The sequence below is a fragment of the Elaeis guineensis genome, chromosome 3 (assembly GCF_000442705.2).
Source record: "Elaeis guineensis isolate ETL-2024a chromosome 3, EG11, whole genome shotgun sequence".
Classification (NCBI taxonomy): Eukaryota; Viridiplantae; Streptophyta; class Magnoliopsida; order Arecales; family Arecaceae; genus Elaeis; species Elaeis guineensis.
Genome location: NC_025995.2, coordinates 125,259,321 through 125,331,245, shown reverse-complemented (window position 1 = coordinate 125,331,245; position 71,925 = coordinate 125,259,321). Strand labels below are relative to the sequence as shown.

The 71,925-nt window shown below is 41.6% G+C and overlaps 4 protein-coding genes and 1 long non-coding RNA gene across 7 annotated transcripts in view; 2 read left to right on the top strand and 3 right to left on the bottom strand.

Moving 5' to 3' along the window:
- Nucleotides 1-24,774: 24,774 nt before the first annotated feature.
- LOC105040289 (V-type proton ATPase subunit F) lies at nt 24,775-32,039 on the top strand. 2 transcript variants are annotated; one of them, XM_010916754.4, is made up of 5 exons: nt 24,775-24,928; nt 25,233-25,315; nt 29,324-29,405; nt 29,978-30,060; nt 31,691-32,039. In XM_010916754.4, exons 2-5 carry the CDS (start codon nt 25,253-25,255, stop codon nt 31,853-31,855), a joined length of 393 nt encoding a protein of 130 aa, XP_010915056.1. In that variant the 5' UTR covers nt 24,775-24,928; nt 25,233-25,252; the 3' UTR covers nt 31,856-32,039. The 2 variants fall into 2 exon arrangements, with proteins under 2 accessions (XP_010915056.1, XP_019704536.1); XM_019848977.3 differs by lacking the exon at nt 24,775-24,928 and adding an exon at nt 24,972-25,107.
- Nucleotides 32,040-33,573: 1,534 nt separating this feature from the next.
- Nucleotides 33,574-38,724, bottom strand: LOC105040290 (FRIGIDA-like protein 4b). The gene is given in 5 exon segments (XM_073254873.1): nt 33,574-33,837; nt 33,840-34,055; nt 34,058-34,256; nt 35,466-35,641; nt 37,744-38,724. Coding segments are annotated over 5 exon segments (1,524 nt in total). The 5' UTR covers nt 38,594-38,724; the 3' UTR covers nt 33,574-33,754.
- Nucleotides 38,725-42,323: 3,599 nt separating this feature from the next.
- On the top strand, nt 42,324-46,291 carry LOC105040291 (group 2 truncated hemoglobin 3-2). Of its 2 annotated transcripts, none has more exons than XM_010916758.4 (5): nt 42,324-42,584; nt 42,671-42,801; nt 44,282-44,426; nt 44,524-44,616; nt 45,986-46,291. In XM_010916758.4, the coding sequence occupies exons 1-5, from the start codon at nt 42,445-42,447 to the stop codon at nt 46,035-46,037; spliced, it is 561 nt and encodes a 186-aa protein (XP_010915060.1). In that variant the 5' UTR covers nt 42,324-42,444; the 3' UTR covers nt 46,038-46,291. The 2 variants fall into 2 exon arrangements, with proteins under 2 accessions (XP_010915060.1, XP_010915062.1); XM_010916760.4 differs by having other exon boundaries at nt 42,326-42,584; nt 45,979-46,291.
- A 17,766-nt stretch (nt 46,292-64,057) lies between these two features.
- Nucleotides 64,058-64,714, bottom strand: LOC140856694 (uncharacterized). The gene is made up of 2 exons (XR_012140257.1): nt 64,555-64,714; nt 64,058-64,411 (listed from the first exon to the last, which is right to left on the bottom strand). It is a non-coding gene; the product is annotated as an uncharacterized lncRNA (long non-coding RNA).
- Nucleotides 64,715-71,094: 6,380 nt separating this feature from the next.
- Nucleotides 71,095-71,925, bottom strand: part of LOC105040346 (probable serine/threonine-protein kinase PBL17) — a 1,627-nt gene continuing 796 nt past the window's right edge. The window contains exons 4-6 of the mRNA XM_010916828.2: nt 71,758-71,894; nt 71,551-71,677; nt 71,095-71,453 (exon numbers count right to left, since the gene is read on the bottom strand). Of these exons, the coding sequence (XP_010915130.2) occupies nt 71,095-71,453; nt 71,551-71,677; nt 71,758-71,894 (623 nt within the window). The remainder of the gene's footprint in view (nt 71,454-71,550; nt 71,678-71,757; nt 71,895-71,925) is intronic.

Here is a 71,925-nt window from a genome sequence, read left to right as displayed (position 1 = left end):
TTAGTTTTGCTTTGTTGTATTGGCTAATACCGACCGAGCCTCGTTCTTCTCTTTTCTGCACCTTCTTTCTTCTCCGTCTTTATCCTAAGACCAAGAGTTGGTGGTTCTTTAACCTAAGAAAAGATCTTTCCTTCATCACTGATCTTCCATCATCCACTCATGGATGGAAGAACCAATTCTTTTTTGCTTTTTTTTTTTCTCTTTTGTGGGGCTTTCCTTCATGCTGGGGTGATTCAAGAACTGGTCCCAACGAGAATAGTTGGGTAGAGGTCGACAATCGGAAGGATTTCCACCGACTGAAGGATATGGCAGTACCGTCGCAAAGAGAGTTGATGATCGAACATTCTCTCTACGATGTAGGTCTTAGGTCGATCACTTCCTTAGGTATAGCAAAGTTGATCATTTTTATTTTTTCTTTGTTTGTTTCTGAACTGTGCTGACTTTTTATTCTGATTGCAGCTATGCAGCCAAGGACACGAGTATCGGCTGTCGATATTCGTCAGCATGCTGTCAAGAAGAAGACAGCATTTGAAGCTGGATCCTTTCGACCATCGAAGAGGAGTCGAGTAGCTACTTCATCAGCGTCGGCGAGGGAATCCGACGTACCGTCGACGTCTGAGCTGATTTTGGTGTTATCAGCCCTGGCAATGCTTTCTGAGGTGCCATCCGTTGAAGTTGGGGTGGCAGAAGGAGTTGCAGCAGTACCATCGGCAGCTCCCTGTAGCTCCACCAGTTGAAGTTCGGACCGTGACGGAAGTCGCGGTCGAGCAATCAACGGCTGCACCAATCTTTTCTCCAGTGGAACCCTCTCGGGCGCAGTCGAGCACCGACTTTTCTATGTCAGTCTTACCCAATACCTTCAGCATGGTGATGGAAGACCGAGGGAAGGCACTAGCGACTTCGACAGATGACGGATCATCAGCAGGTTACTCGATCCTTCTCGACGTTAGAGTTTTTGAGAGTGAGTCGGCCCTGGCCAATCCGGCATTAGCCAGACGGCTCATCCAAACTGCTCTTCTTCCGACTGATCGAAGAACAAGAAGGATCGGACTGTAGCCGAAATATTCTCTTCTTTTTATTCAACGATATTCGAGGTAAGTTCTTCGACATTTTTTTTCTTCGGATCTGACTTATCTTCTGCTTTCAGTGGATGCACGATATGCACGATCTAGAGGTCGATTATCGAGAGGTCGCAGAGTTTCGTCGGACCTGGATGGACAAGGTGGCGGCCGCCAATGCTGAGAAGGTGGCTGCTCTTGATCAATTCCAGGTGGCGACCGAGCGGGAGGCGAAGTTTCAGGAGGAAGTCTCCCGTCTGATCGTCAATCTTCAATCTTCTGGAGTCGAACTTGAGTCAGCTCGCCAAACCATCTTGTCTTTTGAGTTGAGGATCAAGAGCAAGAAACACTCTATCCACCGACTTCGACGAAAACGGGATGGTTGTATTGAAGAACTCGAAGCTGAACGTGAAAGACATTGGGCCACCCCGGAAAGGTTGGCATTGGCCGATGATGAGTCGGCTTTCGCAAGAACTGATGCAGAGTTAACGAGGACGGAAGCAGAGTCGGCAAGAGAGGCTTTGAGCCACGCCATTGAGAACTTTAAGAACTCTGAAGAGTTCAAAAAAAAAATCTTCGAAGGTGGGTTCGCTTTTTATTGCATCGGATACGAAGACAGTCGAGATGCGATCGAAAAATTGTACCCGAATTTGGACTTGAGCAGCATCATCCTTCCTGTCTCGAAAGATAGAGCTGCCGAAGATGAAGATGCACCGATTAAAGATGCTGCACTGACTGCTGAAGACTGTGCACCGATTGTATCAGAAGATGTTTCAGTTGCTGATGTCGCATCGGAGCACGAAGATGGGGACGACGATCGGTGATTAGTGTAGTTTTTTGCCTTCTTTTTGTAAATCAAAAATTTTTGTAATCGGACCCTCTTGCACCTCTAGGTTGTCCACAACGTCTATAAGAAATTAAGTTGGCCAACCGCTCTCAGCAATGCAATTTTTGATAGCTAACCAAGCATCTTTAGAAAAGAGTGAAGTGGAATTCTGAGCTTACTCGTCCAAACATCATCTCGGTGCAGATGATCATGCAGTCGCCCATGGTCACAGAAGCACAATTGTGCCGGGGTAATATTTTGGGTCTCAAATGGGTTGTGTACATGCCATGTGTGAATAGCACATTGGCAATCAAATCGGTTATGAAAGGTTTTAAATGGACGAGACCCAACTTTTATTGCTCGCTAAGAGCAATCTCGCAGCCATTTATATCACCATCTAGGCAACCATATCCAAATTCATTTAAATCCAATGATGGGTACCACAAATCAAATCTAGATCTATGCTGTTTTTTGGTTTATATATGCTATGAGCTGAGTCTACTATAATATCATTTATTAAAATTCAAATTTTATTTAAAAAAAATTAATAAAAAAATATTATTTAGAATTATTAATTTTATATAAATATCAAAAATTTATGTAGTATATTGTTAACATAAGATTAAATATATATCATATAAGTCTTCATAAAAAATTAATGAATAAAAAGATGATTAATGATTTCGTTCTGTACGATGGACCCATGGAACTGATAGGCCAATCATTTTTTTTTTTTTCTGTTAAGAACTCTGTAATACGAATTCTGTTATTCAATACAAGCGATAAGAAAATGTTCACTTTTAAAGTGCACGTAGCATAGTGTCATCACGAAATTATTGCACTTCAGCAGTATTCATGGTACCTACCTGTGCTTCGGTGGTTCCCATCATCCTCTGCACTAAAGCAGCCTTGGCATAGGAAAAAAAATGTAAGACAGCTAAAATTAAGCTGCCAAGTGGCCAAAGGAATTCTTGGGTCAGTGCAGCTTTTTCGCTAGGCCTCGACCCGCTCAGATCTGCGAAGAAGGCCATCGTGGTCTTTCCCGCGGGCGCTCACCTGGTTATGCTCGCACGTACAGACGCCTATATCCCAAAAAATATATCCGGGGCGTGAGGAGGCAGTTGTGCAGGCGTGAAAGACCAAGAGACCGCTGCCTCTTGGGCAGGCCAGATGAGTTTGAACTAACCGGCGAGCAAACAAGCCTAATTCCAACATCAAGGTCTTTCTGACACAACCAGCCATGTACCCGAAGATTCACTTGAATGAACAGTACAATATAAGAAACCAAGACTTTTTCAATAATTATAAAATAAAAATACAAATAATGATGAATCTATTTTGTTGAATTTGACATAAAAAATCGCACAAACAACGAATTCCTGAGAACACAAAGAAGTTGTTCCCATTCATGGGATTTGTACTCCAACTCTGGTCCAAGGAAAAAGTCAGTGAACAAGATAGGTAATAAGCAGGGCTACAAGCATCAGGGCGTAAGCCATCCCTTGATCAATCGCCTTGCTGTCGCTCGTTGGAGAGGGTGCCATGGCTTGGCCACGGGCAAGCTCCATAAGCCCTGACAAGAAGAATGCGACGAAGAGCAGAGCATACACTTTCACGGCAACCATCTTCCGAACAACTAGAAAATACGATTGGATGAATGGAAGGACGAGTTAGCAAGGTACAAGAAGAGATGTCAGAAGGCCTTGCTAAGAGGGCTAAGAGCAAAGAAGAGCTGTTTGGTGAGAAAGCGGGCCTTCATATGCCTATATATGGAGGTTGGTCAGCAGGAAGAGTTCTTTAAGCCACCAAGTTTGACAGAAGAAAGTAAGGTAGTGGGATTTTGGGAATAGTAAATTACGCGGGAAAAAAGACGGTGGACTAGGAATGGAAGAATTTAGCTTCAGGCCTATAACGGTTTGCTGACTGCAGTTTTTTTTTTTGGGTAAGTGGACTGGAGCTTTTGACCCACTGATTTGTGTGTCATCGCCAACAGCCTCTGAAGGATCTGACTTTTTCCCACCAATTATTATCAGAAAAGGAAGCTTCCTAGGCTGTTTTTTTTTTTCGGTCAATAGGCTTCCTTGGCTCTCTGAGCGTCATTCTTTTGGATTGATCTCGCCGTCCGGACACCGTTGGAAACGCCTATCATGAGCGAAAGGTTTGGGCGGATTGTAACCAAAAAAAAAAAAAAAAAGGTTTGGGCGTTCTAGTAATTGCATACGATGTATTAACAAATAGGAGCATTTTGTACTCCTCGCCACTCGTATAAACCCTTGGGTTATATATGTATATAAAGTTTTACCGTATTACTTTTTTATAATATTTTATTATAAAAAATATTATAGATATTATACATTATAATTTTATATATTTTATTATTTTTTAAAAATAATATTTTATTATTATTATTTTTTATGTCTTCTCTGTAGTTCTTCTGTCAGTTCACCTCTCTCTGCTTCTCTGTGCCACTAGGACTACTCTTAGTGGTTCTTTGCCTGCTGCTCCTCCCCTTGGTCCCCTGCTAGTGGCTCCTCTGTCTCTCTCCACCGGCGACTTCTTCACGCCCACCTGCGGCTCGTCCACCCCTCTTACCCCGACGTCCGCCTGTAATCCCCTCCCCTCCGCCTCCAGCGTCCATCGATCCTCCATCCTTGGTCCACAACCCCCCCTCGGTGCCTCCCGCATGCGCTCGCATTCCTCCCATCCCACCTTTCCCCTGGCACCCACGGCTCGTCCGCCCCTGCGGGTCCTCTGCTCACGGCTTCTCAATGCCACCCTCCCATTCCTCGTGGCCACCTACAAGTTGTTCGCCCCCCAACCCAGGCTGCCCGCGACTCCTCCGCCCTCAGTCCATGCCGTCTCCTTCCATCTGTGGCTCTTCCATCCCCTCGCACGCTCGTCGGTCCTCTGCTCGTGGTCACCTCGCTCCCTCTCCACCGGTGCTCATGGCTCCACCTTTTGTCCACAACCCCCACCACCCACGGCTTCTCCGTCTTCGCTGGTTAGAGAAGATTTTTTAGAAAATAAAATAATTTAATTTAATTATGATATCTGCCATCGATTTAATATTAAAATATTCTTAATTTTTGAAATATTTACTGCACCGCCATGCATAAGAGCATTTTAATCGGTTGAAATCCAAGTTGTCCATATTTAATCCAACGATTAGAAATATATAAACAGTAAAAAAACTAAAATATCTTTTGAAGTATTGTAGCAAAACTTATATATATTGAATTTTGCTATGATGCTCTAAAGGATATTCTAGTGTTTTTATTGTTTATGTATTTCTAACCGTGAGATTAAAAATGAACCACTCAGATTTCAATTTGCTGAAGTGCTCGTGTGCATGGCTGGTGTGGTAAATATTTTAAAGATCAAAATTATTTCAACATCGAATTAATGACAAGTCTATGATTAAGTTATTTTTTTTAAAAAAAAGAATTCTTCGTCGACTATTGACGGAGGAGCCGTGGGTGGCAGGAGGAGGGGGGCATGGATGGAGGGTGGAGGAATTGCGGGCGGCAGGGGATGATCGTGGGCGGCTGGGGGTGGGGGAACGAGTCACGGGGCCGATGGGGGAGGGGAGTTGGGGTGTGGAGAAGCCATAGGCAGAGGGTAGTGGTCGGAAGGGGGGTTGTGGTGCAGAGAAGTCGCGGGCACCATCCGAGGGGGGACCATGGATGGGTGGACGGACGGGCTGTAGGTGGCCATGTATGGGATGGGGTGGTGGTGTGTGCAGAGGAGCCACAAGCAGAGTAGTGGTGGGCGGGTGACCGAACAAGCTGCAGGTTGGGGGGAGGGGGGTGGTGCGCACACGAAGAAGCTCTAAGCTAGAGGGCGAAGGAGCTATGGGTGTCGGTGGCGATGCAAGGGACCGAGGGGGGAGCAGAAGGTTGGGGCGGGTTTGCGGATTGAGAGTGGAGGAGTTACGGGCACTGTATTGGGGGGCGGGGGAGGAGGCATGGGTGGAGGAGCTGCGGGTGTGTGGTGGGTGGGGGTCGAACGAGCCATGGGTGGTTGGAGGGGGGGTGGAGAAGATGCAGGAAGAAGCTGTGGATAGTGCGGGGAGTGGGCACAGAGACGTCATGAGCAGGGGGAGCCAGAGGAGATGGAGGGAAGAAGGGAGAAAGGTATAATAATGCTAATAATAAAAATTATTTTTAAAATAAAATAAAATATATAAAAATGATAATGTGTAATGTTTTAAGTATCTTTTATAATAAAATATTATAAATGAGCGTCATAACAAATTTTTATATATTTTCATCATTCAAAATTTCAAACTGAAGGTATTAAATATACGTTGAAAAGTGATGGCTACGTGAATCAATCGAACAAGATGATGCACTCTACGTCAGATTTTCTACGCCTCCCGCCGTGCATAAAGAATTTCCCATGGAAAACGTTGCGGGAAATGCAGGAAATGCAACATTTGCCCACAATACCAGGAACATGGGCCTGGCCTATTTTGGGTTACGATAGGAACTGAACTCCGAAATAAACGGCGAGCAAACAAGCCTCATGCCAACATCAAGGTCCTTCTGACACAAACCAATCATCTAGCCGTAGATTTGCTTGAATGAACGGTGCAATTAATATAAGAAACCAAGACTTTTTATAATAATGATAAAATAAAAATATAAAAAATGACGAATGTCTTTTATTGAATTTGATATAACAAAGTTGTACAAACAATCAATTCCCAATAAAACAAAGCAGTTGTTCCCCTGCATTAATGGGATATGTACTGCTTTTCTTTTCTGGTGCGAGGTAAAAATCAATGTACAAGATAAGTTATCAGTAGGGCTACAAGCATCAGGGCATAAGCTATCCCTTGATCAACCGCTTTGCCATCGCTTGTTGGAGAGGGTGCCATGGCTTGGCCACGGGCAAGCTCCATAAGCCCTGACAAGAAGAACACGATGAAGAGCAGAGCGTACACTTTCACGGCAACCATCTTCCGAACAACTAGAAAATACGATTGGATGAATGGAAGGACAGGTTAGCAAGGTAGAAGAAGAGATGTCAGAAGGCCTCGCTAAGAGAGAGATGAGAGCAAGGTAGAGCTGTTTGGTAATTAAGAGAGCAGGCCTTCGTGTGCCTATATATAGAGGTTGGTCAGCAGCAAGAGTTCTTCAGGCCACCAACTTGGACTGAAGAGAGTAACGTGGTGGGATTGCGGGAATACTAAATCACCAAGGAAAAGAGACCGTGGAATAGGAAGGGAAGAATCTAGCTGGAGGCCTACAACGGTTTGTTGATTGCAGCTCTTTGACCCAGTGATTTGTGTTATCGTCATCAGCCTCTAAAGGATCCAACTTTTTCCTACCAATTATTATCAGAAAAGGAAGCTTCCTTGCCTCTTTTGAGTGTTATTCTCTTGGGTTGACCTCGACGTCAGGACACCATTGGAAGCGCCTATCAGGAGCGAAGGTTTGGGCGTTCTAATTACCGCACACGACGTATTAACGAATAGGAGCAGTGGGGACTCCTCACCACTTGAACACACCTCCGGGCACGGTCAAGATGGTGAGGTCAGATACATCCCACCAAATCTTGCAGCTAGAAATGGAGTATTTCAACCATCCTAATAAAATAAACACACTAAGCGGGCCTGCAGACATAATATGTTAACGCCAATATTTGCACCAAATCATCAGCCTGTCACTACTCTCATGCATTCCGTTTATTTTTGGATGCATTACACTTTTTCAATTAAGTGCCTAGGATATTGCAGGTGCCATGCACATCAAGAATCCTTCAACCGATATATGTTATCTCATGAAAAAATAATCACTCATGAATGGTGGGGTAAGAAGAGTTTAATGAGGCTTTTTTTTTTTTTTTCCTTTTTCTCATTTAGAAGGATCAATTTAGCAATTGGATATCCAAGAGAACCAAAAGAGAGCCTTTATATACATGGTGATTAAGTAGAAGAAAAGGAGGTGGTAGTTAAGAAGGGGTTGAGTGAAGAGAAGGTGAGGAGGAGGAAAGGGATAGATGGGGATACAAGATGTTAGTTTTTCTCAACCTTCTTTGAATCGGGAACATTGGTTGGAGGATGGCACAAATGATTTTTTTTTTTCCCCAATTAGAAGTGGTATAATAAAAGAGAGATTGAGATTTTAAGAGGGAAGTCCACATAACTCAAATTTGAAATGATGGTAGTTTCAAAATAATAAAGAGTACTTTAATCAATTAATTAATGCAAAATTAAGAGGTTAATGAATCAATGAACAATTTGGACAATGCCATGAAAATGACCAAAAATTGAGGATGACTAAAATCTACATATTATTTACTTTTAAGATACTATAAAGTGAAACTGTGTTTTGCATCTAAGAAAAAAATATGTTTCATATATTGCCTTTCCAATCCACCTCCCTCTCTGATCAATTATTCGAAACTGCAAAATTGTTCCCTTCCTTTGGTCTGCTTACACAAAAAAAAACCCGTCTCTAAAATTTTAAGTTAGACTGAACCAATTCAATCATAGAGTCAAATTTTGAGCTTGTCTTTGGCTGTCTCCATCAAATATTTGATTTTAGGGTCATCCTTTATATGTGTAGTACCTTGTTCATAATTCATTACCCTCTTAACTTTATTGCATACTATATCAGTCCTTCATTCGATCTTAAAATGCTGGTTTTTTTCACTCCATTTCAAACTGAAATAACTAAATTACAATTTAAGAGGGAGAGGGTTCAGACTAAATGACAATTTTGAAATTTGAAACACAGAATAATTTAGAACAACATGGACCTCATTTAAAATTTTGAAATTAATAAAGTTCACATGTTTATAAAAATGAGATAAACATAATCGATATATTTATCTTAATCAATCAGGCCTGCGCATTACTTGTATCAAAACTCACAGCCAGAACAGCATGGATCTAACATTGACCTGGTGGGTAGGTTCAGGTTCTGTTAACCCAAAGCCAACTAGAATAACTACAAGAATGGGGATGCCGGATGCGGCCAATTCGTCCCAGCAAGATTTTCCGCCGTCAAAACCATACCAAAACAAGGAAGCCAACTCAAGACTTTGACTTTGAGAGAAGTCAAACATTTCGGACAGGTTGAACCACAAGCTCAAGAACTCCTCTATCGTCATCAACTAATATCTAAACCCATTCAACCTCCTCAGTCCTCTTGCCGATCAAGTTGCCAACTAATATCTAAACTAAACGACAAGTTCTATCCAATTCCACCCTGTCCCTCACTAAATAATTGGTAGAAGGAACTGGTCCTCCAAACCGGAGGGTCACAGGGCTAGGATGTCCCAAGCTCTCGAAAGGTATGAACGTTGGAGGCTGCCTCTTTTGATCAAAGATTCAAAGGAGAGATTCCGGGAGTGAGCTGATTTGCACATGAGAACGTGGCGGGAAATTTGACATTTGACCGGAGAACGGGAAGCATGCAGAGTTGGGGTCCAGTCCGGTTGCTAGGGATGAAAGTTGAGACTTGAATTGGTCCTGACTGAGATGGGCTTAGCTATCTCGCACCACAATCTCGGATATGGTGCACAGCTCTCCATTGACTGATAATGTTCAACGAGAAAGTAAAATGCTTAAGAAGTATTTGATTTGCAATCTGAATAAAAATTGAAATGGATTTTAATCAGAATGGTCAAAATTTCTAAAGCGTTTGGTTTGTGTTGGGTATAAAATATCCACAGCCGAAGTCCTCAGCGGAATCGACTACATGACAGCTTCGCCCGGACTCCTACGAGAGCCGGGCTCCGTCACCGACAATTTCAACAGCGTAGCAGACTCCGCCCGGACTCCTACGGGAGCCGGGCTCCGTCCTCAGCAGAAATAGCTGCAAGCGGCCTTCGTCCGGACTCCTACGGGAGCCGGACTCCGCCGACAACTTCAACCGCAAGCGGACTCCGTCCGGACTCCTACGGAAGCCGGACTCCGTCCTCAACTCCGACGGATACAGACAGACTGCATCCGGACTCCTACGGGAGCCGGACTCCGCCAATAATTGCAACCTCAAGTGGACTCCACCCGGACTCCTACGGGAGCCGGGCTTCGTCCTCAACTCCAACAGCTGCAAGCAGCCTTCGTCCGGACTCCTACGGGAGCCGGACTCCGCAGACAACTTCAACCACAGGTAGACTCCGCCCGGACTCCTACGGGAGCCGGGCTCCATCCCCAACATCAACCGCCGGTAAGCCTTGTCCGGACTCCTACGGGAGCCGGACTTTGCCTTTGGCTTTAATTGCAGGAAGACTCCGCCCGGACACCTACGGGAGCCGGGCTTCGTCCTCAACTCCAACAGCTGCAAGCAGCCTTCGTCCGGACTCCTACGGGAGTCGGACTCCGCCGACAACGTCAACTGCAAGCGGACTCCGCCCGGGCTCCTACGGGAGCCGGGCTTCGTCCTCAACTTCAATGGCTGCAAGCAGCCTTCGTCCGGACTCCTACGGGAGCCGGACTCCGCCGACAACTTCAACCGCAGGTAGACTCCGTCCGGACTCCTACGGGAGCCGGGCTCCATCCCCAACATCAACCGCCGGTAAGCCTTGTCCGGACTCCTACGGGAGCCGGACTTTGCCTTTGGCTTTAATTGCAGGAAGACTCCGCCCGGACTCCTACGGGAGCCGGGCTTCATCCTCAACTCCAACAGCTGCAAGCGGCCTTCGTCTGGACGCCTACGGGAGCCGGACTCCGCCGACAACGTCAACCGCTAGCGAACTCCGCCCGGACTCCCACGGGAGCCGGGCTCCGTCCTCAACATCAACTGCCGGTAAGCCTTGTCCGGACTCCTACGGGAGCCAGACTTTGTCTTTGACTTTAATTGCAGGAAGACTCCGCCCGGACTCCTACGGGAGTCGGACTCCATCCTCAGCAGGAATAGCTGCAAGCGACCTTCGTCCGGACTCCTACGGGAGCCAGACTCCGCCGACAACTTCAACCGCAAGCAGACTGCATCCGGACTCCTACGGGAGCCGGACTCCGCCAACAATTACAACCTCAAGTGGACTCCACCCGGACTCCTACGGGAGCCGGGCTCCGTCCTCAACTCCAATCGCTGGTAAGCCCCGTCCGGACCCCTACGGGAGCCGGACTTCATCCTCAACTTCGACGGTTACAGACAGACTATGTCCGGACTCCGTCCGGACTCCTATGGGAACCGGGCTCCGTCCACAACGTCAGCTGCTGGTAAGTCATGTCCGGACTCCTACGGGAGCCGGACTCTGTATCTGATTTTGATTGCAGGGGATTTACCCGGACTCCCACGGGAGCCGGGCTCCACCCACGACCCCTATCACAGGGAAGACTCCGCCCAGACCCCCACGGGGGCCGGACTCCGACCGCTACCGAGCTTCAGCCAGCAGATCTGCACTCCCAGGTCACAATCACGGCCACGATCCTGCTCCACTTCCTGCGGCGGACTCCACGCAGCTCCATCACTCCCTGACAGGCCGCAGTAACGGTCGCAACACTGCTCCACTCCCTACGACGGATCCCATGCCCACGCGGCTCCATTACTACCTGACAGGCCACGATAAACGGCCGCGATCCTGCTCCACCTCCTGCAATGGATATCGCACGATTCTCCCATCCGCTGGCAAGATGCGACAGCATCCGCACCCCACTTCCCGCAGCAGATTTCACGTGGCACGCCCCATTGATGGCCACGGGTCTACTCCACTACTCTTCGCAGTAGATTCCTCCTAACTATGGGCGGCCCACTATCAGGCGGTTACAAACGTCGTCATCAATCCGTTACCTCCTCCGCCTATAAAAAGGGGGATCCAGATACGTTATTCTATAAGCTCATTTCTTATCTCAAAACTCTGCTAAATTCTTCGTTCGAGCACTCCATTCTTGTTGAGGCAGAGAACTGACTTGAGCGTCGGAGGGTCTTGCCGGAGCAACCCCACCTCCGGTTTAGACTTCCTTTGCAGGTCCCGGTGGCGACCGCGACTTCCCCGACTCCAGCTTCTCCGACGCGAGCAGATTTTTGCACCAACAGGATTGGCGCTAGAGGAAGGGGGTGTGTCTTTGCAGCGCCCTTGTTCTTAAAGGAGTGTTCAACGGAGCCACCTCCGATCGTTTCTCCGACACCCACTCCTAATTTTCCCCCACGAGATCCACACTCGATGCCTCCACGCAAGGCATCCACACGACGGTCCACGGCCTCCGTAGCCAGATCTCAGGCTCCGGCCTCCCCTCCTGTTTCTCAGCCTCCTCCTCCTCCTCCAGCGGCGGCGGTCGGCGTGGAGCAATTTGACTTGCTGGCACAGCAGGTCAGAGGCCTCGTCGAAGCTGTGCAAGCAATGCAGCAGCAGCAACCGCAGGCGTCGGCGCATCCGAAAAGGGCATCTCCGAAATGCCAGAACCCGACGGCGGGGCGGGCCACCTGGGCCAGCCGCCCCGTCCTTCCCGGGAAAACAAATTCGAGAGTATAGAGCCCTCAATCGGACCACGACTCCACCCCTGAAAGATCCCTGCCCCCGCTCTGCCAGAGGACCCTCGAGACTCGAAGTCGAGAGGATTTTCTGGACCGGAGGCTCCAGGAGATGAACCGGCGGATTGAAGAACTCCGCCACGCGCCCCCCGCTTATGGTGAGGATATTTGTACTGACCCTCCCTTCTCTCAAATGATCATGCAGGAACCGATCCCGCCAAACTTCAAGCTCCCCCAGTTCGAAAGCTACGACGGGACGTCGGACCCAGTTGATCATCTGGAGGCCTTCCGGACGATGATGCTGCTTCACGGCGCTCCTGACGCCATCTTATGTCGGGCTTTCCCATCTACTTTGAAGGGAGTAGCGAGGAACTGGTACTCGGCTTTGAAGCCGGGTACCATCTTTTCCTTCGATCAAATGAGCCACCAATTTGTGGCCCATTTTGTCAGCAGCCGGCGCCCCTGGAAGGGTTCGGAGTCCCTCATCAACATCAAGCAGAGGGAAGGGGAGTCCATATGGGCCTACGTCAACCGCTTTAACATCGCGGCGTTGGAGGTCCGGAACTTGGACCAATCGGTTGCCATGGCCGCTCTGAAAGGCGGCCTTCAGAAGAATGATCTTTTGTTCTCCCTGGAGAAGAAGTACCCCAGGGATTTTGCCGATTTGCTGGCTCGGACTGAAGGATACGCCCGAGCGGAAGAAGCCTTCAAAATGAAGGACGAAGAGACAGCAAGGGAGCGGCAAGCGGGAGATTCGAGTAAGCCCGCAGTTGAGAAAAGGCCAAAGGAAGTTCGGTCGCGTTCTCGATCCCCTCCTGGACATAAGCGCGCCCATATTCTACCCCGGGCACGCAGGCAGAGAAGCCCGGACCGCAGGGTTCGGCGGGGTTCCCCACCAGGGAGATTCCGCAACTACGCCCCCCTCAACGCCTCGAAGGCCCAGGTATTAATGGAGGTCAGGGAGCAGCTTCCTAGGCCAGAGAGGATGCGCACACACCCCGGGAAGTGCAACCCCAACAAGTTCTGCCTCTACCACCGCGACCACGGCCATGACACAGAGGAATGCATCCAGCTCCAGGATGAAATCGAGGAGCTCATTCGGCGAGGTCGACTCGACAGATTCATCCGCCGCAGGCCTGAGGGTAGAGGAGACCGGCCAAGAGCCCTTCCACAGCCTGAACCGCAGAGAAGGGAGGAGCAACCCGGGGACCGGCCTCCCATCGGGACCATCGACTCCATCACCGGAGGGCCTCAAGGAGGAGCGAAAAAACTGTAAATGTATCACTTACGATTTCACCTTGAATCTAATTTCCTTTCTACCTAACGTGCCCTTCCCACCTGGCGTGGATTTATTATGACTAGATATGATCCCTCCAAAAATAAAGCCTTGTCAGGAACAGAAAAAGAACCTCGTCCTGACATCAGTAAAGTCAAAGGCCCGGTTCTTTTAGACCGGATGGGGGGAGAGGCCTTACAACGCCCTAATGTGCCCCCACAGCCATGTCAGGAACAGGAGGAGAACCTCGTCCTGACATGAGCAAAGTCAAAGGCCCGGTTCTTTTAGACCGGATGGGGAGAGAGGCCTTACAATGCCTTAATGTGCCCCCACAGCCATGTCGGAAACAGGAGGAGAACCTCGTCCTGACATGAGCAAAGTCAAAGGCCCGGTTCTTTTAGACCGGATGGGGGGAGAGGCCTTACAACGTCCTAATGTGCCCCCACAGCCATGTCAGGAACAGGAGGAGAACCTCGTCCTGACATGAGCAAAGTTAAAGATCCGATTCTTTTAGACCGGATGGAGGGAGAGGCCTTACAACGCCCTAATGTGCCCCCACAGCCATGTCAGGAACAGGAGGAGAACCTCGTCCTGACATGAGCAAAGTCGAAGGCCCGGTTCTTTTACACCGGATGGGGGGAGAGGTCTTACAGCGCCCTAACATGCCCCCACAGCCAGGCTGGTAACGAGAGGAGAACCTCACACCGACTCGAGCAAAATGGAAAGCCCGGACTCCTACGGGAGTCGGGTTCCGTTCACGACGCAAAGGAAGATTTCACCCGGACTCCTACGGGAGCCGGGTTCCGCCTACAAGGAAGACTTCACCCGGACTCCTACGGGAGCCGGGTTCCGCCCGCAAGGAAGACTTCATCCGGACTCCTACGGGAGCCGGGTTCCGCCCACAAGGAAGACTTCACCCGGACTCCTACGGGAGCCGGGTTCCGCCTACAAGGAAGACTTCACCCGGACTCCTACGGGAGCCGGGTTCCGCCTACAAGGAAGACTTCCCCCGGACTCCTACGGGAGCCGGGTTCCGCCTACAAGGAAGACTTCAGCCGGACTCCTACGAGAGTCGGGCTCCATCCACGACTTCTGCAGCAAGGGTTAATGATGGCGAAACCTGGCCGGCTAACAAGATCAGATGAAAGGAAAAAGCCCCCTCCCAACGACGTCTACATCAGGCAAGTCAAATGGCAAGAAAGGTTCAGCAGACAGCGATATTAGTGCAGCGCGCGGACGAGGTAACGCAAAACGCTTTTTTTATTCCATTTCCGATATACACACTACAAAGCCAGAAAGGCCAAGGAAAGAAGGGCAAAATGACAAAAAGGAAATAACTACATGATAAGACAGAAAGACAAAAAGAGCTCTAAGGAGGCCCTGCTCCCTCCGACCTAGAGTTATCTATTCCGTCCCTCAACCAGGACTGCCTCAGATTCTCTATTTCTCCTTCTAGCTCTTCCCTCTTCCGCAGCGCGTCCTGGAGTGCTCGACGAAGTTGCTGGCTCTCAGCCTCTGCCTCTCGACGCCTCTTCCTCAAAACTTCAGACTCCGCCTCCGCGTCTGCGACGGCCCGTCGCTCAAGTGCTAGTTGGATCTTCACTTATTGCAGCTCGGCTATCTTCTCCCCGAGGGAGACAGAAATCCCTTCAACAGTGCCTCTCAGGGCTAGGAGCTCTTCAGAATCTTGGGCGGAAGTAAGCTGCGCCCTGTTAGCCAGCTGCCTCTGGAGACGAACGACTTCGTCGGCCGCCGTCTGGAATCTCTCTTTATACTCTTCCACCTGCCGGTGCCAGCTAGCCCGCTGCACGTCGTGGCTCATCTCGGCGTCTTGAAGCTGCTTCTGAAGGTCGGAGACCTTCTGCGACCACTTCTGTTCATCATCGACCCGGGCCAAGAGCCGGGATGAATTTCCTTCCAGCTGGCCGATCTTCCTCTTCGCAGCTGACAGTTCCACCTTCAGGGCGCTGATCCTGACTTCTTGAGCCCAAATTCTGTCGCTGGTGCTCTTCTTGCATTCCTCGAGTTCCTTTGCGAAGTTCGCCTTCCTCCGGCTGTAATCCATGATCGCCTTCACATGGAGACTCTGAAAGTGGGCGGCCTCAGCGGCGGCTTCAGAATGGCCTTCTCTCGATTTGCGGAGCTCGCCTTCCGTCTTCTTCAACTTCTTCGTCAGGTGAAGGACCTCCTTTTTCAACCGCTGGATTGTCGATTTCAGCGGAACCCCCAGGGGCAAGGAGAGTGCTTCTGCAGGGCACTGCCATCGGAAGGTAAAAGCATCAAAGAACGACTCATTGCAAGGAGAAAAGCAAAAAGAAGGAGGAGGGGGAAGGAGAAGCCATCCACAACAAGAAATTCGACTTTATTGATTGAATAATTTTGAAGACAAACAGAAAGAAAATATTGCGACAAAATAAGGGCACAAGATCAGAGGTCTCAGACCTCAGGGGCGGGAGGTGGAGAACTCGGCGCGGGGGCTGCGACCGCAGTGGCGGCAGACGAGGGACCGGCCTCGTCTTCAGACTCCTCAAGGAAGCCGAGGTCGAGCTCGGGGAATTTGCTGGCCACCTTCTCTTGGCAGAGCTCGAACCCCTTGGTGAACGCCTCCTGGCCGAACTGGACATTCAGATCCCTCATCTCCGCGGAGGCCTTGAATTCCTCCACCGCAAGGGCCCTGGCCTCCGAAACCAGGACTGGAGTTTGCTCGACCAAATGGGCGACCTCGACCTCCACCTTCCTCGCCGACTCCTCCAAGATCTGCCTCTCCTCCTCCTGGGCTTGCTTCTCTCTTTCCAGGGCCTCCTGGAGGGCGGCTACTTCAGCCGTCTTCGCTTGGAGGCGAGCAACCTCGGCTTGGCAGCGTTCCTCCGCCTGGAGGATGTCCCTCCTCATGCGGCTCATCGCCTCGATATAGGCAAAGAGCTGGTGCCCAATCTACAAGGATGGATAAAGAATTACGACAAAGGCCGAGTGACCGTGTAAATAAATATCCGCTTACCTCGAGGAAGGACCCCAAAGAGTCCCAAGCCCGCTGCTCAGGATCGGTGCGGTCGATCCTCTCCACGACGTCAGACAGGATGCAGCCGTCGATCAGCCGCCTGATCAAGTCTCTATCGTTGAAGAGATTCTCTGATCCCTCCTCAGAGCAGACGGACTCGTCTGCAGCAGCTCGGTGGCTACCCATCCTGCGAGCCACCGATTTCCTCCTCCTCCCCGCGACGGGCGCCTCCATGGAGCGAACCCCTGGAGCGGGGGCTCTAGTCGGCGGGCTTCTCGGGGAGGCCCGGGGGCCACTGGCTCGACATCTGAGGGAATGTCGATGGCCGGGGCCGCCTGGATGGGCGCAGCCAGGCTCGTCTCCTCCGCCCTGACCCTCTTCGCTGATCCGGAGGTCGCAGCACCCTTTCTCTTCTGAGCCCTCATGCCCCTGGCGAGCATCCGCATTGCTTCGGCGTCCATTCCTAAAAAAGAGAAAGGGAAAAAAGAAGCAACACCAATCAATCAAGAGTCAGAAGTCAAAAAAAAAAAAGAAAAGAAGAAAAGAAGAGAAGAAGAGAGAAAAAGGGAAGGAAAAAGAGGTAAAGAGAAGAAGAGAAGAAAGGCAAGAGAAGAAAAGATAAGATGAATACTCGCTGGATCCTGGGAGCTCAGGCCGATGTTGAAAAGAAGCTGCTCCCTCAGAAGATTAGGAAGGGAAGGAGCGGGATAAGTCAGAAGCTTCTGGGCGGTTTGGAGGTCATCCTCCCCCAGGCTGGGAGCCCGACGGACAGAATCCCTCAGAGAGCCCCAAGGGGGCAGGCCCAGTTTCAGGGTCGGACAGTGGACGAAGAGGTATTTCCCCTTCCAATTGTGGATCGAAGAAGGGGCGCCTTTCAGCAACCCCTTCTTATCGAACTGGGAGGAGAAGTACCACCAGTCCTTCGTCGAAGGATGGCGTTTGAAGGTATAAAAGTGCCTAAACAAGAAAAGAGACGGCTGAACCTCGACTACGTGGCAGAGGGAGAGAAATCCTATCAAGAACCTAAACGAATTCGGAGCCACGGAAGCCAAGGAGATATCTAAGAAACGGAAGAGGGCAGCAACAAAAGAAGGAAGCGGAAGCCGGAGTCCGGCACGGAACGCTTTCTGGTACAAGCAGAAGCGACCAGGTGGAGGGTTACTGGCCCGGTCAGAAGGGCCTGGCAGTTCCAAGTCGTACTCCGGAGGAACTCCATATTGAACCCTTATCAGAAGGAGTTCCTTCGAGGTCAAGGAACACGGAATGGTGCCCGGGGCGAAAATCGGGCGAGGCCCGGCCCCAGATGCAGGTTCGTCTACAGAGACGGGAACCTGAGGGTTTGAGGCGGAAGAGCTCTCAGAACTGCTGGGAGCAGAAGAGCCAGAAGACATTTTGAGTAGTTTCAAAGGGAAACTCTAAAGGACCCTAAGAGGGTGGACAGAAGGGGGAACGAGAGACCGCAGGCTTACTCGGAGGGATGCACAAAAGTTATGACAGGAAAAGAAGCCTCTAGGCGGTGAGAGGAAGGTTGGTACTAACCTATATTACTCTGAGGGACCTGAGGGACGAAAAACGAGAGGCGCCTACGGCTCGAGAAGACGCTCACTGAAGCAGGGCTCTCGAAGAGAAGACAGACGCTGGTGGTGAGAACTCAGGAACGGAGTAGGACGCCTAAAGGGGGAGGACGGGTTTAAATAGACCCTGGGATCCGACGCCATAATGATCGCGAATCCCCCCAGGCCAGTCCGCATCCGACACGTGTCCCACTCCCCCTGGCAGGCGGCTAAAAGCGGTTGACGGTTGGCAGGATCATAATTGCGCCATACCTAGGCCAGTGTACCTGCGAGAATTTCGAAGCATCCCCTCGTACCGCTCCAATTCGAAAAGACTCCGGCACGCACACATTTAATGCCAAAATATCTGGGGCGACAATGCGCGGGATTCGAAGGGACGGCTTCGGCTGTGCCCATCTCTCTCTCTGTACTTCCTTCGTTTGAAATTCAAACTCGGAAGTAGGGGGATTGGTGTTGGGTATAAAATATCCACAGCCGAAGTCCTCAGCGGAATCGACTACATGACAGCTCCGCTCGGACTCCTACGGGAGCCAGGCTTCGTCACCGACAATTTCAACAGCGTAGCAGACTCCGTCCGGACTCCTACGGGAGCCGGGCTCCATCCTCAGCAAAAATAGCTGCAAGCGGCCTTCGTCCGGACTCCTACGGGAGCCGGACTCCGCCGACAACTTCAACCGCAAGCGGACTCCGTCCGGACTTCGTCCTCAACTCCGACGGATACAGACAGACTGCATCCGGACTCCTACGGGAGCCGGACACCGCCAACAATTGCAACCTCAAGTGGACTCCACCCGGACTCCTACGGGAGCCGGGCTTCGTCCTCAACTCCAACAGCTGCAAGCAGCCTTCGTCCGGACTCCTACGGGAGCCGGACTCCGCAGACAACTTCAACCGCAGGTAGACTCCGCCCGGACTCCTACGGGAGCCGGGCTCCATCCCCAACATCAACCGCCGATAAGCCTTGTCCGGACTCCTACGGGAGCCGGACTTTGCCTTTGGCTTTAATTGCAGGAAGACTCCGTCCAGACTCCTACGGGAGCCGGGCTTCGTCCTCAACTCCAACAGCTGCAAGCAGCCTTCGTTCGAACTCCTACGGGAGCCGGACTCCGCCGACAACGTCAACTGCAAGCGGACTCTGCCCGGGCTCCTACGGGAGCCGGGCTTCGTCCTCAACTCCAATGGCTGCAAGCAACCTTCGTCCGGACTCCTACGGGAGCCGGACTTCACCGACAACTTCAACCGCAGGTAGACTCCGCCCGGACTCCTACGGGAGCCGGGCTCCATCCCCAACATCAACCGTCGGTAAGCCTTGTCCGGACTCCTACGGGAGCCGGACTTTGCCTTTGGCTTTAATTGCAGGAAGACTCCGCCCGGACTCCTACAGGAGCCGGGCTTCGTCCTCAACTCCAACAGCTGCAAGCGGCCTTCGTCCGGACGCCTACGGGACCCGGACTCCCCCGACAACGTCAACCGCGAGCGGACTCCGCCTGGACTCCCACGGGAGCCGGGCTCCGTCCTCAACATCAACTGCCGGTAAGACTTGTCCGGACTCCTACAGGAGCCAGACTTTGCCTTTGACTTTAATTGCAGGAAGACTCCGCCCAGACTCCTATGGGAGCCGGGCTCCGTCCTCAGCAGGAATAGCTGCAAGCGGCCTTCGTCCGGACTCCTACGGGAGCCGGACTCCGCCGACAACTTCAACCGCAAGCAGACTGCATCCGGACTCCTACGGGAGCCGGACTCCGCCAACAATTACAACCTCAAGTGGATTCCACCCGGACTCCTACGGGAGCCGGACTCCGTCCTCAACTCCAATCGCTGGTAAGTCCCGTCCGGACCCCTACGGGAGCCGAACTCCGTCCTCAACTTCGACGGTTACAGACAAACTGTGTCCGGACTCCGTCCGGACTCCTACGGGAGCCGGGCTCCGTCCACAACGTCAGCTGCTGGTAAGCCATGTCCGGACTCCTACGGGAGCCGGACTCTGTATCTGATTTTGATTGCAGGGGATTTACCCGGACTCCTACGGGAGCCGGGCTCCACCCACGACCCCGATCACAGGGAAGACTCCGCCCAGACCCCCACGGGGGCCGGACTCCGACCGCTGTCGAGCTTCAGCCAGCAGATCTGCACTCCCAGGTCACAATCACGGCCACGATCCTGCTCCACTTCCTGCGACGGACTCCGCGCAGCTCCATCACTCCCTGACAGGCCGCAGTAACGGTCGCAACACTGCTCCACTCCCTACGACGGATCCCACGCCCATGCGGCTCCATTACTACCTGACAGGCCACGATAAACGGCCGCGATCCTGCTCCACCTCCTGCAATGGATATCGCACGATTCTCCCATCCGCTGGCAAGATGCGACAGCATCCGCGCCCCACTTTCCGCGGCAGATTCCACGTGGCACGCCCCATTGATGGCCACGGGTCTACTCCACTACTCTTCGCAGTAGATTCCTCCTGACTATGGGCGGCCCACTACCAGGCGGTTACAAACGTCGCCATCAATCCGTTACCTCCTCCGCCTATAAAAAGGGGATCCAGATACGTTATTCTATAAGCTCATTTCTTATCTCAAAACTCTGCTAAATTCTCCGTTCGAGCACTCCATTCTTGTTGTGGCAGAGAACTGACTTGAGCGTCGGAGGGTCTTGCCGGAGCAACCCCACCTCTGGTTTAGACTTCCTTTGCAGGTCCCGGCGGTGATCGCGACTTCCCCGACTCCAGCTTCTCCGGTACGAGCAGATTTTTGCACCAACAGTTTGTAATCGAAATCGAAATTAAAATCAGAATAAAAATTTAACATTCTCATTATATTTTGAAATCAAAATTCAAATGAGACTCTTTTTAATTAAATAGTTAGAATAAGAATTATCTATTTAAACACTCATTTATTCTATATATTTAAAAGCTATAATAGAAAGCTCAGACAAGATTGACGTCCAATGGACACCTGAGCTAATATAGCAGTTTCATGTGATGGTATCTATCTTAGAGCTGACAAGAAAGTTTTGTAACTTTCCTATTTACGTGGAGAGCTTTTGTTCACCGATAAATGCATAATTTATTCTAGGGATCTAGGTAATTATTCTAGCAAAATGATTATCATGTTTTCGATAGGTATGGCTTTTGAAAATATCATTGAGAAGAACTGCTTGGATAGGATTGCACTTTAAGCTCAGATTTTAAAGTCTTTTTTTTTTTTTTGCCTTTTCCTTGCATCTTATTTCCAACCTTGCAGCCAAATAAAGGTTTTGCAATGCATTGGACTTTGCCCTTGGCAATTTAGATGTAACCTAACTTTGCAGCTGAAAAACCTATGATGAGATTGAATATAGTGCTTTTCTGGCCAGCATATATGTACAAAGAATGGGCATGCGGGCCCACATAAGTGGCAAGATCTTTGTATGCACGACAATGAATTTGTTAATAAATAAATAAAATAAAAGTAATTTTTTAAAAACAAAAGCTTCATGTAATTTTTTGCTAAAAAAAACCCTTTAACAAGGTAATTATTTTTATAATTTAATAGAAACAAATAATGATTATTAGCTATTGTTCAATGAAAATGATTTTGTTTTTAATATAAATAAATCATATCTATTTATCAAACGGGAAAATCAGCCAGGTCCTCCAACAAAATATCATTAATACAAAATGGTGGATCTTCAATTAAAGTTTGAGAATCTTCGACATATTACTCAATCATTTATGTCATATAATATTGCAGTTGAAGTAATATTGTCACTGTATCAAAACACAGATAAGGAATGAATTGTTCCATTTGCTTGGCTAGCGTCTGTGAAGTTATGATAAACTTTAACTATTGTATTTATCTTCTAGGAGATGAAATGATTTACACTTTCTCTTTCATCTTAAATCTTTAATATAGCCAACTGGTTCGAACTAAGATTGAATTCGCATTGCAGCGGATAGGCACAAATTAGCAAAAAGGCCGTAGCTTACATGGAACTCATGAACCATATTTACGCTAAAACATTGTCACATATGCCAAGAAATCCTTATTGGCATTCACACAGTTGCAAGCAAGCAGATGTGTCCATGATGATGATTGCTTAATCATTATTGAAAAAATGTTATGGTAAGTGGGTAAATTTGAACAACATATATGAGATTTCCCCCTAAGAATTATAGGGGATGATACAAAAATGAAAAAAAAAAAAAGAAGAAAAAAGCAATTTGTTCAGCTTTAATCATGGAGATTAATTTCACAAATGTGATATTTTCCGACTGCTCCAAGCATCCAGGGGACCAAACTTCTTTATAGCTCAGAGTGTAAAAGCCATCAATGAACAAGGTAGGTAACAAGTAGAGCCACAAGCATAAGCACATAAGCTATCCCTTGGTCTATCGCCTTGCCATCGCTCGTCGGAGAGGGTCCCATGGCTTGGCCATGGGCAAGTTGCATAAGCCCCGACAGGAAAAAGGTAACAAAGAGCAATGCATAAACTCTCATAGAACTCATCTCCTAATTGATCAAAACAAGAACAGTTTTAATGAGAAGCTACTAGATTTAATGCGTGGAAACCAAGAGAAAAGGCTGCAAGAAGAGATGGAGCGATGGAAAAGAAAGTTTTATGAGGACAAAATTGGAGGACTGATGGAAGGGAGCTTTGATGGGCTCTTGTTTAAATAGAGTTCAGCAATGGTATTGTTTAGCTTCTCGGCCGCCTGATTTGAGGCGATCAAAGGAGAGGTAGGTTTGTCAAAATTTCTATTTGTTCAGTCTCGGACGAGAACGTGGTCCATCGGACTCCCACTAAATTTAACTACTCATGGAAACACCTTTTGAATTGTTGGGATGACTTTTGTCACGGGTCAACTGAGGATCATTTGTGGGCACCATGTGGACTAATTGATTTGAGGGCAGTAATTGTTTTACCTTGGAATTAGGACGAGGTCCCTTCAAAACCACAGATAGCGGGCTGTTTTGGGAGCAGACTTAATAGTACCCAAATTGCAAACAGTTTGACCATTAAGCAGCACAAAATTGGCATGGATACACCAACCTACATGAGATAACGGCACATGAAAGGTGTGGAAGATGCATTTTGTGCGGGAGGCACATGAGCTCATCCATGGTACATATCATCGGCAAATAAAGGAGCTCTAAATGACTATCATGAGTAGAATCTGAGAATAGAATCTCCGTTGTATGTTGGATCTGGCTTCACGGTGATATATATTATGATGTAAAATGGGGGGTATTTTTAGTTTCATATTGATTATGGGTCAATAGAAACTCTGATTTATATAAAAAGAGACCATATATTCTATATGAGATATTTTTTGAAGAATAAAATTGTGAGACTCATGAATTAGAGTAGATGATAAGAGACCATTCTTGTAACTACGGGGCATCTCTCATTTGTAGACAGGCTTTTTCTTGACTAATGCTGTATTTGGTTGGGGTCATAAAAAGGTGGATGGATGAGATTGGAAGGATGGATGGCTTCCATCCACCGTTTGATTAAAAAAATTACAGAAAGGATGGATGAAAAAAGTAGATTGTCCATCCACCCTGGCCCATCATTTTACATCCTCCCAAATTGGGAGGATGGATGGAGCATTGAATGATGGTTTTTGATATTGACAAAATTACCCCTCATTAATTTTTTTATAAAAATATAATACTATTTTTTCATTAATATTATTTATATATATTTATATATATACTATTAATTATATACTATTAAATTTTATTAGTTATTATTTTAATTTTAAAATATAATTTCTATAATTATAATTAAATAATTAGATTATCTTTTATTTCTCTATTTATATTTATTATTTTTAATTAACTATTTATATAATATTAATTAACTATTTAAATTAAATTATAAATTAGTTAGCTATTTATATAATTAATTTATTAACAATTAATTTATGAAATCATGTATTAAATTTAATATTTATATAATTTTTAATATAATTATAGATTATAAAGATTATAAGTTTATAATTTTTTTATTTTTTAGTATAAATAAGTATTATAAATTGATAATAATAATAATTTTATCAAAAGGTAGTTTTGTAAAATGTCACTTATTCTTCCTCTTATTTCTCTTATTTCAAAAAGAAGAGAAAATCATTTCCACTTATTTTTTACCAAACATATGAAAGGATGGATAGAAAATCTATCCATTCTTTTTTTCATCTATTTTTTTTTTTCATCTATTTTTTTTTAATCTATTTTTCGTATCAAATAGAGGATAAAAGACTATGTTGAGGTATAGAATAAATTCATCTTTGTTAGCCGTCGGATGTACCATGCAAATGATGAATGCTTCTCTCACTGCATCATGCTGTGCGTCGGTGATCGCGTCCACCCAAACGGCCAATTCGCTACGCCGCGTCTCCGGGTCCGCATTACGGCACGCATTTTGGTCAGAACCGAACCCAATGTTACAGACTGGACCAATGTAAAGGTATGCGGCCAGGTTTTTGGCAGGCCTCTGCAGCGAGCGAAAATGTAGGCCCGCCGCGGGATCCATTGTCGGATTTCACGGCCCGTTAAGAATTCGGGCGTACTAAACACTGTCTTGGCCCGACTCGATCCGGCCATACATAAAATAAGTAATATCTACCGCCTTTTTCCCATAAATATACAAACAAGCCCCTATCATAATCAAAAAAAAAAAAAAACCTCCTCTCCGTGTCGCTTGCCGGACAACCAACATCACCACTCCGGCGGTCCTCATCCTCTGCCGCCGCCCGATCGATCGATCGCGATCTCGTCACCAGGTTCTCTTTCGTCTCCAAAACCCTCCTTGTTCTGAGGATCGATCTTTGGCTCCGGCACTCCAAGATCCGGATCAAGGTTCCAAGGTTTTTAAACTTAGATCTGTGGGAGTCTTGGAATGCCCTCCATCGAATGGTGGCCGCCAAGCTAGTTTCGATCTCGTCTTCGAATTGGAAAATCTGTAGGGTTTCGATAACTAAGGCCATCCAAAAGTGGGGGCCGATTCTTGGAGGAGGGCCTGGAAAAGAGAAATCGGGACTTGCGTCTGATTCTTATTCTAACGCTAGTTTCTTTTCTTCTCGGTAGGTGTTTCTTGATTGATTGCGATGGCTGGTCGAGCTCAGATTCGAACCAATAACTCGGCCCTTATTGCTATGATTGCTGATGAGGTATGTCGATGGTTCTTGATGCCAAGAGCATGAACTCGGTCTATTTTATGCCTCCAAATAGCTAATGATCAAAGAAACAGGGTTTTGTCGCGCCGATCAGAAGAAGAATTTAGGCATTCTGTTGTATCTTCTTTCTTCCCCCTCCGTGTATTCTTTAATCCTCTGCGAAACTCTTTTTGTGAGATCATGTTAATCAGGCTTAATAGACTCTATGTGCCCTCATCTGTTATTTATCATGTGTTTGGCCATCTCTTTAATTGTAGAGATAGTTCATCTTTTATTAGCTAAGAAGCATGGATACCTCAAATCACATGTCGTATCTGTATATCTGATATTCTTTAGGTACTTTTCATGGACGTGTCCAATACTTGTATTAAGTATCTTTTCTTTTTAAAAATTAGAAAATTCTCTGGATTCTTCCAGGTATATTTTAGATACTTTTCTGATACCTCCAAAAATAAGAAGAGGGACAACTTTGTAGTTTGTGGTATTAATTTTAAAATATGAAGTATGAATTATGATTTATGGAATAATGACTAAATGATGAGGCTATAAGAATTAATGCTACCATATTAAGAGATGTTATAGTATGTGATAGGTATTTGTGTGCATGTATATATGTATGTATATACTTTATGGATTCTTTTTTAAGATTTATTGTGTAAGCATATTCATATTGTGTTGTATTGATATCCAATGTCTATGTCCATGCTTCATAGCTTATTATATATGTACTTTGAACAACTAATGTAAGAAAAAAAGAAGAGAGAGAGAGAGAGAGAGGACAAACATTCTTTTAGGACTCTGATGGGTGGCTTCCTTTTAATCGTGCCAATTTTTTGAATTGTGGAAATTAATCATGTCTGAAAAGGTCGTGAACTTTCTTTGTTTATTTCATTGATCATTCTTATGATGTAGCTTATGAAGGAACACATCAAATAAAAATGATGAAATTAGCTTTTCTTTCATAAAAAAACAGGTATATTAAACTTCCTTTAAAGATAACCTGTTAAAGGAAGGGAATTGAATGGTGAATCTGAACCAAATATGATGCTGAAAAAGTTAAAATTATGAAATGCAAAAAACTGATATTAAATAGGATTCTGATGATCTTAAATTTTTTTTGGAGGCTCTAGTGAGACTAAATTATGGCTTAGAATATCAAGAGAGAGTATGTACTACAAACTTCCATGAGTAACAAGGAGCAGGAGAGGAAAAACTAAGGATGTTTCACATTATGCAAGCTGTATGCAAGGAAGATGCAATTTTGACAAATGATGGAGAGGTCAAGATAGAATGGAGAATTCCGGCAATTGATGATTGAGAGCATTGCTCAAGGGAGTAAATTTAGTAGGGAACTGTACTTAAAGGGCGTAGAAGGGCAAGCTAAACAGGCCTGATATAATATTGATAAAAGCATAAATAGTAATCATGAGGACCATATATCTAAGTCTGATCGAGTTATTCAATTGCATCTTGAATGCAGAGAGGTACTACCTTTGTAAAAAGTGAAATTTTGTTGGGCAAATATAGAAAAATAATGGTCGTATGCAGATCTGCAAGCATTGTTTAGAAAGCAGGTGCAGTATGGAGGCAGTCAAGGGACTGCATACAGCATGCACAATATATGGGCTGTGTAAACAGGTGTATATGCAGTTAGTATTTTTTAACTATATAAAAGTAACTAAATTAAGAACAACGAATTAATAATATCAATATTTTTGATGATAAATAATTTCAATATCGACAATAATAACTAATAATTAGTGCTTAGTACTTGGCATTTAATGCTAATAGCAATAGTTATAACATAACTGAAACCCGAATCCAACCTAACCATCTGCTTCATCTGCACATGCCCACATATGTGTGCCACATATTTGTCCCCAATAATGCTCAGTGGCCATATAAGGAGCTGTACAGAACTAATTGAGCCAAATACAAGGGCACTTTGTACCAATTGGAATGCCTGATTAACCCATGAACACTATAACCATATATCATAACCATGTGTGGGCAATGTAATGCATCGAATGAAACGTATCCGCATATGCTACCTCTTGCACTACATTTTAAAACACTTCTTTCGCAACCATACTGTGGTTTCAAATTTATTAATAGCAACGCATGCCGACTTAATGCCTTGGGGTTGGGTGTCCCTCTAAAATTCTGATGCCTATAATTTCTTAAAAAAACAATGTTAGAATAAAGCAAAAGATCTAGCATCATATTTGTCATCTTGGGAAAAAGCATCGATTACACTCTTAAAAGAGTTGCTCTTGTAAGTATCAAGAAATTTGGGAATTGAACATTTAAATTGACAACTTAAAGAAAATGTGGGAACCGTTATTTGTGGTGTTACTCTTCAAATATGAGGGTTTACTCCTAGCAAGAAGTATCTTCACTTGTTATAGATGAACTGGTAATTGGATATTTAATACAAGACCCTATGGTATATTCAACCGTCTCTAACAATATGTTATTAGTGAAACTAAAGTACAATGAACATCGAACTGGAATTATGGAGGAATGCACTGAAATGATAGGGTTAAAAAATTGGTTTAACTGGCAAAATGAAGTATGTGGAATGCAATGCCGTTGGGAAAAAAATAAAGCAATCAACAACTAGTGGAAAACCTATGATAGAGTTAGCACTTGAATGAAGTGAATTTGTGCTTTCTAAGTATTTTGAGATCAAAGCATGCATTTTGGATTGAGTTCAAAACTGAATGCAGTAATATGGTGTGATATAATGTATGCCCAGTTGGAAAAGTGGTCTAAATATGTAACTGAGTATAATTAAAAAGAAAAAAAAAGCCTGTTTGATGATCGTATGCCTATGAGACGTACGACTGAATTATATGAGACAGTAATAAAGTCTGCAAAAAAATCTGTTTTGATTGGCATGTTAACTAGTGAAGAGGTTGTGCAGACAACTTCGAAGGAAAGATTAAAAAGCTGTGTCGGGATGCATGTAGGCCATGGGAGGACCGACTTGGAATGGGAATTATATGGAGTTTGAAAGATTCAGCGAAAGGGGATTAAACAATAGAAACAAAACGAGATGGTTTGTCTATGTGCATTTGGAGGAAATTTCTGTTAATAGAGAAGTTTGAAATATGAATAGGTTCTTTAAACTTGGATGGAAGTTCCAAGGAGTTGAGAAATTGTTCTTTTTTATTTTTCCAGTAGCATAAGAAAAATATTTTGGCAAAGCTTCTAACTTCTGATAGGATAAATGAAGATCAAGGATTCATAAAACTAATTTTAGATGGATTAGGACATGTTATTTATATGGATACTGCATGATTGGTTTCCAGTGGATGTTAATTATAGTGGAATCTATTTGATTTTATCTAACATTCTCTGAGGAAGTTAAATGAAACTCTTGATCTATATGCAAAGTTGCAACATCTAGTAAATAGAGAAATCAAAATATAAATTGAATTTTATGTTTTTGATCCTTGGGTCACTTGCTGTGCCAGCGATTTTCACTCTACAGAAACAACACAGATATGTGGTCTCAAGTCTGTAGACGTGTAAATCATCTCCTGTATGAAATTATGTTAATTGTCTGCTTACATATGTCATGATATTGTTTTTGTGTGCTGTGTACAAAATCAACAGTTTGTATCCATTCCATTCTTAGATGAATTAATTACATTAACTGTTCTGTAAGACTACATTACATCCCTTTCCTGCAGTTCTATCTTAAGATCTAGCTCTTCAAAGCTAAGGATATTAACCTTAACCATGTCCCCTGGACACAGCCACTATAGATATGAATCTATGTGCCTGTGTTATATTTCACCTGAGATGGCATTTCTGGTCTTATTCTATGCATCAGAAGTTGTATAATGTGTGCGACATAATGTGCAAAGGACTACTGCTGCTCCATGCAAAAGATTTTCTTACAGCATGCTGAAATATTTGTTCTGGTTGTGTGCTGCTGTTGTGACTGTGGGCTAGATATGTGTATCTGACCAATGGCATCTCTTGTTGTTATAGGACACTGTAACTGGCTTTTTGCTTGCTGGAGTTGGCAATGTTGATTTGAGAAGAAAAACAAACTACCTCATCGTCGACTCAAGTATGCTAATATGCTTGCTAGTTATTGTACTCATCCAGATTTCGGTTATGGTCTTTCTTTTCCTGTCCATTTAAGTTCTTAGTCTTGAGACAGTACATTGCTTAATGTCCAACAATTTGAGTGTCTAGCCATGCGTACATGTAAGTCATAAGGGCACAAGTTGACCAGTAAGGTTGGGCTGCATCTGATTGTTCTTATGATAATTCCCTTCCAGCTTTAACATCTTTGCATTCACTCTGATGTTAAAATTTGTCTGTAGCTAATGCTTACTCTATGCAGTTTGTCTCCCTTTTTTTCTAACAATCTATATCTGATGGTCCTTTTTTTTAAAAAAGTTTTGGTGCACTAATTATTGCATGATTTGTAATCATGTAAGATATATCGTGGACCATATGTTTTTTATACTTGTTTCTTTTTCACATGAATCTGGCTTTCATAGATGTTAAATGTTCTCTCTTTAGGTTTAATGAGACAACTTCAAAACCCACACTGGAATAAATAATCTTTCTTACATCCATCTTAGGATAACATTTGCTTGAATGCTTAATAGCAACTTTCTTCTTGTTTATCAGAAACAACTGTGAAAACAATTGAGGATGCTTTTAAAGAGTTTACCACCAAAGAAGACGTTGCCATAGTGCTGATCAGCCAATATGTAAGCTTTCATATTTGAGTACTTTATTAGTTGGTATATGATTTTCTTTTCCTTCTAGTTGCTATTGAACTTTGTTCACCTGCCATGATTTTTGGTTAACCTAGTACATTTTGTTTAATCTATCATTCTATGTGATGCACTACAAGCCAGAAATAGAATTGTGTTTGGAAGTTAATGATCAGACTTCTGCATGTCACTATATTATTATTAAACACATCTTTGACTGGCAAACTCTGAGTTGCCTTAAATTCTTGCATGTGAAGTTTTTGCTTGTGTCTACTCAATAATAACATGTTAGGATGCCCATGATTCTGTTCTAGTCGTGTGCCACTTTGCCTTAGCTCAGCAGGAAATTGAACACTGCACAAAAATTTTAATATACCAATCAATAATGGGGGGTCAAGGGGGCAATTGCTTTATTGAGGGCCTGTTTGGATGTCTAGGCCCAAAAAAAAAGATTCGGGCCGGCCTATTCCAATGGTTCTCTGGATTCTTATAAATGTAGGCCTAACCCAGCCTTGCTTAATTGGTTGTCTTGGCCTAACCCACGAATCTCATGGGATTTTGGCCTAGACATCCAAGCAGGATAGGAAAGTTGCAATTGTCATATTAGATAGAATTTTATGGAAGATTTCTGATATTGCCTCTGCTAATCTTAGAAGAGCAAGTCTAAAGAGTTTCCAGTTCTACTCTTATGGATCCCTCAAATTTTTAAATTGCCCTGTAAATCACAAAAATGGAAAGCTGATCACTGAAGGACTTTAATTGTCACTGTTCAAAATAGGAAAAGAACCAAACAGGCAACAATATCAAAGACGAGTGGCAAGCATGCGCCCTTTTTTAAGAAAAATGAATGATGCCTGAGATCTACTCATCTCTCCATCTTTAGTGGGAGTTATGATTCTTTTCTGTTTTAAACTTTTTCTGGAGTAATTTACTCTGACACATTTATGTTTTTCTTAACAGCTTTGCATAGCATCATTCTATTAACGGTCTGAACATTATCCCTTTTTTCTTCTTTTTTGTTTGTCATCATTCTCATCTATTTAGGTTTTTCTTGATATTGATTACTGGACTAGTTATTTGCAAATCAAGTTTGCCACTTTTCTTCCAATAATGACAATAATCCTATATTCTTGGTGCCTTTTATTTTAGTGAAAAATGAACTGAGTTTATGAATTATAATGGTGCATTTATTTGGTTTCTACTAAAATGGCCTGAACATTTTAGTACCTTAATAAGCTAAATGTTTGATGTAAGTGGTGCCCCTCTTAAGCAAAATCTTGGCTCTCTGCCACTGCAAATCAAACATATGCACTTCCTCTTTACTCAACCATTGGATTTGGCTGAAACTGAAGCTCAATTGAAGCACTCAGTGGGTTCCAAATGTTGTGACTTATTTTATTGCATAGGCTCGGATTTTCATGGACCTGAACTTTGTTTAGGTCTTATCCCTAGCTTTTGTGGACATTATTTTTCCATTATATTATCTTAACTTGTTGGGCAACTGTTCAGACCATAAAACAGCGAGAACTCGTTATCCTTTTCCAGAAGTGTCTGGCGTTTCGGTGCTAAAACAAAACATCTGGGCACCACTGACAAGTGTTTTTTTTTTTCCTCTTTGGTTCAGGTTGCAAATATGATAAGATTTCTGGTGGATAGCTACAACAAACCCGTTCCTGCAATTTTAGAGATTCCCTCAAAAGATCACCCGTATGATCCAACACATGATTCTGTTCTTTCCCGTGTGCGGTACTTGTTCTCATCGGAATCAGTGGCATCAGGAAGGCGCTGAAATGTCTATTTTGCATTACTGTGATGGGCATTTTTTTATTTAAAAAGCTTATGTATCCCCCTTTCTTAAATGAAGAAAAGCGTATGTCCTGCCATGGAGATGATTGTAGCAGCGTTTAAATAAAATCTTGTCATAGATGCTCAAAAACCCGTTGGAATAAGCAGTGCTCAAGGTTTCAGTTGGATGCTTGATATCTTTTAATATATTATTCTCTAATCCATCATCTGAGATTGCATTACCGGAGAGTCTTTGATAAAACTTAAGAAGCCTGTCGGATTTCTTCTATACTATTAATAATATTATTAAAAATACTAGTATTAAAAGACCTCAAAAAAGGTATTTCAGCAGTGGCTAGATAACCATGCTTCTTGCTTTACCTAATTTGATTGCTGGTAACGACGAATCCCGAGTCCAACGCTATACCCCGTCATGGTCACTCACGGTACCAGTCAATCTCGATCTACCCAATGCGAGGCTGAATGCTCTGGTGGAGTTGCCGTCGGCTTATCAGGCACCGAGCTCAACCATTGATGCACGCCCGTGGAAGGGACTTCTCATTCTTCCGGCTGCCAGTTATTTTTAGTGCTCCAGCTTTCAGTTCACCGCGGGGGCTTTTTCTTGTTACCATGCGTTCCATCTCTTTCTTTGCCTTCGGTGGATTTTTTTTTTTTCATTCTTTGGAGAGCTATTTTTTTTTTTAAATTTTTTTCTCGATTAGTTTCTGTCTCCTATTCTAATTTTCATCATTTCAATCATTTTCCTTCTTCGTTCCTTTCGGTCTCTTTTTTACTTCAAAATATCTTTCGACAAAAAGAACGAAATGAAATCATCGGGCCGGCTAGGATTCTCGATTGCCTCCTTTCTGATCCGACTTTCTCATCCAAGCACCGAAATCTTGAACTGCATAGATTGGAGAGTCTGTGTGGAGATGTAGAGATTTCTTCGATCCCGAAAGTGAGGAGTCGTCTATTACCTAAGCCGACCTTCGAAGGCTTTGATCTCCATACTTCATTCCTTTTGCTTTTCGGCTCCGGAAGTCTCCTCGGAAGCCCAGGAATTTTGAGCCGATCTTTGGTTACTTTTCTATCCTTTACCTCTAATATTCTTGACTTCTTTGAAATTCTTCCGACCCACATCATTCTGAAATTTTGGATGATCATTATCTTCATTTTGTGTGATTGGCTCATTTAGTCAAGAACTTCTTTCTTCAGACCCCTTGATAAAGATTATGGTATTTTAAACTTTGATATGGATACAAATTCATCACCAACCTTCCTTTCTCCCTTCATGATTGAAAAGGTTAGTTCTTTTTTGTTTCATTGGATCTACCCTTGAGCTTTAGTTGGATCTAAGTGATCCTCAGCAACCATAAACTGCTTAATATCGAGGTGCCAAAGCTGAACAAATTAATAAACAAACAAACACTCTATGACATCGACCTTAATCCAACACTTCCTAGAGATATGATCGAGTCCTTTATTTTGTAGATCATAAGATTTTATTTGAGTTTCCTGCTAATTTTTTGTCTTCAGTTTGCAGTGATGAGGCCCATGCTAAAATCAATGAAGACAGCCTTTCAGAAAAAGAGGCGCGGGAGATGGTTCCTCGAATAAGAAGATGAAGCCAATGACTTCTCCCACCCCCATCAAACTAGGGACGTCGGTTGTTGGCTTGAGGTGGAGGATCAGACCAGCAGTAACATCAGGAAACAAACACAATAAAATAACAGCCACATTACCAAGAAGAAGAAGAAGAATGACGGTACGGGAAAAAGAGAGTTTCTTCAACATCTAAAGTAGACATTTGATGTCTAACAACAGAATGAAGCACACATTCTGTATCAACATCTAAAGTTGGCATTTGATGTCTAACAACAGAATGAAGCACAACATTCTGTACCTAGACTCGGTGCGGATATGATGATTGTGAAGGAGCAGCATAATCATATCCACCATAATTGATCGAAGTTCCATAAGGCACACACTTCGTCTTCCACTCATTTCATCAGGCCCATAATACGGTTGAGACATAATGGGAGTCTGGCTATAAGCTAAACCATACGATGCAGACAGTGGGCCATCAAAGCCACCCCGACTCGAGCAACTGTATGGCTGGCGACCCACTGGGAGCTGAGGTACGGTGGGTGACCGATGGGAAGGAGCATTGAAGGTCCTAGTTGCCTTGGCAGGACGGAAAGAGAGGCGGTGCCGCCGGTTGACCGTTTTCTCTTGCTCCCAGATTTGTTGGCTGTTGCAGCCTTCTTCTTTTCAGCCTTCGCTTTCTCCATTTGTGCAACTCGCTTCTTAAGCCCATCAATACTGAATTCTGATTCAAGACGGCAAGTTTCAACACATCTGATTATGGACCTGAGGTCACTCATCTCTGCTCCGGTAGCCTGTTCCTGGAAAAGAAACAAAGTCATGGCAAACCCATGATCTTGGGTGAAAAATAGATGCTAATGTACATTAACGCAAGCTTCATCTTCCTGCCACAAATACCCTGGAGATGAAATATAATAGATTCGCAAGTTTACTTGAACGCTTGTCAGCTCATCCCATTTGCTTGCATTTTCCCTTACCTCGTACTTCAATGCAATAACATACTCAGACATGGCAGCATAAACAGAGCATATAAAAACAATAAGACATCAAAGCAGGAGCTCATCAATACGGATAAATGGAACTCACCAAATCCAATATTTGGAAAGAAAGATCCTAACTATAGAGAGCTAGTAGGGTTAGAGTGTCAGGTTTGGTGTGGAAGATATCTCAAACAATTGGTTATCTGTATGCTGTCATAATATTAGTGTGGCATTGCCGTACAATACGTATGTATTATAAATTGTGGTAATGATAGAAGTGTTGAACTTGAATAAAAGTAACAATGATGATTTTTCCTTGTATCTGTTACATACAACATTTAGGCTTCATTTAGATGGGGAACAAGTTGAGGATAACCCCTTGTTCATTCCCTTATCAAGCTAGAGTCTTTTTGGCCAGTAGGATAGCTCAATTTCCTCCCTATACCACGAGTCAGATATCCTGCTCACTCAAGGGACAAGCCTATACATGGTTAGGGGTGGAATAAGCTTATTCACTCCACTTTTTCTATCAATTCTTAAATACACAAAATATGGAAAGTTTTTCTTTTGTGATAAAAGACAAATCATCGTGAAACTCAAAGTACATTAAATGCACTCCATTCCCTCCGGTTATGAAGCCTTATCCATTTGTAATCGGTAATCCTTTATATCATTCATATGAAATTTCATGTTGATGTCATGTCTATTCAAAATTAGTAATTTACATGCAACATTGACTAAATTTTGAATTGCAGCTTGGGCTATTACTTCTACAAGTTATACAGTTAGTAATATCACAGTGACTACTTAATAATGACTCAACACTCCACCCATGAACAACAAAGTAAAAGCTAATTAGTACAGCATCAATAGCAAAATATATTAATCATAAATCACAGAAATTGTGAACCATATGAACGCAGTGAATTAATAAAATTATAAATGTGAGAATGCATGAACAAGACAAGATATTTCATGATGCAATGCAACAAGAGAAGTTCAGAACTAGAAACTTGAAAGAAAACATACCGTAGAAGCAGTGGAATGATTCCCATCTTTCAATATGGCATTAGCTTTTTCCCTTGAGGATTGGAGATAAGACTTCAAAATAGGAAGAGGTGAAAATCGTTCAGTCAAACCAGCTTCATGAGCAAAATATACAGCCTCAAGCTCCTTTCCATTCTTTACCAACTCACCAATAATATCTGCAAGAGAGCATGCAAAGTTGATATTAATCTTTTCAAGCAATAAATGCAAGATAAAATGCAAAGTTTTAATCAATTTTCTTGATACATGATGATATAACTTCTGGAAAAACCACACAACCTTTATTAACTATCAAACACACACACACACACACACACAAAAAAAAAAAAAGAAGAAGAAGCAAGTCAACCACTACTGCAATTCACCATTGCTCTAATATCTATGCTGTAGCAATCTTGATGTGCAGAAATTTCTTCCTTATTTTTCTGCCTTCAATAGAAGTTATTGTTGAACCAGGTTGTTCTTTTTCTAAATTATTAAGGTTTATAATGAAACAATAAACAAATCCTAGCAGGTATAAAACTACTAGATTTATTGCCATGGCAACTTAATCTGGTGATTTTCAAGCTACACTAGATGAAAAGGACTCCAATGGCAGAAAGGAAGAACAATTAAAGGATCACTTCCATAGTTTCTCTAGGACTGGGCTCTCTACATGCTCAAATATCCCCTTAATGCTCATTGCTTTCACGATTACAAAACCCAGGAACATGTGCTTGACTTTTTAAAATTGAAAATTGAAGGAACAGCCAAGTTGGATTCGGGGAGTTTGATGTTACATGGAAAAGATAGGAATACCTCTCATCATTGAAGAAGTGGGAAGCAAGCTTCTTGCATAGGTACCAAGCTCCACAGGGAGTTCTCTCAGGTGACAACAGCTCCATCAAGAGCTCAGACTCGAAGGATGAGGAACAGCACAGGACTCATAGATAAAGACAGCCATGACAAGGGCTTCAGCAGCATGTACTCATTCTCAAAAAAGACACACAGCGATAAACTTCAAATATCATGAGAAGATAGCTGCTTCAAGATAATTAAAGTTTATTGTTAAAGCCTAAAAGCTGAGGGCAACAGAAATCCTACGGCTACAGCAAAAGAAGTTCATCTCACAGCTCAAACTATTCTACATTTCCATGAGACGAGAGATTGGAAGTGTCAGAATGTCTTCAAGAATATGGTTTCAGAAGGAAGAGTTTATAAAATCATAATCGAAAATGGTTGTTTGAACTTTGAAGCTTATGTTCTCTTCAGAGAAAGCTTGATGGCTAAACTGTGTATAACAAATGAGATCAGCCACATCAGCATGCATCATTATATAGCAAAGAGTCCATAGAAGCTAAGCATAAAGGTCTGAACTAGGGCGCTATCAGCGGTGTTTAACCAATATGTATGCCAATTACTCATATCCTTTTAGCATGACTACGAAATTATCATTTACATGTACCCATGAGGCCAAAACACAGCACATTTGTGACAAATGGGGGAAAAAAAGATCGATATGAATCAGATATATCTAGATAACAATGAAGATTTTGTCCACCACAAGAAAGGCTCCTAACTTTCACTTAGATCATTGGAGCAGTGAAGGAAGAAACTAAATTTGTCAACAGGACTCCTCTAGCAGAATTGATAGATGCAGTCTTGTCCAATGAGCTGAAAATGGTGTTAATCATGCTTCATCAAACCCACATGACTTTAATGAAGATTGTGCATATTATTCACCAAGAAAACAGTAAATATTTTTTGGGACACGCAAATCAGAAGAACTAAAACTGTTGTTGTCAACTATCCACTTAGACTAGATGCTCTTGTTTAGAAGAATGCACAATTAACATGCCCTAACCCACATATTTGTGAGTGATATCTGGTAGCTTGATTCACTGAGAAAAAAATGAAGAATTTACATGCATCCACAAGACATGGGTGTCAGATCCTTGGGCTTGTAAATGATAATTTTACCAGTATTAAAAAAAAGGATATGAAGCTTTCAAACATGAAAAAAATGACAGACAAAATCATCTCTATTATTTATTTGCAAAGTGTCAAAACGAAGAAATGCATTTGGGCTCATAAAAAAAACACTACCGTCAGCGTTAAGTTTAAGACAGTAAGATTATGTTTTGGTTTATAAAAAAAAAAAAAAAATGATAACGATCATTTCCAGCATACATACATGACAACTAGAAATGAAGTCAGTACTCAATAACACAAGGCTGCTAGAAGCTAAAACCAGTACTGTAACATCAGAAAATTTTTATACCTGCCATTTTCTCCCCAAGTCCTAATCCAGGAGCAAGCTTCCCGATCTCTTTCCTCGAGGCATGCTCCAGAACCAATTTCTTCAACAACTCTTCCTCGAATTTTGAGCTCAAACCGAAAGCCACCACCATTTGCAGAAATAACTGGGCCTCCGAACCGCCCATCCCTCCTTCCCCTCCTCCTCCTTTGTTTCCGCCAAGCTTCTCTTTCCACGCCTCAGCCACTGCCGCCGCTTTCTCCCTCATGCTCTTCGACACCTTCGGCGCCTTCCTCCCCTCGGAGTCAAAGAGTGCCCGGAGCAGCATCCCCAGGGCCCAGCACCGGTCGGCGCCGCCGCTTGTCTGGTGGTCCAAGAAGTCCGCCACGGCGTCGACCACAAGACGGGCAGGGTCCACCGATTCGGCGACGGCCTGGTCGATCACCTTCCGGAGTATGGCGAGGTCCCTGCGGCGGGATACGACGAACCGCCAGAGGCCGGCAGAGTCCATCCGGCGGCAGTACCAGCGGAGGAGCCCCGGGAGGTCGTCTGGGGGCTTGGCGTCGGGGATCTCGATCTCGGCGAGGACTGCGTCCTGGCGCTCCTGGATGAGGGCGGCGGCGGTGGACTCACGGTCGGGAATGGATGCCTCGCGGAGATCGAGGGATTCTAGGGTTTGCTCGGTGTCGGCGTCGAGGGCTTGGATCTGGGAGTCGATGGCCTGCGAGCGGTCGGCGAGGGTTTGGCGGAGGGAGGAGAAGTGGTCGGAGAGGTTCTTCCAGAGGAGGGTGCAGTTGGAGATTAGGGTTTTCTGGGCCTCGAGATAGTCGCAGACCTTCTGGATTCCATCGGCAGGGGCAACGTCGGTCGCCATGGAATCCGGCGGCCAACGCGAGGGAGTCGGGAACGAGCGAGGAATGGGAGAGACGAGGGCTAGTAATTTTGGAACGGAGCCCGCGGCGGGATGAGTCTGAAGGGACCGGAAACTCAGGGAGTGCCGATATTGGAAACGGGAATCGCGGTGCTGAAGAACCCATGGGAAACCGTTTCTTTTGGATGTTTTCCGTTGCGTGGCGGTGGATTATTAATTTATTATTTCATCTATTGCATATTTTTGTGATCAAGAGTTGGGAATGCTTGATAAGATCTGGAGATATGGACGGTTATTAGAATTATGAGAGAGATATGGGCAACGTCATATGATTATTCTAAAAAATATTTTCGATAGTTTCCAAAGAGAAAAAACATAGGAAGAATTGTGAGTGAATGGTTGGTGATAAAAATTTATTCCAAGATCCTCACAAGTCACAAGTCTTGAACTTGGGCATAGAGTTTATATATCAGTCATTGACCTACCATTGCTCTCCAAAAAACTAAATATTGTGTTCGAAACAATCTGTATATAAGTATATAACCCTATGCTGAATCTTAAAATTTATTTCTCTAGATATATTACTAGATTTTGCATGATATTTTATTATGTCATTTATCTTCCATACTCTTGCAGGATTGACAGAGATGCATGGACGCCAGTAGAGAAAAATGATTGATTTGAAGAGAATATTTTCTATATCCACTAAATTCTTCATATGGGATTGTTTACAAAATAATATCTTCTGCATGAAAATATAACAAATCTCCATGTACCATTAAATGAGCCATACTATTTTTTAAATGATATATGAGAGATAACTCCTTCAACATACGTGTCACACTTAGATTTTGCTTCTCCGTGATGTTGTGTTATGAGGTGACTTTGCAGTACATAGGAACTGGTTATAAGATGTCTCTGAGGTGCATAGGAATTAGTTAATGATTATTACTACTCATAAAATTATTTGATGTCATCATTAACGTGCTTATACAAATTGACACCAGATAAGCAGTCGCAATGTAAAGCTGCAAATGGTACGTGATCAGCTATTTTCTCACTAATTTGAGTTCATGCATTATGCTCGGATTTTAAATTTAATTATATAAAAAAATTATATATAAATAATAAAATAATATTCATTCAAATTTTTAATATCATTTTATATTTTCAACTATTTATATAAATAAATTTTAATTATAAAAATATAAAAATATATATATTAATAATATAATATAATTTATATAAATATAATTTAATATAATTTTTTATTAATTCAAAATTTGAATTTAATGTTTGAAAGATTATTAGGTAGGAGGATGCATGGTATAAAAAAAATTATTTACATGGATAATCTCAAATACTAAATTTTTTTTTTCAATTTTTATTTTATAATATATATATTAGATATATAGTAAGCAAATCAAAATAATATCTTTGATTTTTTAAAAATTTTATTTTTATTAAAAAAAAAAAAAAAACTATCCTTCCAAAGTCAATATCTAATATCCCACAGATCCTAGTAGGCCTGACGATAAACAATAAAAGACATTGAATGATGCATAATTTCATTAAGATATGCCTCGGGAGCAAGCAAGATGGAAGTTTTAGTCTCTTGCATAATTAATTCTAATACCAGAACTCATGTTTGTAAAAGGAACCCACGATATAATTACCTAGGTTGGAATTTTTTGAGATGCGTTGCCCAAGAATTAGACTCATCCTTGCTTGATTTAGCATGCAAATGATCCACCTGTATCATAGTTAGTCAAATCCAAGTTTCTAAAGATTTAACATTCAAAAATCGAATTCATGTTCTGTAGCTCCTAGTAGAAGGTATGCCTACCTGGACAAGTCCCAAGTTGATCGTATCCAAATTATTGTTATTCACTATTTAATAATTGAGATGTATTTATTATGTTATTTTATTATCCAAAATTTTAAATAGAATAGAAGTGAGATGTCTAATTTAATTAATCCTCTTTGCACTAGAGTTACTGCTCATGGCTCTACACCTCAAAGAACACCGATGATTCGTTTGGTTAGTGGTTTCCAGATAGAAAATTATTTTTTAAAAAATTATTTTTTAAAAATAATATTTCAGTATATTTGATTGATCATGAAAAATGATTAATTACGGTATAGCTTATATTTAGTTGAGTACTTATTTTTTAAAAAAATTATATAAAATACTTATTATATCCTTAGTAGATATAAGACCATACCTCTTTGCTCCAAAATTTTATATAAAATTAATATTATATTTATATTAAAATATAATATTAATATATTATAATATAATATTAAACTATAATAATTTATTATATTAATATAATACTTATATATTAATATTATATTAATATAATAAATATATTAATAAAAATATAAGTATAATATTCAATATAATATTATATTAATATAAATATTATACTAATATTAATAAAAATATTATATTAGTGTAAATATTAAGATAATTTTGAAATATAATAAATATTATAATGTTAATATTAGTATTAATATTATATTTATATAAATATTAGAATAATATTAATACAATATTATATTACTATTCAGTATTTCATTGCAATCATCCATTGATATTTTACAAAATCTTAATCATAGATCTTAAAAGGATATTTTGAAAAAAAAAGTATCATCACTTTTCATCCTATAAAAAATATCGAAACCTACCTCTTTCATAAATTTTTATTTTTCATGAAATATAAAAAATAATTTTTTACAAAAAATGACTTCCTAGGAAAGAACTTTTCTACTCTCTCTTTTTAAAACTCCAACTGAACAAGAGATTCTCTCTTTATTTTTCAAAAATTGCCTCTTCCTCCCTTCACTTTTCATCAACCAAATGGTCCCGAAAGAATTGAGAATGTATAAAAAGCTGTGAAAAGTATCCAAAGCTCCTATCATAGTGGAAAAGCCATATTGCATTCCAAGAATTAGCTATTGAGGTAAGTGAACATTTTATGCAGTTATCGTGTCATATTAATTCAGATGGTAGGCAAAATATTATATATATATATATATATATATATATATATATATATATATATATATATATATATATATATATATATATATGTATGTGTGGATAGATTTGGATAAGATCGATCGGATTTAGATTTAGATTCGATCAGATTAAAATTGGATAATGAAATTCTACATCGATGATCTAAATCGTTCGATTAATCAACTAACTTAAATTTGTTTGTATACCAAAAATCATATGATTTAAAGATTTTTAGTTTGTACATCAAGTAATCAAAAAAAATATACCTAATTCAATTTTATTTAGATTGTTCACTTTTTAACTATTTGAAGCATAGATCAAAGATTTTCAAATTATATAATTTTTTTATATATAAATTATTTTGAGTTAGTAGATCATATTTAATAATTTAAATTATTGATATATAATTTTTATTATAAAATTTTGATCTAATCAGATCTGAATTTAAATTTGATCGTTCTAATTTTAATTTAATTAGTATATATATATTAAAAATTTTTTCAGGGCATACAGGACGAAGGCAAGGTCCGTCTCAGACACTTTATGGCGTCATGTCCATGGAAGAATGTTGACACGTGGCATCCGTTCGATGCCAGGCATCCCATCAAAAAGATTCGCCGACTGCTTCATCATGACCGTCCGATGAAATGAAACGGGAAATAAGTCTAAACCCCTTAGCCCACAGGAGAGCCTGGATACCACGCGCGCGCGTAAAAACGACGCGAGCCCGTGGTCCTATAAATACGGGGAGCGTGCTCGCCCCAGCCGGCTCGAAATAGGATTGGCTATCGCAGCGGAAGCGCCTGCCTCGTCTAGTCGTCTCCTTCCAATGGAGTCCCTCCAGCGGAAAGCGTCGGAGTGGAGCGGAGTGGCCGCCAGCGACGCCTTCGCCATCGACGAGACCAACCTCTTCGAAACCCTCGGCGGTATCCAGCCCTTCGTCGATCTCTGCACCAATTTCTACACCAGGTCCTATTTCCGATCCTTTCTGCCCCCTTTTGCTTCCTTTCTCTCTCTTGGGTTCGTTCTTGGACTTGATCTTGGATTGGACCTAGGGTTTTCGATGACGAGGAGGAGTGGTTCCGCTCGATCTTCGCAGACTCGAAGAAGGAGGACGCGATTCGGAACCTGTACGAGTTCTTGGTGCAGAGGATGGGGGGTCCTCCTCTCTACTCCCAGAGGAAAGGTAAAGTCTGTCTCCTTTATTTTGATACGAGTTACGGTAGATTGGAGGTTATTAGTATTTCTTTAGAGGCTCGTCCCATTACATCACTGCAGTCCTTTTATGTTGGTTGACTGGTTCTTGGACTCGACAAGTCGAGATCTTTTCGTTCCTCCACCCTTTAGATTTCTCGCTTTTTAATTTTAATTTTTTTTTTCCTCCCTACATCTGTTCTCACTGATTTGTTTGGCAGCCTACCGCTACACGAATTTTTCCGTATCGGGGCCAGGTTGTGAGCGATATAGTTATTATTCTTTCTTCTTGGATGATAAGGCTTCCCAACGTCTCTGAAGAATTTTCTGCAGCACAACGAATATGGGACACTTATTTCTAAGAAAAAGCCGGGAATTTCTCTCTTTCCATACTTCCCAACATAGAGTGGCGATAAGTTGATCTCCAACAGCCCACCATTCTTCCTTGTCCTGCCTTGCCATGAGTCATTGAAGCCATTCGGCCATCCTCTCAGATTTAATTGGATTTTGATAGTTCTTTAAAGATTTTTAGTGAACGAACATCTCGTAAACAAATATAACATTGTTTCTAATCTGGTTCCCCACAAACAGCAGCCTGAACTCACTTGCCACCCTTTCTTCGCTAAGACTTCCCCTGTATGCAGCCTGTTTCTCAAAGCGAGCCAAATGAACACCCTTATCTTTTTGGGGATATTGGCTTTCCAGATGATTTTGTGGTAAGGGCAAACCAATCCTCCATTGTTCGGAAAGCTGTAACATGAATCCACTGAGAACAAACCATTCTGTGTTAGGGAGTTCGCAATATCATACTCTTGTTTAGTAGCGTTTGGAATCTTATGTCGATTCCCACTACAGAAATCTCTATTCTGCTTAATTTTTAATTTTTTTCGTCGTGCTGATTGGAACCTTTAACGCAAAGAAAATTCCATTGTGCCTGCCCATTCCCTATATTTAGAGGTTTATGTTTTTGTGCCCACACCCATTTTGTCTTCAATATTGTTCCTTCTGTAGGATGACAACAATTATCTGCAAAGCTCCCTCCACCTTCTACCTATTATAGGGATCTATGTTTCCTTGATAGCTTTTATTATAATTTTGATTATTTTTATGTTGGGTAACATAGTGAAATATCAATCTAGCGTGAAGAAAGTAAGATAGGGATCTTTATCATCTGAAAGGAAAAAAAAAAAAAAAGAGAACGTATCTAGTTGATTATAGAAGTGCCACATTGAAGGAGGAGAAATACAAGATCGATATGGTGAAGAAGGTGAAGGAAGAGAAAAATGAGAATTTTCTTCTTCCTCTTGTTTTTTTTTTTACCTGAACAAGGATGGGAAGAAGCACTGCAAATAAACAGGTGAGGACGGGAACGAACCCAGGTTTCCAGTACCAACCCTGCACGCCAATAATTTGTTGGTGTTGCAAGAATTCCCTGCTAACCAAAATCTTACATATTGTTGCTCCTGTTTCAGGCCATCCTGCACTGATTGGAAGACATCGGCCATTTCCAGTCACCCATCAGGCTGCAGAGAGGTGGCTACAGCACATGCAGCAAGCATTAGACACCACGTCAACTATTGACCCAGATTCCAAAATCAAAATGATGAATTTTTTCAGGCACTTACCTGTCCACTTGGATTTCTTTTCTGAAATGATTAATTTGCTGGATCAGCATATGACCGTTTGGTCATGTTTTGCGCCTTTTTTCTCCCAGGCACACAGCGTACTTCCTTGTTGCTGGGAATGAGATTACAAGGCAAGGGCAAGGAGTCCTCTGCAAACATGCCACAAGTGAACCAGCTGCCGTGTAAGAGTTTCTTTTTTTTTTTAACAAATAAATCGATAAATAAAACAAAAATCTTGTTTGTAGACTTAATGTGATGATGTCCTATATATGTGTATTTCAACCATCAACAATTCAGTCTCACTGAAATTATGGATACACATCTTTGGGCAAAATAAACATTTACTATATATTTGATTTTGTGCCTCCTGCTTGGTTGCTACTTCTCATTAGTTATGTTTTTGTCTGAGAGCTTATATTTTGTTTTCATGCAATAGTATGCGGTGATTCGTGTACCAAATCTTGGAATGACACAAATGTGACCACCATGCTGTCTAGACTCTAAGCTACCTCTTTGGTTTAGAAAGTTCTACCTTTTTAGTTGGCAACTACACCACAAAGCTACCTAGGTTGGCTAAAACCCAATATTGGTTTGGTCCCAATCGGTGATATAGAGGGGGCTGCACTCGTCTGGTAGCAGCCCACCTCTCTCAGCCTCTGAGATATATGGGAGAATTTATTTTAATTTATGGAGGTATTTGATTGGAGGGAATGAAAGTCTGGAATCGGAATGAGTGACTCCCATTCCAACCGTTAGGTTGGAAAGAGTCTCATTCTGATTTTGATTTTAGGATGAAATGGGAATGGCTCAATTTGTATAGAACTCAATCCTTATTCTCCTTTATGGATTCAAATTTTTATTACAATTCTGATTTGGATTCCAATTTCGATCACGAACCAAACACTTCGGAGGATTTGGCCATTCCGATTCCCAACCATTTCGATTCTCATTCTCATTTCGATTTCGGTTACGAACCAAACACCCCCTATATCTCTCTCCTCCATTCCTTAGTAAGGGTTTTAGGTCTTTGTGTTTACATCCTAAGACCAAGAAATATAGAGTTTGCTCATGGGGTTGTTTTGCTAAACTTGGATTAGAGGGCAAATTCTAGGCCTACAAATAAATATGGAACCTTATGTCAACACCTTCAAATTTAGGTCTAAAAAACGCTTGCTAAACCAACTTTCTTTCACTCCCGAGGTAGTTACATGCTTCTTTGTTACATGCATCTTTTTTGGTTGAGGCTACTAGGTCATGGGCCCAAAAAGTTGCTTGAAAAACCCCCTTTTTTCTGAAAAATCCATTTTTTTAAAATTGTTTATTTCATTAGAAAATTAACAAATTTGGCAAGCTTATGACAAGTTTTTTGAAGAACATTTTCTCGTCAAAGGAAAAACCTTGTTTTTTTACCCCTTATCATTTTCTTTCAGTCTTCTTGCAACCAAAAAAGGCTTAATTTCCATGGGATTTCTTGCAGCTTATTCTTGTTTCTTAGTAACCCATTTGGATCAAACATTGTTCTTATAAAATTGGAATGTAATTAGGCTGCAGAATAAGGATGGTCATTAAGGGGTTGACAAGTGTTGCTTGCCGGGCATCCTAATCCGTGTGTACATGAAACCCCACGAGTTAGAAGGCGGACCCTTGTTGGTAAGTATGCATGGTAGCGATAATTTGTATTATTTGGTACTTGTACGCTGCAGCCACCACTTCAGAAAATGAAAGGTGAATGATTAACACTGGGCTGCGCCGTGATACAATCAGCAGAAATGTATTCTAGAGCATGCCATCACCACCTACAGCTCAAAACTATACTTTAAGAGATCATTTAATGGAATATCAGAAGAGTGTTATGTATACCCATTCCAAGACCTACGGTCTATTGACAATCATAGCTGACAAAATATTGATACCGATACGTATGCTACTCGGAGCCGAGCACATGCAATTGGCAGCCCACTTGTTTTTGTTTTGGAGAGACATTCTTTGTGCACCACAGGCGGTGTATAAAATCCGGCATAGAACATGTCACTTTATGTGATTAGTCCACAGAATCATCATTTTTCAAAGTGTATTAAATATTTATAGTTCTATTTTTTTCGTTTAAAAATTTTGTATGACAAAAATACTTCCATCCTTTGAAAAAAATTATGACATCTTGTGATATATTATGACTTTCTGTAGGCAGAATGTAATAATATGGTGCAGAAAATTATAATATTCTGTACATATTATGATATCCTGCGTCAAATTATGAATTTTTGAATATAGGATGTCATAACATGGTCTCAGATATCATAACATGGCTTAGGATATCATAATATGGAAGGGGTATTTTTGTCTAATCACTTTTCAATGCGTATTTAATACCTGCAGTTTTATTTTTTTCATTTTAAAATTTTAAATAACAAAAATATTTCTATTTTTTAAAAAAAATTATGACATCTTATTTATATTATAATATCTTGTATTATATTATGACATCCTATGGATAAAAATTATGACTTTTTGGATGTAGATGTTAAAATATGAACATAAGATATCATAATTTTTTATAAAAAAATAGATATTTTCATTATTTAAAATTTTAAATGAAAAAGTAAAACTGCAGTCACTAAATGCGCATTGAAAAGCGGTGACTATTTAGATTAATCGGATAAGATAGTGTACTTCATGTTGAATTTTTTATGCTGCCCGTAGTGCATAAAGAATTTTCTCTGTTTTAGAACACACTAAGCCTCGGAGGGAGACATACAGGAGACCAGAAATTGTTTTCTTTTTTGGCTTGATGGGCTACAAAATGGAGTTAGCCCTCCCGAGAAACAAGCTATGTGAGTACCTTAAATTTGGGCAAACTAGCTCAACCTACAGTGGAAGTCCATTAGCATTTGGAAGATTGACATGATGTTTAACTTGACAAGGACTGTCTTCAAGTGGAATAAGGAGAACAAAGGGATGGATTTGAGCATCACAATCTGATGGGAATCAAAGACAGCCATCGAAAACTCTACAGTAGGTTTCCGGTTGATGGTGCACCAGTTGTAAACCCCACGTCCATGGTATTGTAGTTGGGCAGGCAACGTGACGTATGTTAGCATGCATACCGGGAGTCGTTGGGACCTACCAGTAGAATGCAGAGCAAGTCAGGATGTATCATTTTAGGGTGTTGAACTAAGCTGCAGCCTGCAGTCATTTTGAATGATCCATAAGCACTGATGATCATCAGAATATATATTTTTTTAGTGGTAGATGTGGAAGCATTTCCCAGCTGCTCTTGGCAATCTTTTATGGATCGATGAGGGGTGATTCTCTTTCTCACCCACTCACATCGTGTGCTTATTTGCTATGGTTTGTTGAGATCATCTGCCATGGAGAAAAGAAAAGGTTTCGGCTGCCACGAGGCATAGATATACGCCTAGGAATATAGGCGCCGTCTTTGCTAGGCATTGACACACAGAAGTTTTGAAGCGAAGCCATTTGATGTACAAGGAAAGTTTCAGTTTTAGTGGTTATACATACGGTGGGCTAGAAGTCTATTGGATTGAATCACTATAAAATGTGAGTATAGGATTCGGATAAACTCAAGGCGTGCATATCACTCTCTCACATTTAGTAGTAAAATAAAACCTATTCTTGAAAAGTCTGTCCCCAATAAATGAATACAGAGACATGCCAGGTCATTAGATGTGACCACATTTGTTGAGTGCCTTATAATTGATCTTGTTAAGAAAAAGGCGGCGTGGACTCTGCGTGTTAAAATTGAACAAAGAGATAATACTCCTCTTGAGATTGGCCGCCTTTCTGAAGGAGAGAATGGTTGCTCGATCTCATCGAGAAATAGAGATGATTACTTGCGATGATTGTGTACTAATTCGTAGGTTAAACAGCGACCTTATGGACTGTTGTCACCCTCACTGGATGAACTAAAAGGATTGGATTTGAAGTTCACAAATTCTTATTGGGGACTGTATTGAGTGATGGGGTGATGGTTGGATTGATGATGGTAATGTGATCATGTTCCCTGTATGCATTTCTTTTTTTGATGAAAAAGGAATTAGAGCCATCCGTACTATTTAGATCCCTATATACATTTCAAATCAAGGACTTTTCTTGTTGGGAACATTTCGAAGTAAGGACTTATAGATATGCTTCTTTGTTTGATTGAGCCAAGTCATCTTGAAAAAAATGTATACCTAGCAGAACTCTAATCTATTATGCGATGATCTGGTGGTGCCTTGCATAAAGCTGGCTGATCTCTGATCTTTATGAGTTGTAGGAATATGTACGTCTAACAATCCTCTCAGATGATCCCACGTGATGTTTGAATGCTGATAAACATAAACTATTCATAATCAAATCAAGTATACACGACTTTTTTATTGGTGTACCTCAGTCAATAATGAAGTGTTTTCTTCGACAGATTTATATTCATCTCATCGTTGCTGTATGAATATTATTCTCCGGATAGCATCATTAGCACATAAAATACTTCATAATGTGGTTCACCACTAGATTTTATTACACATCTGGTTAAAATATAGAAGTCACAGGGAGCAGGTAGATGGCAGCGGCCTGTCTTTAAATGCCAAGAGTTTCCCCTCCTCTGCATCCATATCAGAGTCCATCTAAGTTAAGATTTGGCGAGCCAATAGGACGCCATGTTTGTTTGAGACTCCATTGTTTTCTCCTGTATATAAGATCCCGGTCAGATTAAATCTTAGGCATGTGCTCGAGTTGGTATTTTGTCCACTTTAATCAGGTCCAAAAAGGCTGCGTGCGGTTGTTCTTTACTGCTGTTGCTTGCGTGCTGATGTATTCTAAAAGAAAAAGAAACCTAGCTTTTTGTTATTTCTTCCTTGACATGGGAGAAAGCAAAAGAAGAGCTGAGAACCTTCAAAGTTCCTTTTTTTTTAAAAAAAAAAAAAAAATTGATTCTCCTAAAATCCTCAGCGTGGTCAAATCTCGAAGCACATGACGTTGGACTTTTTGAAAATGAGGATGCGAAAGCTCAAGTGAGGAAACTTTGAGTTTGGAAGATATGGACATAGGAAAATGCCCAAGGTTTTATCATCAAAAGAAAATGCCGTAGTTTTGGTAGCTCACAGACGAGATGAGTTCCCTAGTTAGTTCCTTTCTCTATGCGGCGGTCTTCTTCTTCTTCTTCTTCTTTTTTTTTTTTTGTTCCTTCTCTTTTTAATGTGTTTTGCAACTTTTTATTGAGAACTTGGTATTCTGAGCTATATTTGGTAACACGGTTCACAAAAAGAAGGGTGAATCCTTTTCATTTTTAAAGAAGAGAAAGCAGCTCATCCATAGTGAGGGAACACAATGATAAGATGGCAGCTGTATCTTCTAATGACTGGAAGTGAAGCAAATGAAGACGTTTATTTGTTCCCATATATTTTGTTTTTTTTTTTTTTTGCCTAGCTATCTCATTTATCCATATGTACTAAAGTTGTTACATCTGCAATCCCTCGTTCCCAATCCAAGTTCGGAACAACCCCAGTGCTATAAATAAATCAAACAGTTGGCTATCGACAACAAAAGCCATATAATCTGAACTTGGGAAAGATAAAAACAGGGACAAGAAACTAGTAGTAGATTGAAACATATACAGGCTCAAATTGAAGGTTATAACCAAAACGGTAGTCGCGTTTTTGATTCTAAATCTGTGGACGAAGAGAGAGAGAGAGACTTGCGTGCAGCAATCGATACTTTCAGATGTACAAACAGCAATAGCGGGCATTTCCCTGGTCATAAAATAACAGAAAACACTCATAATATAATATTCATTCATCAACCCACTCTCTGAAGCTGCCTTGAGGAGACGGCGAACCGTGCCGAGAAAGAGCGTGAGAGATTCTCCGGCTCGATGGACGCCGATCCTTCATCAAAGTTCTGGGCATATGTGTAGGGATCGTAAGGAACCTGCATCTGGGCCGCCGAGTTCAAGATCCTCCGTTTCTCCTTGATGATCCTCCGCCACCAATCCCGCCACCTCGTTCCGGTGACCCGGGCCAATGGGTACTCCAACTCATCGACGAATATCCGGCTGAACTCGGAGCACCTCCGGAGACCGTCGCCAACGTAGCAGGATCGCTGCCTCCGGAGCTCTCCGCCGCAGTCCATGGCCCTCAGCCCCTGCAAGACTGCGCTCCTTGGGTTTTTTATGTCCATATTTATAGGCAGGGTGTGGTTGGATCACGGACGTGGCATAAAGCGGTCCATCGGGCTACATCTGTTTTGGGGCCCATGATGAGAGCGCTTGCTAATGGGAGACATCCGATCCATTGGCCACGCGTCATGGAAGCGCTGAATGATTTTGAGGGAACGATCCAATCTGGACGGCTGTGATCAACCCAGGATCCCGACACTATTTTCTTTTTGTTTTGGTAAATTCATATTATGGTACGCCATCGATTGGGATTTGGGCCTGATCCATGAGAGAGAGCTGGTGGTTGGATAGCGTTGGAATTCATTGTCCCCTGGATGTATGTGTACCTTTCGTCCGAAATGAAGTCAGTTGCAGAAAGCCGGGTGTTTGGTCAACCATTTCGCCTCACGCCAGCAATGGTTCCAAGAGCTTCATGTTAGCACGCTCTTTGTCGCCTCGGTGGAATTTGTCCACCATCAAATCATATCATGAAAGATAAAGTAATATGAAGAACTTATATCCTAAGCCTGATCTACCACCTCAACTACGGTACGTATAAAAAGGAAAAAAAATTGAAACATGCCACCGTCTGAGAGGTGTTCTTGATGGCCGGAGAAAAATTATGGCTCTTCTTTTGTAGGCTTTTGGTTAAACGGAGGTGAAGCAAATTTTTCTTATCCAACAAAAAAAAAAAGAAGCAAATTTTATTATTGGAAGTCTGAGTGGTGCGTTAGTAGCTGTTTGCATCCAAGTGGCCAGTTAAGTTTGAAATAGATAAATGGCGTGTTGGAAAATAGATGTCGGAGTAGTTAGACGATCACAAGTGGAAGTGAGTGAGTGGATAAGTTCATGTAACCATGAAAACATGATATAAAAAATGGGTGTAACCGTAAATGAGAAGAAGAATAAAAACTCTACTTCATCTTTTTTATTTATTTATTTTTTTGTATTAGTTTTTATGGGAGATTTGTAAGAGTAGATAGTATTATGTGATTCCAAAAGTCCTTCAAGTTTTAACACAATAAAATCTAGTCTAATTTTCTCAGATTCTGACTGTTGGCCGATGGCATGTATGCATAATGTTTTTGCACCACCAATTGATTGGCATCCTCATCTTTGGCTAGAAAATAAGGAGAACATTGGCAGCAGAAGATGTTAGTTTATTGGATATTACAGCTCCAATGGTACAGCTACGTGTTGCATGGGAAGGCATGTAATATGCAACCAAAATTTTAAAAATTTCTCATATTATCCTGGAAGAGAACTTTTGATGGTTATTGGATGGCTTTCTTGGTCTACAACTTCAAATACTGATATGCAACTTTTGAGACAAAATTGTTGGAGAATGGGGATAATTTTTAATCCTATGAGATGAAACAGTCTCTAGAGGAATCAACACTACTATATATAGACGTGATGGCATCATATATTGCTAACCACAAAGGATCTATTTTATGGATGTTTGTGATATATCCTTTCTGATTTGTTACAATTTTTTTTTCTTTTGGGATAGCCATGGATTTATTTTTACTAGAGCAGTATAATAAATCCAATTTACCAAAAAAAAAAAAAAAATGGAACAATATTGCTTTACCCAATCTCGAGCACAAGCAGAGTCGGTTGAGGAGAGAGCAGTTTAGGGGGGTCTCAATCAAATGGTCTCGGTGTCACACCCCGAACCCAACATCCGGATCGGATACGTGATGGCCGCACACTCCTTAGAGCAAGCCCTAAAGAATATGCAAGGCCAAATTAAATCATTACAATCTCATCAACCATAATATTTAATTTCAATAATAATTCATAAAACCTTGCATAATTATAATTTAAATTTTTTTAATTTTCTGATCAGATACTATGACACTCTATTTATCCTTCTGTTCACCTGTAAATCCAGATCATAGCCAATCATAAGCATCCTGTAACTCTGAGAAGAAAAAGAAAGATGAAGGGGTGTGAGCTTTACAGCCCAGTAAGAATTCTCATATCACACTGATATAGTAATATAGTCTGAAAATAAGGATAAGCAGTAAGATATAAAATCTCATGTTCAATGTCCAGAATAATGCAAACATTCATAAATTTTCTGTCTTGTCAAAATAGATGCATCATCATATATTAACAGGTGAAACACTTTTGTTCAACAATTGTTTCATGTCTTATCTTTCATTTCTCCTTTCATAATCACATGATTTTTAACATTTTCTTTCTGGCTCTGGACTATCTGAGTCTATACCTCAATCATCATCCGGATCGAATCCACTTAAAAAGTCTTTCAAGACTGTCCCAGGATGAGCTCCTGGCCGGCTGTCCCACGTACGAAAGCCCGTGAAAGGCTGTCCCAGGCATAAGCTCCTGGCGGGCTGTCCTAGGCATGAGCTCCTGGCCGGCTGATCCACCTGTAAGCCAGTGGAGGCTGTCTCAGGCATAAGCTCCTGGCGGGCTGTTCCAGGCATAAGCTCCTGGCCGGCTGTTCCACATGACAAGGCTAGTCCATTCCATATATCTCTTTCTTTTCATTTAATCATTATGTGTTGATTTCATCAAATCAATTCTGTCTTGCATTATGATCAATTCAGATATGTCATATCCATATAATCATGCCATCAATCTCTGATACATATATATTGACATAACATACTCATGCTCAAAATCAAATAATAGTATCTCAGGTATAATAAATTCATCGATCTCAAATCCGACGATACAAAACCAACGATGCAAGACCAACAGTAAAATAGCATATATATAATAGTGATCATGTACAGGGATTCTTACCTTTACCGGTGACTGATCCAAGCACAGAAATCAATGTTCTTCTTTGATTTATGAATTTCTCTAACAAAATATTCCACTCGATATCTTATGCAGACAATCGTCTCTTCATAACCCTGATCAAATATAAAAATTATATATGGAGAAAATTATCGATAATCGATCCTAATAACACAAATCTAGGACCTCTCTTAGGATTAATCAAAATTAGGATTTATCTATGTATCAGGATCCTCCACTGATCCATAAGACTTCTAGAGAGAGAAAATCCATGAAGATAGAAAAAATTTTAGAGAGAGAAAGTAGAGAGAGAAAGTGGAGAGAGAAATCTTCGTATCCTTCAGATGAGGCAATCATGGTCGAGATCATCAGAAGTCCTATCATGGTGACTTAATGTGAATCAAATGTTACAAATTTCGAATAGGATCGGATTGGGATTAGATCTACCGCACGAATTTCGGAGCAATCTCAGATCATCATATTTTTATTTCAAATTTATCCTAGGATCTGTGATGAAATCAGAGAGAGAGAAAGACTCTAGAGAGATAAAATTCATAAAGAGAGAGAAAAGGTCTAGAGAGAGAAAATAGGGAGAGAATCTAGAGAGAGAAACTGGAGAGAGAAGGTAGAGAGAGGAGAGAGAGAAAATTTTTTCTCTCTTCTTCTTCTTTTTATTTTATTTTATTTTTATTTTTCTCTTTCTCTTTTTCTTTTTTTTTTTTTTCTTTTTCTTTTTTCTTTTCTTTTTCTTTTTCCTTTTTCTTTTCTTTTCTTTTCTTCTTCTTCTTCCTTCTTTTCTTTTCTTCCCACGGCCTCCCTTGGCTAAAACAGGGGAAGACCGTGAGGTCCCCCCCCTCGGTGGCTCGGGCTCCAGCGGCTTAGCTGGAGATCCGGCAACGACTGCTGACCATGTGAAGCCGGTCGGCGATGGGGTTCGGCCGGCGGGTTTTTTTTTTTCGAAAAATAGGGGATCTTCTTTGGAATTTATTTTCAGCAAAATCGATGGTCGGTGGTGAGGTCTGGGATTGTGAGAAGATGAGCAAGAGAGAGAAAAGGAAGGATTGGGACCTTACCTTGGTTCTGGTGGCCAAAAACAGCTCCGGCGGCCCTTCTCTTCCGATCAACGCTCACGGTGCCTCCCTTGAGAAAATTTCAAAATTTCTCAAATTTTTTCGAAAATTTTTGTTGAAAGATCCTAAGGAAGGATGGGGGGTCTTTATAGAGGAGGTTTTCTACCCTAGTCAGATTCCTCGAGTCTGATTTTGCCGAAAACGGGAAGGAAGAAGACTCCGGTTAGGAGTCTTCCTCCTCCTCTGTTAATTTTTTTTTTAAAATCTGGGTTATTACATTCTCTCCTCCTTAAAATAATTTCATCCTCAAAATTAAGTTATGTCGTTCGAGATACCTATTTCAAAGTATACATTCTTCATGTCATTCTCAAGCTTACGATAATGCCATATATATTATTTATTTCTCATGATCTTATTATAACAAAAATTATTTGAAATCTCAAACTCATCCCTTCTTATTGATTTCTCAACTTTTTTTTTGAAGAACTGTAATATTTTGAACTTGTATTAATATACTACCATTATTTGTCTAATACATTTCACTCGAAATTCATAATTATCTCAGACTACCCTTGATAGGAAAATAAATAAAGATCAAATATTGGGCACTCTTCACAATCATCGATTTCTTTCTTCTCTTGACCTTCCAACAAATTTTATATGCAGACTCTCATTTTAAGAAAACCTCAATCTTCTATATCAGTTCGAATAATAATATTAAATATATATATATATATATATATATATATATATATATATATATATATATATATATGAGATCTGTGTTAAGACATTCTAAGTTTGAACTAATAACAGAACTATCAAGCTATTAACAATAAACTTGAGATATCTAGGATTTCTTGGTATTATCTACTGTTGGTGCAAAAATCTGCTTGCGCCGGAGAAGCTGGAGTTGGGGAAGCCGCGGTCACCGCCGGGACCTGCAAAGGAAGTCTAAACCGGAGGTGGGGTTGCTCCGGCAAGACCCTCCGACGCTCAAGTCAGTTCTCTGCCTCAACAAGAATGGAGTGCTCGAACAGAGAATTTAGCAGAGTTTTGAGATAAGAAATGAGCTTATAGAATAACGTATCTGGATCCCCCTTTTTATAGGCGGAGGAGGTAACGGATTGATGGCGATGTTTGTAACCGCCTGGTAGTGGGCCGCTCATAGTCAGGAGGAATCTACTGCGAGAAGTAGTGGAGTAGACCCGTGGCCATCACTGGGGCGTGCCACGTGGAATCTGCCGCGGGAAGTGGGGCGCGGATGCTGTCGCATCTTGCCAGCGGATGGGAGAATCGTGCGATATCCGTTGCAGGAGGTGGAGCAGGATCGCGGCCGTTTATCGTGGCCTGTCAGGTAGTAATGGAGCCGCGTGGGCGTGGGATTCGTCGTAGGGAGTGGAGCAGTGTTGCGACCATTACTGCGACCCGTCAGGGAGTGATGGAGCTGCGCGGAGTCCGCCGCAGGAAGTGGAGCAGGATCGTGGCCGTGATGGTGGCCTGGGAGTGCAGATCTGTTGGCTGAAGCTCGGCAGCGGTCGGAGTCCGGCCCCCGTAGGGGTCCGGGCGGATCCCTCCTTGTGATTAGGGTCGTGGGTGGAGCCCGGCTCCTGTGGGAGTCCGGGTGAATCCCCTGCAATCAAAATCAGATACAGAGTCTGGCTCCCGTAGGAGTCCGGACATGGCTTACCAGCAGCTGACGTTGTGGACGGAGCCCGGCTCCCGTAGGGGTCTAGGCGGAATCTTCCTTACGATGGGTGGAAATTGTCGGCGGAGTCCGGCTCCCGTGGGAGTCCGGACGGAGTCCGGACACGGTCTGTCTGTAGCCGTCGGAGTTGAGGACGGAGTCCGGCTCCCGTAGGAGTCCGGACGGAGTCCACTTGCGGTTGATTTTGTTGGCGGAGTCCGGCTCCCGTAGGAGTCCGGACGAAGTCTGCTTGTATATGTTGGAGTTGAGGACGAAGCCCGGCTCCCGTAGGAGTCCGGGCGGAGTCTACTAGCGGTTGGAGTTGTCGACGGAGTCCGGCTCCCGTAGGAGTCCGGACGAAGTCTGCTTGTATCTGTTGGAGTTGAGGACGAAGCCCGGCTCCCGTAGGAGTCCGGGCGGAGTCTACTTGCGGTTGGAGTTGTCGGCGGAGTCCGGCTCCCGTAGGAGTTCGGACGAAGTCTGCTTGTATCTGTTGGAGTTGAGGACAAAGCCCGGCTCCCGTAGGAGTCCGGGCGGAGTCTCCCTGCAATTAAAGTCAGAGGGGAGGTCCGGCTCCCGTAGGAGTCCGGACGAGGCTTACCAGCGATTGGAGTTGAGGATGGAGCCCGGCTCCCGTAGGAGTCCGGGCGGAGTCCGCTCGTTGCTGAAATTGTCGGTGACGGAGCCCGGCTCCCGTAGGAGTCCGGGCGGAGTCGCCATGTAGTCGATTCTGCTGAGGACTTCGGCTGTGGGTATTTCATACCCAACATCTACAATGAAGCAATCTACTGACAAAAATTATCAGACTATGATTAGATTAGATCATTCTTTATTTACAACTAATGTATTCCATAATATCTTCGGAATCAAAGAATTAATATTTCTAATCAATTTAACCCACCATGCTTTTACTGCGCACTTTGATCTTAATTTATTAAATTATATAATTATATCAAATATAAAAATATCCTTATATGTTAGATCAATCCAAGATAGATCTAACCTTCAAATTTCATATAAGACTTAGGGCAAAATTTTAAGTTTCTTTATCTTTACTATCTTTTGGTATAGCATATAAAAATTAAATCTTGATCCACTTCCTATGTTTGAAATCATTGCATAAGTTTCATCACTCTTCAAGAATCCAACATGTCTAGAATCGATTGGAGTTAACCTTAGATTTACCTTACAATCATTTAAATAATTTTTAAATTAATTTTTTTTTAAAAGAATTAAATTCCAACTTGTCAAACTAGAAGAACTCAAGCCAACATCCTTAAGTAGAATCAACTTGATTATTTCTTATAGAGCTCCCTTCATCACAACCTTTAATATTAATCAATAAATCCATACAAAATTTTATCCCTTGTATAAGTCATTCAAAATTTAACACTAGCAAGATGTCTTAGTTCAATTTAAAAAAAAAAATTCAAACTTTGACTTGAATAATTAATACACTTCACCATCTTCAACAATCACAAGAAAAATTAAAAAAAATCTAATCCAAAAATAGTAATACGAATTATTAAAGATTTCATCATAACCTGTATATCATACTCTAACAAAATAATTTTTTTTTTAAAATTTAACAATAATATCAAAATACTTTGGATCCACTTAGAAAAGTAAACTTTTGACTTGAAATTCAATACAACTTGAAAGATCAAGGAATCATATTCAAAATATGATATTTTGAGTAACCAAAGATTTCATCAAAATGTGTATCTCATATTCTCATAATAAAATTCAAGTATTTTTTTATTTTTTTTATTTTTTTCTAAGATTGAGTTTCATATATGATCCTCTTATAGGTTCAATACTCAAAAATATTTCTCTCTCATATGATGAAATTTCTTCTTGAACCATATCCTAATTAACTTTCTTTGATAAGTCCAAATTTATAATGCTCAGACAATTATCATCGAAATTAAAAAAATTATCATGATCTTGAATCATATAAGTTTTACATTCCAAAATCCTCTAGTATACTCAACATAACTTATCAAGACCTCCTACTTTATTCCAAGGTCAACTCTTTTCATATTTAGGTCAACCTTACTAGTTGAAATCTAAGATATAACTCATCAATTCTATTATAGATATCATATGCCACTTATACATAAATTTTATCTTAATATCTATTGATTCGAAATCTAAATATTGAATCTTCTCTTTTATATCTATCATATTTCTCATGATCATAACCTAAGTTTAAATATCACTAAAGTCATAATTTCAAATAATTATAATCTTAAGCTTAAATACCACTTAAATCATATTCTCTAATGATCATAACCTAAATTGTAATATCATTCTATTACATCCTTAATGATTGTAACCTCAGACTCTAATATTATCTATCATACTCTATTGATTATAATCTCAAAGTTTTGATATCACTTATATGACAATCCCTAGTGACCTTAAACTTGGGCTCTAGTACTGTTCTGTCATATCCTAATCACTTGTATCATTGTCTCCAAATAAATGTAACCTAACCTCTAAGCTCAGATGCCACTCTGTCACATCCTACTGATCTTACATAAAGTTTTAATATCTCTTCATAATCTCTGGTGATCTTAAACCTGAGCTATGATATTATTCAATCACATCCTAATCATTTATATCGTATTTCCTAATGATCATAACCTATGCTCTGATACCATTCTGTCACGCCCCGAACCCAACACTCGGGTCGGATACGTGATGGCCGCACACTCCTTAGAGTAAGCCCTAAAGAATATGCAAGGCCAAATTAAATCATTACAATCTCATCAACCATAATATTTAATTTTAATAATAATTCATAAAATCTTGCATAATTATAATTTAAATTTCTTCAATTTTCTGATCAGATACTATGACACTCTATTTATCCTTCTGCTCACCCGTAAATCCAGATCATAGCCAATCATAAGCATCCTGTAACTCTGAGAAGAAAAAGAAAGATGAAGGGGTGTGAGCTTTACAGCCCAGTAAAAATTTTCATATCACACTGATATAGTAATATAGTCTGAAAATAAGGATAAGCAGTAAGATATAAAATCTCATGTTCAATGTCCAGAATAATGCAAACATTCATAAATTTTCTGTCTTGTCAAAATAGATGCATCATCATATATTAACAGGTGAAACACTTTTGTTCAACATTTGTTTCATGTCTTATCTTTCATTTCTCCTTTAATAATCACATGATTTTTAATATTTTCTTTCTGGCTCTGGACTATCTGAGTCTATACCTCAATCATCATCCGGATCGAATCAACTTAAAAAGTCTTTCAAGACTGTCCCAGGATGAGCTCCTAGCCGGCTGTCCTACGTACGAAAGTCCGTGAGAGACTGTCCCAGGCATAAGCTCCTGGCGGACTGTCCCAGGCATGAGCTCCTGGCCGACTGATCCACCTGTAAGCCAGTGGGGGCTGTCCCAGGCATAAGCTCCTGGCGGACTGTTCCAGGCATAAGTTCCTGGCCGGCTGTTCCACATGACAAGGCTAGTCCATACCATATATCTCTTTCTTTTCATTTAATCATTATGTGTTGATTTTATCAAATCAATTCTGTCTTGCATTATGATCAATTCAGATATGTCATATCCATATAATCATGCCATCAATCTCTGATACATATATATTGACATAACATACTCATGCTCAAAATCAAATAACAGTATCTCAGGTATAATAAATTCATCGATCTCAAATCCGATGATACAAAACCAACGATGCAAGACCAACAGTAAAATAGCATATATATAATAGTGATCATGTACAGGGATTTTTACCTTTATCGGTGATTGATCCAAGCACAGAAATCAATGTTCTTCTTTGATTTATGAATTTCTCTAACAAAATATTCTACTCGATATCTTATGCAGACAATCGTCTCTTCATAACCCTGATCAAATATAAAAATTATATATGGAGAAAATTACCGATAATCGATCCTAATAACACAAATCTAAGACCTCTCTTAAGATTAATCAAAATTAGGATTTATCTATGTATCAGGATCCTCCACTGATCCATAAGACTTCTAGAGAGAAAAAATCCATGAAGAGAGAGAAAATTTTAGAGAGAGAAAGTAGAGAGAGAAAGTGGAGAGAAAAATCTTCGTATCCTTCAGATGAGGCAATCATGGTCGAGATCATCAGAGGTCCTATCAGGGTGATTTAATATGAATCAAATGTTATAAATTTTGAATAGGATCGGACTGGGATTAGATCTACCGCATGAATTTCAGAGCAATATCAGATCATCATATTTTTATTTCAAATTTATCCTAGGATCTGTGATAAAATCAGAGAGAGAGAAAGACTCTAGAGAGACAAAATTCATAAAGAGAGAGAAAAAGTCTAGAGACAGAAAATAGGGAGAGAATCTAGAGAGAGAAACTGGAGAGAGAAGGTAGAGAGAGGAGAGAGAGAAAATTTTTTCTCTCTTCTTCTTCTTTTTATTTTATTTTATTTTTATTTTTCTCTTTCTCTTTTTCTTTTTTTTTTTCTTTTTCCTTTTTCTTTTCTTTTTCTTTTTCCTTTTTCTTTTCTTTTCTTCTTCTTCTTCCTTCTTCTTTTCTTTTCTTCCCGCGGCCTCCCTTGGGTGAAACAGGGGAAGACCGTGAGGTCCCCCCCTCATTGACTCGAGCTCCGATGGCTTGGCCGGAGATCCGGCAACGATGGCCAACCATGTGAAGCCAGTCGGTGATGAGGTTCGGCCGGCGGATTTTTTTTTTTCGAAAAACAGGGGATCTTCTTTGGAATTTATTTCCAGCAAAATCGATGGCCGGCGGTGAGGTCTGGGGTTGTGAGAAGATGAGCAAGAGAGAGAAAAGGAAGGATTGGGACCTTACCTTGGTTCCGGTGGCCAAAAACAGCTCCGGCGGCCCTTCTCTTCCAATCAACGTTCACGGTGCCTCCCTTGAGAAAATTCTAAAATTCCTCAAATTTCTTCAAAAATTTTTGTTGAAAGATCCTAAGGGAGGATGGGGGGTCTTTATAGAGGAGGTTTTCTACCCTAGCCGGACTCCTCGAGTCTGATTTCGTCGGAAACGAGAAGAAAGAAGACTCCGATTAGGAGTCTTCCTCCTCTTCTGTTAAATTTTTTTTTTTTTTAAATCTGAGTTATTACACTCGGAGGGCCCCGGAGAAGTCTCCTAAGGCTCCCAAATCCACAAAGATGGGCTCCTCAATACCTTTTATGAGACTTCGGGGTACATTGTCATCGGAGATCCTTGCCAAGAAGGACAATGATGGCATCAAGATGGACGTCAGGTTCCACGGCATGATCCTTTCTCAATGCTCGGTATCTGGTGTTTAGTGATGGCGAGTGGGTGGAGCAATGCTGGGGATTAGATGGAGCGGTGCTCACGGAGTGGCACTTGGATGCTTGAAGTGATAGAATAGGATGCGTTATGCGTGCAGGGTAACTTTCATTTTCTCTTTTGTTTTTCTTTTTATTTTTCGAAAATATTGTAACTCCCGATTTGGACTTTGGGGACAGAGACACGGAGCTGTTGGTTGTCTCCTCGATTTGCAGGCTAGAGGACAAGATAACAGAGTATGCTTTACTTTATTGTCCATAAGCATGCTTGATCTGGAGATAGCTGGAGGTCTGCCCTCGAAAGCTATGAGTGGTTTCGGACCTTGTTCATTCTTGTATGTGATTTGTCGAAGCATGGCACAGGATTAGACAGCCGGTGGTAAGATAGCGTGCATTACTTATCAGATTTGACTATTCAGAAATATTTTAATTTTTAACATCAAAATTGTATCTGTTCGTCGGATGTTAGAGAGAGTTTACTGTCTTGCAGAAGAGTAATAGATTGGGCTATCATAGGCATAAGCTATCCTACCTATTTAGTAGACCATATATTTTTTTATTATTATTAAAGGTAAAGGAAGCTGCAACAGCAGCCCCCTAGCATTTATTTGAATTGAATGTACATAGGGAAGAAGAGAGCAGGAAAGTAGAGATTACAGGAGTAGATAAGAAATAAAAAAAATCTGGAACAAGGAAAGAATGGGGAGACAACCAGAAACAATGAAAACCCAATGACAAACACCATAGCATCAAGCACCCAGGTCCATCCCGCGCGAACTTTCCACATGAACTAATTCAACCAGAAGACAGCAAGGTTGTAGACTTGTGCTAAAACAATATGAGAAACAGAAACATTTGAAACACTGGAAGAATCATTTAACCATTAAGCTTGAGAGAAATCATCAAGTGCCAGATGCTCTCAATCACCTCCTGCATTTTGAGCCCAAAGATATTTGAGTTTCAGCTGAAATCTGAAATGAACAGAGGGTAAAAGGAAGAGCAAGCTGGAACATAGGCATGGGTTGAGGTACAGATCATAGTCCTGGCTTTAACATGAAGAGATGGCTCCAACCAAAGATTGTAGATTGTTCCAGACCTTCCCATGACCATCGATCGAACATTTTGTGCGGAGATTCTCCTAAGATTTAAAATGCATGCAAAATTTTTTGAAGCACTGAATAGACAGAGCATGTCTTTCTAAGAAATAATCTTCGATTTCTCTCTTTCCAAATTCTCCAAAACAATCTCTTAGGAGCATCTTCTGAGTCTCCTGAGAGTAATCAAATTACCTCTCGCAACGCACCTACAGAAGTACTCCTGATGATATATGTGGACGGTTTCATCTTCTTCCCTCTGGTTTCTTTACTCCTTTCTTTACCTTTTCATATACAGAGGGCTTTGGTAATTGAAAAAAGAATCTTGTTATAATTGTGACCTCTTTTCTCTTGTAATCTCTATTTGTATAGTTTTTTTATTTTATTTTGAATAAAATTTGGAGGCTCTGTGTTCATGCACAGAGTTCTCCTATTTCATCAAAAAAAATTCCCCAAAGCAAGGCTGCAATGAGTTGGTCAATAGCCTTCCTAATGGAAGGGTTAACAGAAGATTTTCTCCAATCAATCCAAGCATCAAGCAAGTTGGAAGATTGACTTCTAATTTTCAGCTGAACTTTTAGAGCTGTCCAAATACTACGAGAGAAAAGACACTTAATTAGTAGATGATTGATAATTTCAACCCTTGCTCCACATAAAATGCATCCAGAATTGGTATGCCGGCCTTTCTTATCCAGAACTTCTCCAGTATGTACCCTGTTGCGTAAAGCGAGCTATAAAAAAAATCCTTCACCTTTTCCGAAATAGCTGCCTTTCACAAGGATTTATAGAATGGGCATATTTATCCACCATTGTTAATAAACCTATAGAAAGACTCAACTGAAAAGATGCCACTGTTGGTGAGCTTCCAAGAGGGTCTAATCGTAGCAAGACAATGTGTAAGATGCTGCAGTGGTTTTTAGTAGACCATCTATTATATCTATAATGCTGCGACGTGAAACAAAGGATTAATGACTAATTTCTTGATGGTCTCCTCAAGGTTTCTCTTGAGATAAGTTTCCTTGAAGGTTTCCATCTATCATTTTGCTTATCAAATGTGAGGGTAATAACAACCAAAAAATGTTCTTTCTTTTTTCCCCACGAGGTTTAAGTCAGTCTTAGCAATCCAGGTGGGCACTTGGCAATTGCACCCAATGTTTACTAGGATTTGGCAGGTTAGAGGTTTCTAATAATTAACAGCCATATCAGTGTTTTAAGTCGAACAACACTATTCCCAAGGTTGCGATGGAGCAATCCTGGTCTAATGGAAGAGAGGGATGTTGTGATCTTTCTGAATAAAAGGGTTTGATGCTACCATGAACATTCTTGAACTACTCTTGTTTTCTCTCCCGTTTCTGTCACTCCTCTGTTTCAGGAACACAATCTAAAAAAGGCTGAAATTGTTGTCTTTTCCTCCTCTTCGCCTCCTGTAAATTTTCTTTTCCTCTTAAATAAGAACTAGGTGGCTGATTATGCCAGCCTCCTTTACCCTCAAATTAAAAAGAAAAAAAAGAAAGAAAAAAAAAAAGGATGGCAAGCAATGTAATTGAAGGTATTTGAAGAGTCAAAAATAACAATAAACATTTGGATATCACAATTAGGACGCCTTAACCTTGCCCACCCAAAGGAGAAAAACAAAGCAGAACAGAAAAAAATGTTGTTCTTATGGATTCGGCCATCTTTTCTCTATTTGGAAAATTAATTGCATTTTAATTATGCATGACTCCATCTTTTCTCGCCAGCCTTTTGTTCCTTGGAGGCCTTTCCTCGCTTTCGGTTTTTATTTCATCTCTATATTTTCCTTGCTTAAGTTTTGAGGATTAGGTGAAATCTTTCTTTGTTTCTACCGGTTGTAATCCTCCATCTCTTTGGACTTCTGCAAATACTGCATCTCAATAAATTAGTAGGTGGCTCTTTTTCCAGTCTCCGAATTCATCAAAAAAAAAAAAAAAAAAGGACTCCAGAGATTCTAATACCTCAAAAGTTGTAAATAGTGCAAATGGATGAAGAAAGTTAGATCTAACTCACCATCAATCAGTCTAGTGTCCGGAATGATGTAGCATAGAAGTTGCACCTTCATGAATCCCATCAGCGTCTGGATGGGGGAAGGAACACTTAGCGTTTGTAGGTTAATAATATAGAGTTTATTTTTTTGGAAGAAGACTATGGAGTTTAGTAGGGATGGAGGAAGAACGGGATGAACTGGCCCGTGCTAATGTGCCTCACTCCATTTATAGGATAGATACCATCCCCTGCAACCAATGAAGAAGCACCACGTAGCAAATAATGGTCCAAGTCTCAAGATTCACAAGATTCTCCGGTTACCTGCTTCGGTTAGACCAAGGATATCCTTGACCAAAGGGAGGCCTTGACTAGCCGGATGAATGGTGTTTGATTCTTTTTCTTTTTGGTAAGAAATTGTTTGATTCATTTCGACGTTTTCTTGCTTCTTTTGGCATGGAATGGTCCTGAGACGTGAACCCGACGGCAGGGAAGGAGCTGTAAATATTTGAATGCAATCAGTGAGGGATGAGCTTGGGAAATATCAACAGTGGGCCTCTACCCTCTAGGTTTGAAATCTAAATTCGATCATGTAAGAAATCATTAAAAAAAAAAAAAATCTCTTTCATCTAAATAAACAATGATATTGTTTTACATCAAATAAGTGGCTGGTTTGTAATTTGATCTGCAAAGCTTTTATGTGGTGATTTATTGTCACAAGGTGACAGGTAGAATTTACTTTTATCGTCTCAATGAATTTGGATGCATTTTCCCCTCCATTCTCCTCCAATGAAAAGAAGAAAAGAATTTTTATGTTCATTTACTATAGCCATTAAAGCTAAGTGATCTAATCTTTATAAGATATATTGCTAGTTGCGAGCACTCCATCTTCTCCAGACGTGGTGCTTTTTATATGAGATTGCACTAATGAAGATAGAAGTGTGCTCGTTGTAATAACCAATCTAAGCAAAATGAAACTTCACTAGTCGTTTAGCTCATGTGTTTCCCCCACAATGGAATCATAATTCAGCCGATTGACCTAAAGAAAACAAGCTAGAATTGCTCTTAGCAAATCTCAAGATCTGAATTTCTATTGAGCGTTGTGGGCATGGATGGATTTCTAGCCAAACTAACGCACTTGTACCCTTCCGTATATAGGCATGAATACCACTAGCCTTTTTCTTTTTGAGACAAATTAATTTCACTATCTTGCATAATCTTATTTATTTATTTTTAATTTGTTTTAAAAAGAAGTCATGATTTGAGGTGCAATTAATCTGGTGAGGGGCCATATTAATGTCTTCAAGGGTTTGGGCCCATATATTAAGTCCTATCGTTGGAGCCTGGCGTAACCAAATTGCTTTTCTCGAATCAATTAGGCGTAGCTCAGGTGCGCTAGCTAGTCTCGCCGTTTGTGGTCGATATGTCCAGGTTGCCCGCTATTCCTGAAAGACATGAGAAGCCAATGAGCTCCGGGACTCTGAAACCCACACAGAATGGCTTCTACCTTGGCATTCGTTCGTTCTTCGTGGTTTGGCACATCCAAGTAGAAGGGACAAGTGAAGCACACTTACATGATCCGGTTCCATAAAGATCCCATTAATTCTATGAATCATTTTAATTCTCTGTAAGCGACAGGGAAGCAAACATGTTGGAAACAGGACTTCCTTGTTTTATAAAATCAAGTACATGGAGATACAATTCCGATACAATATTTGGGTGTTGCTTGCATAATTTTCTATATCAGTATTCTTGCTTATAGAATCCTCAAACAAGGAAGTTAATGCACAAGTTTGAGTACTCGTCCCATCACAATATCGGAGGAAAGTGAACATTATTTCGGGGGAGAAAAGAAATCAATCGATCCAATGCAGTACGACAGTCAGTGGACAAGAGAGGTCACGAGTAGTGCGACGATCATAAGCACATAAGCTATCCCCAGATCGATTGCCTTGCCTGCATCAAAAAGACATTTAAATATGAGAAAGGAAAACAATATCCACTGGACTAAGAAGGAATTTAAACACCCAAAAGATTGTTCCAAATGTAAAATAAACAAGAAAGGAATTGATGCATGCGCACCATCACTACTTGCAGCTTCTACAACGGTCGATGTGGCCGAGCTTTGGCACAGCAATGGATGAAGGAGCACTGCAAGCAAGACGTAGGTCAGGACGAGAGCTTGAACTTTGATGGAGCCCATATCGGTTCTTTAGAGTGCCAGAAATGATGGGAAAGGGCAAGTGGTCGGGAAGAGAAGTTGTAGGTGAATTGGAAGTTAAGATGGTGTCTGATGGTTGGAGAGAGGCCTTCTTAATCTTATATGCATCAATATACATATACAGGGTATACCTATATATAAAAGTATATATCCCAGAAAGCCCTCGATCGAAGCAATTGAAGTTGAGACGTCATGCCTCTTTTAGACTAAACACAACATCGTTGACTGGTCTGTGTAGAGGTGCGGAGTGTTTCTCGGAAGGTGGTTTAGTATTTATATGATTTCGAATTGACTGGCCCACCGGTTTTGAGTAGATCCAATTCCGGTGCTGAACAGTTTGGTTCACTCAATATCATTGGGTGGGTCCAAGTCTTAGCAATCCGACGTATACCATAGGGGGTTGTTGCGTAGTTACTAGTGTTGCTCATATTCCGCAGAAAGATTATTAGTTGGCGGAGTGATGTATGCAGTCCGAGTCGGCTGCGGTCGTTAGACTAGAACATTGATCGCTGAAGGAGTCTTAGACCCAATGATATATGTATGTGCGTACGTGTGTGTGTCTCTCTGTGTGTGTATAAAATAAATTTTGTCACGGTGAAACAGGCAAACAGGAACTTGTTTCGTAGACGTTAGACGGTGTTGTTCGAACCTGGAGATCAATGGCGAACGTGAGAAGCTTCTTGCTCTCTTAATCCACTCGCTGCAAAACCAATGGCATAGACTGGATAGTGGAAATTGTTTAACGACTACAATGGTGATGATGAATATAAAAACCACAATGTTAACGTTCAAACATTCTGCATTTGGCCAGCAAGCACGGCAAGGACGAGTCAACTTTCATACACGAACTCGGACCCAGTCAAAGGAAGACCCAAAAGGTGGAAGTGGCGAACAAAATGTTAAGTCATGAGTAGGAAGAGAAATGACATTATAGCACATCTCCGTCATTCCTCACCTTTCAGCAACGTTTAAAAATCTAAAATTCACCGCTCGTTTAGCCAATTTTGTCGCCTAGAGAATGGGACGCAATGAGGACGTCTTGACAACAAAATGTGTAAGGCGACAAGGAGGTGCACTGCAGAAATTAACTACAGCAAAGTTGAGACAAGATTGTATTTGATATATGATATCAAGTAGAAAACGTGCAACTATGGATGTTATACTACAAAGCCAATTCAATCGTTTCCAGTGTACTCCAGTGATTATCTGCAGACAGCACATACACATCAAGCAGATTTATGATCATGACTTGTTCTGTAGATGAAGCACACAAGTATTGTAGAAGTGAGTGGGTGGACTTCAAGGTATAGAGATGATTGGCAAGTGAGAAGGAAATTGCAATCTAACATGCATGCATCTCCTTGGAAAAATGGAAAAGAATTAGATCATCAAGAAGGCCATCCCTACGTAAAAATTTTAAAAAAAAAAAGAAAAAGAAAAAAATCTTGGATCGCATGTTTAAAGGTGTTGGATGACCACATGATCTGCATCCACGTACTACTCATCTGAGTTGCCACATGAACCAGCCTCCTTTCCGGGTTAGAAAGATGTCATAGAATCCGGCAGTTCAGATCTCAGAAACAAACTTCCTACGTTGTTAGAAACGAACAGCTAGCTTCCCACTTCCCCTGCCTGCCATTTTTTCTTTTTAAACCAACCGGGGGTTGGGGGTGTGCATAAATCAAGCATCAAAGCCTCAGGTAGCATCTCACCAGAGAATTTCTATAATGAATTCCTCCGCCAAGAAGAGCCGAGTAGCAGCAGAAAAGGGAGGGAGATGGGATTGCATGCAAAGAGACATAGCTGCAAGGATTTTCCAGTATCTGAACATCATGGAGTTGCTGCTACTGGTCCCTCTGGTGTGCCGGTCATGGCGTGCGGCATCCCTCGACCCCCTCTGCTGGTCGACGCTCGACATGAGGCTATTCGCCGATTTAAAGGACTACTGGACCTTTTCTAATCTCCATCATAAGGGACGACCACATATGCGAGTGTTCAAGGCCGCCGTCGACCGCTGTGGAGCATCAGTCAGATGCATCATCTTCTCCGTATTTGTCTCACCCACCGATGAGGAATTGGAGTATATCTCTCGGAGGTTAGACTCTTATCATAATAATTATTTGTCATGGAGTAGATCTACTCATCCAAGTAAGGCAATCATTCTAGCTGCTAATTGTTAATTTTTGTACTCGCACGGTTGTTTGTTGACAGCAGCAAGCTGCTGCCTTAGTCTCACGTAATTCGAATCATCCGAATTAGCATTCGTGGTTTATATGTTTAATCCAACTGCACAAAAGATGTCCTCTTGTTGCATCAATTTTTCAAACTTTGACGATCACTTCTCAGAAGAAGTTTTTGATGGTCACTGCACTACAATTTTCTTGGTAGATCTCGCAACCTCAAGCGGCTCGTCTTGCCCAACTGGGACTTCCTCTCAGCTGATGGCTTCTGCAATGCCTTGAGTCATTGGAGTGAGCTTGAGGATTTAGCTATGCACCCTAAAGACATATATCTATGCGGTTGGCCTCCAAATAAATTCCTGCCTCCATTTTATTTCTCGAGGATTATGGAGGGTATCGGTACGCACTGCAAACGACTGATCAAGCTCAGACTTTTGAGTTGTATTAATCTCTCCAACGCATTAGAAATAACCAAGCACATCCCCTGGCTCAAGATTCTAGATCTCTCATTTGCTCCAATATCGGAGGCAGGCTTTGCGCTTCTTTTAGACGGTTGCAAGCAATTGATTCATCTAAATATCGCTCACTTCCGCAGCGATAGCAAACATGTAGGCAGTGGTTGGGGTCCATCTGCCGGTGAATTAAAACCAGAGCTCATGGCCAGAGCAACTCATTGCCTCAAGGAATTCATCCGGTGCCGGCCCAATGAATGTGACACATGCCAGACCATGTTGCCTTATCTACACCTGCTAGATGTCAAATATTATTGGTTGTTAGAAGGGCATCCAGTTTCCTTGGTAAAGGCTGACTATATGTTTCATTGTTGCTCTTGGACGAAACGTCTAGATGCTCGATTCATCCCTTACTATGTATCGACCACTTTAATATGTGACCAAAGAAAAATTTTCTGGCATGGGTCAAGGGTGCGGTGGCTCTATGAGAATACCTATCGACGAGACATGATTTCATATTTGTAAAGTGTTTTTTCTAGGACCTGTTTATCTGACTATTTTATTTCTTATTCTTTGATTTCACAAATCAAAGAAGCAAATAAATTATGAACCATTCTCTTCTTTGTTAGTTATTTGGAATAATGATTTTTTAATTTATAGTCAAAATAAATTTAATTTTGAAGAAGAAAAAATAATAACACAAAGTAGCGTGAACTAGACTGACACCTCGAGTCGAAGCAGGCAGCAGTCTCTGAACATCCTAGGCGTAACTAGCTGATGCAGCAAGATGAAGGCATCAACACAAATAACAGAGATAGTTGAAGCGCTTGGAGCAAAACAAGTAACGAACATTTTACGATTATCTGCAGCCAAAACAAGGGAGGATTTTACGATTGATGTTAGTTTGAGTGAACAAATCTTGAAAATGAACATGATAAATATTTTGTAAGAGCATTTTAGTACCCAAATTGTTGCCGTGCATCTGTCAGCGTGTTTCATCCCAGGTTTGCAGGGTGAGGAATACCTTCTGTTGAGTGTCCACCATCAAGACCTAGCTGCCAAATTAGAATTGATGAACAAGTTTTTTTTTTTTTGGATTGTGAGTTGATAAACAAGTCGGAAAGGAATAAACCCTCTTCAGCGTCTTCAATTGCTGAGGCTACATTGTCCTTTCACGACTGGTTGATGCTGTCCAAGGAGAAAGATTTACATACCTGGCCTCGTGCATGAGATTATGGGACCTGACTCATAACATTCCATACTCGTTATGGTTCAAGATTCTAGTCCTTTATCTCCTTCCATCACTATAGTTTCAGTCTCCCTGGGTTTTATGTTGGCAGATAGCCTAAAACGAACTATTATCTCCTTGAACTCCGTTGTAATAAGACTATACAACCTTCAAATTATAATAGATTTGGGTGGTCGTTACCGCCCTTATATCGAATAAATAAATACATACATAGATAATGAACAAGTAGGAATTTGTGAGAAATAAACAAGCCATAAGTCATAGAATAATAAAAAAGTTTATCCTTAACTGCGACACAGTTGTAGAAGAAACAACTTAACTGCTCAATCCAAAACTAAGACGATCACCACATCTAAGTCTTGCTAATATTAAACTTCTAGTGTACCAAGAACAGGAAGTGATAGAAGCATGATTTATAGAAAGGATGCAACCAGTAGAACCGAAAACAACACAGCATGTCCAACATCAATCTGGAAAACCTTTAGATAGGCTATCCAGCGTCATGTCGAAGCCCGAAGGCGGCCAAGTCTTTGCCGCCTGAATGTTCTCGAACTCCCTGAGTATCCCATCACAAGTCGGCCTCTTTGATGCTTCCTCCAGACATCTTCTTGCCAAATCAAGTAGACTCTGCAACTCTTTTCGGCGATAAGAATCACGGCGCAATTTTTTTGAGCGAAGAAGATCAAGAGGTCTATCTTTATATTTCTCATTGATTTTTACTGATAGTTCTGTTTTCTTCTTTGTGGTGACCGCTCTTCTTCCCAATATCACCACTAGAATCAAAACGCCAAATGAGTAGATATCTATTCCCATGTTGGCACGACCTGTTAAGTAAAAAAAGTCAAAATATATAACTTCCATAAAAGTTTAACGGCTGTTTCATAAAAATTTGTGTAAAAATAGATTAAAGTGCAAGTCAACCTGTCTCTATATAGGAAGGATCCGTGTAACCCATTGTTCCAATTGGTTGTGGGGTCTCGATATAAGCATTTGGGGGCCTAGGTCCGTCGATCATGGCTCCAAAATCAACCAATTTCGCATTCATATCCTTGAAGATTTAAAAAATTATCATATCCTCCAGAAAATATGCAAGAGATACCATATAAAAAGAGAAGTAAATAAACTTACAGAATCAAGCAATATGTTTTCAGCTTTTAGATCACGGTAGATTAAATTCATCCCGTGAAGATATTTAATAGCTTTTGCTGCATCATGAAGTATTCTGACTCTTTTGTCCCACTCAACAGACTCATTGTTCCATTTGTCTAAAGCAAAATAGATAGTTTGTAAGTTTAA

Coding starts and splice junctions, on each gene's coding strand:
- LOC105040291 (XM_010916758.4), top strand. CDS start 42,445: ATGGAGTCCCTCCAGCGGAAAGCGTCGGAGTGGAGCGGAGTGGCCGCC. Junction 44,427..44,523: donor AAAATGATGAATTTTTTCAG/GCACTTACCTGT, acceptor TTTTTCTCCCAG/GCACACAGCGTACTTCCTTG. Junction 44,617..45,985: donor ACAAGTGAACCAGCTGCCGT/GTAAGAGTTTCT, acceptor ATTAGGCTGCAG/AATAAGGATGGTCATTAAGG.
- LOC105040289 (XM_010916754.4), top strand. CDS start 25,253: ATGGCTGGTCGAGCTCAGATTCGAACCAATAACTCGGCCCTTATTGCT. Junction 29,406..29,977: donor CTACCTCATCGTCGACTCAA/GTATGCTAATAT, acceptor CTTGTTTATCAG/AAACAACTGTGAAAACAATT. Junction 30,061..31,690: donor TAGTGCTGATCAGCCAATAT/GTAAGCTTTCAT, acceptor TCTTTGGTTCAG/GTTGCAAATATGATAAGATT.